At 39.8% G+C, this 72089-nt stretch overlaps 1 protein-coding gene and 1 long non-coding RNA gene across 2 annotated transcripts; one reads left to right on the forward strand and one right to left on the reverse strand.

The window, feature by feature from the left end:
* The first annotated feature begins 8089 nt into the window (after positions 1-8089).
* LOC120516840 lies at positions 8090-43675 on the forward strand. Its single transcript, XR_005630928.1, has 5 exons — positions 8090-8225; positions 36697-36796; positions 37100-37274; positions 42843-42906; positions 43316-43675. It is a non-coding gene; the product is annotated as an uncharacterized LOC120516840 (long non-coding RNA).
* A 3784-nt stretch (positions 43676-47459) lies between these two features.
* On the reverse strand, positions 47460-59960 carry gch2 (GTP cyclohydrolase 2). The gene is made up of 6 exons (XM_039738751.1): positions 59575-59960; positions 57931-58040; positions 54603-54658; positions 52973-53004; positions 50304-50388; positions 47460-49201 (listed from the first exon to the last, which is right to left on the reverse strand). Exons 1-6 carry the CDS (start codon positions 59849-59851, stop codon positions 49075-49077), a joined length of 687 nt encoding a protein of 228 aa, XP_039594685.1. The 5' UTR covers positions 59852-59960; the 3' UTR covers positions 47460-49074.
* Positions 59961-72089: the final 12129 nt, after the last annotated feature.

Here is a 72089-nt window from a genome sequence, read left to right on the forward strand (position 1 = left end):
ACCTTATTTTTCAGGCATGTTGAAATATATTTTCTATGGAAAATGTTTAACTTTTAACACCCAGATTTGGTGTACAACAACTTATAATTTAATGGTTTCTGAATGAATTTGTAGAATTCAAAACATTTCCAGTTAATAATTATAATCACTGGAAAATTGATTAGGGCCTTTTGCATGGATTTGGCACTTTCCTCTTTTCTTCACAAGCATATTTCACAACGACAGTCAGTTAGGTTGAAGGATTTTAAATTCTCAAAGGACAAAGACAGGCTGGGTGGTTGGTTGGTGACCAGCAGATTAATCCAGTGTCATCACTCAAACACTTTTGAGAAGGTTAGCAAAGTACCAGGGTAAAAAAGTCTTGACATTTTTCAAAGTGTCTTGTGTTATTTATCACGATTCTTTTCATCTTCATGAAATTTGCAAGATTTCAAGTTGACAATTGAGCAAAATTGTTTTGAAAAATATGATTTGCTAGGGAGTTCCTATTAGCCGCCCGTGTTCCTTAATAGGTAAGGCTGCCTCTGCCCTCATCCTAGGCTATGGCTATCACGCATTCTGCTCCCGTTCCTTCTAAGGTGCAGGTGCTGAGGTAATTTGTCACATTTTTGTACCTTCAACTGCAGGTTTTTCAACCTCCTGCTCCATTGTTTTTTTGCACTGCTCTTTTGTTACTCTGAGCCATCTAATGTTTTACCTACAAAGCCATGTGCTTTGCATCTTTAGAAATAAATACATGTAATATATATTTTAATAAACTGAAGGCACAATTTTCATTATTATTTAGCAGGCAGTTTTAACTCATCTGTTGTGTGTTATCCCAGCCTGCCTGTGTCTGTCTTAACAGTGTGCATTATTAAATTTAAAAGTTTCTGGTGTACAACAATATATCACTAAATATTCTGAGTTTCACATACAATAAAAGAAATCAAGATTACAGTTTTAGTTTGACACAAAGGGATGTAGTGTTCAACTGCAGATAATATAAAAGAGTAGGGGCCAAATCGAAGTCTTACTAAAGTGAATTGAAGAACATGGAAAAATGACTGTAAGGGAGCTTTGAAAAATTAGATGAGATAATCCGTTAAATCACTAGACAGGAACATTGTGGCAGCTTGCGCTTTACTCCATTCAGTTTAATATGCTTGAGAGGCTGACAACTTTTGGGCCAGCGCAATAGAGTAAGACGACAGCAGACCTTGGGGTGAAAAGCCTTAATTTAACTGGAACTGTAGACAAGTATTACGATTGGAGCTAAGAAGAAATGGTTAGTGAATAGGTTGGATTAGATTATTATTAATAATAATAATAAAAATTCCTTACATTTACAGTGCATCCAGAAAGTACTCACAGCGCATCACTTTTTCCACATTTTGTTACAGCCTTATTCCAGAATGGATTAAATTCATTTTTTTCCTCAGAATTCTACAAACAACACCCCATAATGACAACGTGAAAAAAGTTTACTTGAGGTTTTTGCTAATTTATTAAAAATAAAAAAACTGAGACATCACATGTACATAAGTATTCACAGCCTTAGCTCAATACTTTGTCGATGCACCTTTGGCAGCAATTACAGCCTCAAGTCTTTTTGAATGTGATGCCACAAGCTTGGCACACCTATCATTGGCCAGTTTCACCTATTCCTCTTTGTAGCACCTCTCAAGCTCCATCAGGTTGGATGGGAAGCGTCGGTACACAGCCATTTTAAGATCTCTCCAGAGATGTTCAATCAGATTCAAGTCTGGGCTCTGGCTGGGCCACTCAAGGCATTCACAGAGTTGTCCTGAAGCCACTCCTTTGATATCTTGGCTGTGTGCTTAGGGTCGTTGTCCTGCTGAAAGATGAACCGTCGCCCCAGTCTGAGGTCAAGAGCGCTCTGGAGCAGGTTTTCATCCAGGATGTCTCTGTACATTGCTGCAGTCATCTTTCCCTTCATCCTGACTAATCTCCCAGTTCCTGCCACTGAAAAAACATCCCCACAGCATGATGCTGCCTCCACCATGTTTCACTGTTGGGATGGTATTGGCCTGGTGATGAGCAGTGCCTGGTTTCCTCCAAACGTGACGCCTGGCATTCACACCAAAGAGTTCTTCTTTGTCTCATCAGACCAGAGAATTCTGTTTCTCACGGTCTGAGAGTCCTTCAGGTGCCTTTTGGCAAACTCCAGGTGGGCTGCCATGTGCCTTTTACTAAGGAGTGGCTTCCGTCTGGCCACTCTACCTTACAGGCCTGATTGGTGGATTGCTCCAGAGATGGTTGTCCTTCTGAAAGGTTCTCCTCTCTCCACAGAGGACCTCTGGAGCTCTGACAGAGTGACCATCGGGTTCTTGGTCACCTCCCTGGCTAAGTCCCTTCTCCCCCGATCACTCAGTTTAGACGGCCGGCCAGCTCTAGGAAGAGTCCTGGTGGTTTCAAACTTCTTCCACTTACAGATGATGGAGGCCACTGTGCTCATTGGGACCTTCAAAGCAGCAGAAATTTTTCTGTAACCTTCCCCAGATTTGTGCCTCGAGACAATCCTGTCTCTCAGACAATTCCTTTGACTTCATGCTTGGTTTGTGCTCTGACATGAACTGTCAACTGTGGGACCTTATATAGACAGGTGTGTGCCTTTCCAAATCATGTCCAATCAACTGAATTTACCACATGTGGACTCCAATTAAGCTGCAGAAACATCTCAAGGATGATCAGGGGAAACAGGATGTACCTGAGCTCAATTTGGAGCTTCATGGCAAAGGCTGTGAATACTTATGTACATGTGCTTTCTCAGTTTTTTTTATTTTTAATAAATTTGCAAAAATCTCAAGTAAACTTTTATCACGTTTTCATTATGGGGTGTTGTGTGTAGAATTCTGATGAAAAAATGAATTTAATCCATTTTGGAATAAGGCTGTAACAACAAAATGTGGAAAAAGTGATGCGCTGTGAATACTTTCCTGGATGCACTGTAATATGTGCTGGGAGTGGGGAGCCACTACAACCATCGCCAGTATCCACCTGCATTATGCAACAGCAGCTATTTTTGTGCCAGTACACTCACCACACATTAGCTGTTAGGCGGTGAAATGGTGAATGAGAGAGAGAGTCACTTAGAGACAGGGAATGATTAGGGGGGCAGAATGACTAGATTATATTAGATTAGGATAGATTAGAGTTAAAATGAAAGTTTTACAGAAGCTCCCAAAAATACATAAATAATAAAAAAAACAACTCCTCAAAACACATAAAAACTTCTGGCTTGGAAAACAGGGAGCTGCCACTGTCAATTACAGGCTTGTAGGTGGCAGTAAGATGAGGTCAGACCTGCTTGGCTTGCGCCACAGGTTTATATTTAAAGTCATTCATATTTGGATAGAGCGGGTCCAGCTTTTGGTGTCCATGGCTGGCACATGCATAACAGACACTTGATTCCTTGTCTGAATTCACCCACATTCAGAATGATTCTTCATTAAGATGTTGGGACAAAGTGAATCATTTCCATTGAGGAGTCAGCAAAGATGATGTAATTTATGTTCATGAGAAGTGACATGACCGAATTCAGCCTGCATTTCAATGTTATAATGACATTTTAGATTTAATTGTATTCTGCTCCCTTTTCCACCATTACACATTCACAAAACTCTCTGGTCCCTCTCCTGCTCTTTCTGCTCTGTCTGATTAAACCCATCCAGTATTAAAATCTTGCAAGCCGGTTCTCCACAGTATCTGAACCTGTCGTAACTCACTATGGGATGTAACAGTTCAAACAAAGTACATGAAAATCAATAGAACATTTCTAATTATGTATGTGAAGTCAGGCTAGGTCAGAATCCATTCCACTTTTATCCTTGCTCCGGATATTCACTCTTTCGCCCTCTTTATTTTCGGACATCTCTTCTGGGTCTAACAGGACTCATTAGGTGGCGGTGATTGTGGTGCTACCAGGTGAATACAGAAAATCTATACTAATAAAAGGCAAAGCCCTCAGTCACTCACTCACTCACTCACTGACTCACTCACTCACTGACTCATCACTAATTCTCCAACTTCCCGTGTGGGTGGAAGGCTGAAATTTGTCAGGTTCATTTCTTACAGCTTCCTTACAAAAGTTGGGCAGGTTTTATATCGAAATTCTATGCGTAATGGTCATAACTGGAAGCAGTTTTTCTCCATTTACTGTAATGGAGATGAGCTTCAACGCCGTGGGGGCGGAGTTTCGTGTGACATCATCACGCCTCCCACGTAATCACGCAGTACATAGAAAACCAGGAAGACCTCCAAAAAGCGCTGAAGAAAACATGCATTATATAATTGAGAAGGCAGCGAAACAATAAGAAGCGAGCGAGTGACATATACAACCATATTCATGAGTTCTGCTACTTCGGAAACAAAGCACGATGTAAACCTACACTTTAAATTAAGTTCATAGACAGGCTGCCGCTGGCATTTGTAATTTAGTGCCTGCCCATATAAGGCCGTCCGTCAGCGGCAATCCAATAGCAAACTCCCACTAAATATTCACGGGTGAAGGACTGTGCTTATGGAGAGGAAGATGAGATGGTCAGGGTGGTGTTTGACACAAACTCAGCGAAACTGCAAGAGAAAGTTTTAAGTGCCAGGACTAAGGTAACATTAAATACAGCCATGGACATAGCACGAGATGGCACCAGCACAGCTGGGAAACTTCGATGCATGTACACCGAGCGGCTCACGTGAACTGACGCAGTGCACAGATAAAAGGCAACAGTTCCAAAGAGCTGAACAAAAACCGAATTACACAATTGAAAAGGCAGCAAAAAATATGAAGCGTCTGATAAGCATATTCATAAATTCAGCTACTGCGGAAACAAAGCACACGGTGGAAAAAGTCAATGTCCGCTAAAGGAAGACAGTGTAAAAAAAAAACCCGTGCATGCAGTGTGTCAGGTCTCAGATAAAGAAGAAGACGAGCTGTTTATTGATGCAGTAAGAAACGAATCGATGAATGAAACCTGTCATCTTTACAACGATTGACAAACACGGAATGTAACTTGAACACAACACATCCTACAAATACGAACCTGATTGAAAAAATAATGATAATCAAATCCTTGATGACAGCAACACTCAGTAACACTCACAAAACAAATACTGTATATTGACAGTCATGTTACGTTATTTTTAAAATGTTCCCTTTTCTTTTTCTAGCTTTTTTAACACACTACTTCTCCGCTGCGATACGCGGGTATATATATATGTATATGTTTACTGAACCTGTGTGTCTCATTTGTGGAGCTAATGTGGCTGTAATTACAGAATTTAATCTAAAACGGCACTATGAGACAAAACATCAGGGTAACCTGAATGCAATGCAGAAGATACAGAAAGCAGAAGAATTAAATAAGAATCTGACACTTCAGCGGACGTGCACAATCACAAAGTGATTTCAAGTGAAGCTGCTTTTATGGGAGACACAAATGCACCAGTGCACTTTGCCTCACTTTCCCTGTTGCCAAGTAATGTTAAACCAAGTCGTCACTACGGTGTTCCCAAATACGCACTTTGCTGATAAACTGAGCGCACTGAGTTTGCACGGCGCTTTGGTGACTTTGAAGAACAAAAAAAGTCCGTCTACATGCGGCTCGAACCTTGTGCATGTTTGGTAGCACATATCTGTGTGAGAAGCTCTTCTCAGTGATAAAGACTAACAAAACAGCACACAGGAGTCGCCTCACTGATGAGCACCTGCAATCCATCCTGAGAATCTCCACAACACAGAACCTCACACCAAACAGAAACAAACTTGTTGCCAAAAAAAGATGCCAGGCGTCCAGCTCTAAAATGACATATGAGCAAAGACAACTGAATGATTTGATTTGTTATTGCTGAAAGGAACACATTTTATTTATATTTCTAGGTTTTGTTATGCAGCATGTTCATATTTGAATTTGTATAATTTTGACAGGATATATTTTTATGGAGAGCAAAATCTTTTGGGATATTTAAAATCTAAGTTTATTTTTATATAAAATTACATAAGAGTAAAGAAATTTGAATGTTTGTTCTTTTAATGTTTACTTTATTTCTAACTTGTATAATTTAGACAGGATATATTTTTATGGAGAGCAAAATATTATAAGTTGTTTAAGGTTTGAGTTGATTTATTCAGGAATAATATTCCTGTCTGTTTTACCATTCCTACCAAAGATATTTCTGTCGACTAAATAAAAATTCCTTCTATTTAAAATTTAAATAGAACTTGAACAAATACGATAGTTCATAATATCCACGCAGACTTGCACGTAAGAGCGGGAGTCATCCGTTTTAACAAGCAGCGTATTGCACTGATACGACATAGCTGTGTGTGTATATATGTAGATATGTATGTATATGTATATATATGTTTATATATGTGTGTGTGTATGTATGTATATATATATATATATGTATTTGTGTATGTATGTATGTGTGTATGTATATGTATGTGTATATATATATATATATATATATGACAGCAACACTCATCACTCACAACAGTGACAAAACAATTACATTGACAATCATGTTACGTTATTTTCAAAATGTTTCCTTTTCTTTTTCATTGCTTCTTTAACACACTACTTCTCCGCTGCGAAGCGCGGGTATTTTGCTAGTGTTTAATATATGCCACTTCACATTCCTCACAGCCTCTTCTGTTCTCACAGATGTTATAGAGGAAAGTAGCCGTCAGATCTTTTACGCTCACCATGTGACATTTCTCAGATTTGCAGCTTGTCTGAGAGACAGTTGAGGTAGGTCAGTGGAAGGGTCTGCTTTGACAGCAGCATCTCTCCAGTTTGGTTTGAAAATTCATGTAAAAATATATGGTAACAAGCCAGAGGCCAAATCTTAACATTACTAATCAAAACATTAACATTAAAATATTAATAATTCTAAATAAAATAAGACAAATGGAAAATAGAAAGAAAGTTTCTGTAAAGGCACGGCACCCAAAAGTAGAAAAAGTAGGTGTCCGTTTTTCATATGAAAACCTTTGGGTCTTATGGATAAACGGCACCAAACGGCACCACATCCTAACCAATGGAAGAAGTCCATGTAAGCACTATCTGAGGTGCGCATTGGTAGGTGTGTATAAAAAGCAATTTTCTGATTTCTCAGTGATATCCAGCAAATGCTAGATGATTATCAAAGTTCTGTTGTGTGTAGAACATCTAACGTCCTCTACATAAAGCTCCAGTGCACAACATGGGAATATACCTCCAGAAAGATGACTCAAACAAGTTGTGTATAATGGTAAGACAAGAGGCTAAGATGGTTTTTCAAAAAATACCACCTTAAATGAGGACTTACACAAAACAAAGTGTTGATACAGCAAGATAAACAAGAATAGTAGAGGGCTGAACGACATCAGATAGGGACCAGCCAAAGAGAACCAGAAGCAGGTGGAGCTGGGAAGATGAAATGTATTGACAGCCCATAGGAATGGAGGTGTTTTAGCACCCACTCTGCACATAAACCATAAAAAGGAAATTCAGTATTGCTATCCAAGTGAACGTATCCCCTCCAACTATCAGAGTAACAATCAACTAGGCTGGTCAAGCAACAATAAGATCCTGAAAGGGACACTAGAATAAACTAAATGCCCCAGATAGTATTAAGTTAGAATTAATTTTAGTGAAGGAAAGAGTATAGCAAATAATTACAAAGGAGAGGCAGGCATGTTCAACCTGTAAGAAAACGTTTAAGGCAGAGACGCTTCTACTTACCGCTCCTTTACAATTATTTTGTGTTTTACATTTAGAATTAATTTAGACCTCTTTCAGATTTCCTTTTTCACTTTCATTTTAAAGATTTTTTTTTCTTTTGTTCAATGTTAAAAAGCCAAATTATATCCATTGTAATTTAATGCTGTACAACAATAAAATCTGAAAACTTCTTGGGGGGCTGAATGTTGCAAGCAAGATCACTCATTCAAGAAAATCGGGGTGCAAACATCTGATAGGACTCCAGTACCCTTAGAGAAACTTGTGCTGTCTACCATACTGTATACATAGTCTACAGTATATAAAGTAGGAATAACGGCTTGTTAGTCAATGGGCTGATCTTATTATTTTTCTTTCTTAGTGAATTAATTTGGACCACTATGGAAGACAGTGACGCCTAAGAAAAAAAAACCAAAGGTGAATAAAGACAAATCCGCTACTGAACCCAACACAGATCCAAGGACTGACAACTCAAAAGCCAGATCATCAACTGTCTGCTGGGTCAGTCACAGTCAAAACAAAGATGGGTAACAAAGTAAAGTTGTAATTAAGAGTGTTAATCGATTAGTGCAATATTGTATTTAATATTATTAATAATATATAATTTGTTGATTACATATTGGTATTAGATAAGCTTGGGAGAAGTTGGAATTTATACAATGAACCTTGGGTAAATAAGGAAAATTGTTTTTTAACTTTAGCTTGGAAATGATTACAAAAATTCTAAAATGATTCTTAAATTTTGATATTGAAAATTACAGATTTGCATAAATTTGTGCTTACAGTGAAACATGTATTCCATACAACAGTACTTAAATAACTGTGTAGTACTGAGGTAATGACACAATTCTATAAACCATCACATATGACATTAAAATGCATAGACATCCTGTTTGACATTCTAATGATCCATTTATCCACCCATTTTTGAATCCTTGTTTTCCATTAGAGGATCATGGAGAGTTGATGGCTTTCCCAGCAGCTTTAGGTCTATAGCAGGAACCAGCCGTAGATGCAGCATCAGTTCTTCCGAGGGCATTCCATGCACACAACCACATACCCCAGCTTAGAGCACCGATTGTCGTGACCTTTGCGTCTTTAGAATGTTGACGAAAAACTTTTTACATCAGTGGTTCCCAAACTCGGTCCTGTGGACCCACTGTGGCTTGTAGTTCTTGTTGATTTTAAGGGCCACTGATGAATATCATTTACAGTGTCTGGCCTTCAGGAAGAGGTGATTCTGAAACATGTCAGCCTGAAGGTCACGCTGGTGTTAAAACTTGGATACCTTTGGATAACAGTATGGAAGACATTATGCCTTTGATGGCCATTTGCATTGTTAATAATTTGTCTGACCTCAAAACCTGTAATTATGCAAGCTGATAAACTCAAGTTGTAACGGCCGACCCCTTACCCGGCCGGCAGCTACATCTCCAAGACCTGTGGCCTGGATTAATTGCTGAGGTTAAATCTTAATCAAGCCGTACCTTTAACAAATTAAACCTTTCCCCCACAATCGAAGGAGTAAAAAAGCACAAAAGAAAAGCAGATATGTAAACTTAAACTGATAAATTGTATTAAATGAAACAGACAAGCTAAACAAATTATAAATATCCCTCCACCAAAGCAACACCGTGACAAATCCCTATATGAATATAACAACCCCTCCCTTGCCCTTGCAACATATAACAAACAACACAAATATCAAAAAAGAATGAATGAAGCACGGAAATGGACGGTCGTGAACTTGAGTCAGAGTAACAATTGTCCTGAATGCAGATGACTGGTTAACCGATATATGGAGTGTTTGTAATTCCCGGAACAAAATGGAACAGCCTCACCGTGTATCCTCGGCGATGGTGGAAAATGATCCGACCCCGGGGTCTCTCGTGATGAGGGTGTTGGAGTGAGTCCGGCGTAATGAAAGACAAACTGGATGGAAATGCGCGATGTGGAATACAGCAGTGACTTTTGTCACTGTCCTGCTCCGCTGGCAGACTGAGGAGATCGTTCCTCTCCCACACTATGCGACTCTTCAATTCCACCAAGGGGAGTAAATGCTAACATTACTCAAAGTTATTGGCTGCTTTTACATGCATTTTTATTACTCTTTAATTTAATTTTGTTTTTTTGTATCAGTATGCCGCTGCTGGATTATGTGAATTTCCCCTTGGGATTAATAAAGTATCTATCTATCTATCTATCTATCTATCTATCTATCTATCTATCTATCTACTCAGCCATACTCAGTACTCACCCGTAAAGGATCAGTTAACCCATTGTGTATGGGAAAGAAGAAAAAAATTATGTGCAAACATTAAAACTCCTCACACACAAAATATCCTGATCAGGACTTGAATACTAACCACTGTGCCACCATGCCATTGTACAGAATGAAACTGTATTGACCTGCTATTTTAATCCAAGTGGGTGTGGCTATTTTAATCCCCGCCCAGTTTTTCCTCGTGAGATTTGCCGAGACTGCTTTAAATAAGCACCACACAGCCACAATACCTCAGTTAGTACTCAAGAGTGAGATAGAAAGGATTCACACTGAACAGTTAGGTTGGACAGTTGATGCACTTCGTGTCACCTTTCATTTACATTTGCTGAGGAATTCTGAGTAAGGATGTCAGATGACAGGGAAAGGCATAACTCAAATAATCACCCCCTTGCACAAGGTGATGGGCCACACATTAAGGCAATTCCTCAACGCATTCAACACGGGCCATTCAACAGAAGTATATCAGGTGATGGGCTGCACAATAATGCTGTAGTATTTCGAATTTGCCTTCCAAGACCTGAGAATGGGGCAAGGCCAAATGCAGGGGGTGTGCCATACCCATCTATGATGGTTGTGCTCGATCATATAATGCGTCACCTTTTACGAGGTGACAGGCCACCACCCAATGAGGCAACATGGCATGTCGACCGTGCCCCCATGTAGATGTTACATTTTCTGATATATATCATCTCTCTATCCTATTACTGCACTTCATTTTTAGAAGATGAAAAGACCATCTCAGATTTTATTAACAAGCATCTGAGCATTAACAGTATTTGATCCAGTTTCTGTAAAGAATCAATGGTTTGTTAGCAGATCTCTTCATAAGATAAGCATCATACTGTGGAGGATAAGGTGTTAGTCATTTAATGTCTACCAAAGACTTTTGTTATGATGCAGAGCAACTCCCTGAACATCACATGCTTCGGTTTCACACAAATTTAATTGATATTTCTAACTCTGGAAGATGGATGAAATGTAAAAGTGTCCATTCATCCAATCATTGCTGTTAAGGATTGTGGGAGGCCAGAGCTTTTCCCTGTTGCATAGGGCACAAAACAAGAACCAAACCTGAACACATTAATTGTCTGAGTAAAATATTTTAATAAGCAGTTTATCCCAATTAAAATGGCAGCAGTAGAATGGTGAGTCAGGAGAGATGCACATGGTGCTCTATGTGTTGCCATTCACGTGCCAGGGCAATGATATTGTAGGTAGGCACCAATCTAAACTGAAAAATGCACATATATCTCAGCTATCAAATTGTTCAAAAAGCAAAACGATACAAAAGCAATCTACCTTTGAATACTAAGTGGGTTGTTCACATGGGAGCTTCGATTCAACATCTTCCTCCAGTGAGAATGGAAATGATTTTGTGTTGGCAGCAGTTTGCTAGTCAGCTCTTCTGCACTTCTTGCTTTTACACTGTGTTGCTACAGAACTGTGACAAAAGTTGAGTCAAATGATAATCAGATTATTCAGCTGGTCCACAAGCGAGCCCAACTCACTCTTGACGTCTCGGCCGAAGGAGACAAAAGACAATACAACTGAGATGGCACAATATTATTCGTCTTAATTTTACTTAAGATGCCCTGAATTGTTTAAAAAAGAAAAACTCCATTCATTTGATATTTTGAACAATCACGTAGAGAGTATTGAGAGCTGGCTGCACTTACGTGGGCATAAATTGGTGCAGTACTATCAAGATTGCCATAAGTCAACTGCAGAACGTGTGTGCATCGAGACATCTTAGACTCCCTGAAGTGCAGAACATGTAACATGTCATCCATGAGATGCTGCCTGTTCATTCAAGTCTGAGGCGGTGACACGGAGCTGCGATTCTTTTGTGTTAATTTCATATCTAAAGGCAGCATAATGCTGTGTAAATATATAACCCCTGCAGGATGTACTGAAGCTCCTCTGTTGTATAATCTGGGGATTGTAATGGAGTTTGACTACTAAAGATTACAAGTAAAAACAAAACACTTTTGTACAAATTGCAAACTACCTGTCTCTGCATATTCCCACCATTTCCTCAACAAATTTCTTTTAGCGTGCACTTCTAGCTTCAGGTCTTTTGGGTTGTATTACTTTGCCACATTTTGGATAGGACAGTTAAAACAGAGCAGCCACCCAGACAATGGTGATTTGATCTGTATGATCTCACGCTCAGATTGTAAAATACCCTGAATCCTTAATGAAAAGAGAGAGGCGCTTTTGAGCTGATGCAGAAAAGTGAATCAATATCAGGAAAAAGCCATTCAGTAAAACTGTTAGACAACTGGGCTGGTTCTGTAAACAATTCAAGCAAACAGTAACACTTGGTGATTTGGCTTTACAAGTCTGCCTGAATTGGTTGTGGCAACAAAAATAATTTCAGTATGTGAGATCAGTTAAATTTTCTTAATTTTCTTGTTAATAAACTACAGTATTTGTTCCAAGGTCTACACTCTGCATAATTTAAAAAATGTATTATTACCTGCATACAGAGCTTCATTATTACCTTTCATTCATTCATTCATTTATGAATCCTGCCAGTTCCAGTTCAGGGTCAAGGGAAGCTTATCCTCATGATATCTTGGCACTCTATCAAAGACATTTTTTGAATTTCTTTCACACTGTATTATATACTCACACTCACACAAAATGGAGTTGTCAGTTAATCTAACTTTTACATTTTTTTTTTTTATCTTGTCTCACCTCATTTTCTAAAACCATATTTCCTGGTCTGTGGTGGGCTGACGCCCTGCCCGGGGTTTGTTTCCTGCCTTGCACCCTGTGTTGGCTGGGATTGGCTCCAGCAGACCCCTGTGACTCTGTAGTTAGGATATGACGGGTTGGATGATGGATGGATGGCTGGATATATATCCTGGTGAGGGTCGTGGTAGAAGCAGATCAAGTAGGTCAGCCCAGACCTCCCTATCTCCAGGTACAGATTCTAGCTCTTCCTGCAGAATTTCCAGGTATTCCCAAGCCAGCTGATAGATATAATTCCTCCAGTGTGTCTTGAGTCTGCCACAGGGTTTTTCCACCATGGGGAGTGCCTGGATCAGCTGTAGAGAGAGCCCATCATGGAGTGTCACCCCAACCAGCCTTCAAAGAAACCTCATTTCTGCCACTTGCACTTGTGGTACAAATTAAAAGAAAGTGTACTCTGCTGGGGATGGTTTTCCGGAACTCACTTCTGGAGCTAGGTCTTTGAGTGGCATTTGCTGCTGAGTGCCTGGTGGCTGGGCAACCTATATAACCTGAAATGATGACATAGAATTTTCTTGTGTCTGAAAGACAAAGGGTGACAGTCAGGTGCAGTTCCAGGTTAGTGGCAGGCATAGGTGGGGAAGATGTAGACAGACTAGACCTTGGCAATGAATACTTCTTCTTTTCATCTTTTCCACATCTATGTAAGGTTGATGTACCTAATCAACCCTTTCCCCACAGCTTGGTCCCTAACCTCCTTCTCCAGTCTAATGCTTTTTCAATATTTCTACCTGCAGAATATCCTCAAATATTCTGTGTTCTTCCAGTGTATATTCAATCCTCTGTCTTCCAAAGTCATTCTCCATTCTTCCAACTTCCTCTCCATACCCTCCTTTCTGGTGCTACTTAACACAGTGTCATCAGCAAAAAGCCAGGACCTGGGAATTTGGTCTTTTATCCCATGATTTAAAACATCAATAACAATTTCAAATATGTAAGGGCTTAAAGAAGATCCCTGGTGGAGACCTACTGAAACTGGGATCTTGTCTGTTACCCCAACACTGCTTTTATCCCGAATCCTCACTCTCTTTTACATATCCTGGACAATCCTCACATACTTCTCTAGCCCTCCTTTCTTTCTTATGCACCTCTAGACCTTTTGATGTGGCACTCTATTGACATGATTAACACCATTTGCAATCCTTTGTTTTCTCAATGCTTCCATATGATCTGTTTCAATGTAAAGAATGCATCAATTATTCCTCTCTCTGGCATTAAACCAAACTGCTCTTCCACTATGGTGGTCTCTTCACTATGCCTTCTCTCTGTAACCTTTTTCATTTCGTTTGATATCAGCTTTATCCTTCTATATATTTTCCGTAATTCTGACTATAAACTTTCTTATAAATGGGTACAATAGCTTTGTTCTTCCACTTATCTGGTATTCTCTCATGTTCATAGATCTTTGGCTTTTGATCACACAGCACACTTTCCACCCTTCCCTCAATTCCTTCCACTGGTACTTCATCTGGTCCTGTTGCCTTTTCATTCTTCACTCTTTTCAGTGCCTCCTTTACTTCTCCCATCCTTATTTTTGGTATTAGCCCTCCATTTGGGAGTATATCCTCAAATACTACCCTGAAATCTTCAAATGGCAATGAAGACTACATCTTTTTCTTTGGAAATAAAATGGGAGGCCTGGAAATACAGTGGCTTGCACAAATCAGGTGTCCTGGTTTTGAACTCTGGGCCCAGTCACTGTGAAATGTATGTATCTGCCTTCTATTGTCTGCAAGAGTTTTTTCCAGGGTACTCCAGATTTTCCCAATTTACTGCAGGGATTCAACGCTGGGATGATGCAGGGAAAGGATAAAAGCCCCTCCAATACTGAAATGGATTAAGCAGACTTAACAGTGACATCTTAAGTTAAAATAACAAGAAACCTTCAAGGTGACCAGAATTCTTTTCATAAAATATAAAAGCAAAAATTATTTAGGGATTACATGCAGCCTAAGAATTGTGCATTCAACTTTGAAGTTTGACTGAATATCTGAATATACAGTCAATAAATTGTCCCTCTGTATCCAGCCATCATGTTTGAGTCCTTAACCTAACTGTCTGCTTCAGAGATACAGGGAGTCTGTGTCTGTCAGGGCACCATAGCAGAACTCAACCACAGAAAGGACTCAAGCCCATCTGCAGGTCCACTTGTTCATATGGGGCAGACTTAACGTCTACAGTTGATCTAACATGCATGTTGTTGGGATGTTGGGGAAAACCAGATTATCCAGTGTGAAAATAAAGGGAGAGACGGCATGAAGGCTTAAGGTACCACCATGGTAAACCACATTTAATGGTGGAATACTAAGTTGTTAAATAAAAGAGCACATGAGGGTGTAAAACAGCAATGTCTGCTGTGATCAAAAGGGTTCAAAGAAACGTTGCTTCAGATTTGGAACTGTGTCTCCATCAGTCATGGGTCCATAGAGAACATCCACTTTAGGTGGCCCTTGTTTTAAATCAGTCTCCTGGGAGGGGCAGAGCTTCCAGAGTTGGTGTGGAAATGATTTAATTTGTCCTCCGACCGGTGTCCCTGTAAGCTGCATGTGTAAAAGAAGATTGTATTACTGACAGAGATCCCTCTCTACTTGGGGTGAAATTTCTCACCTGGTTCGAGCCTTGAAGATGTCCTCTAATTGCCCATGCTTAACTCCTAAATAATCCACACAATCACTGGGCGAATGAGCAAACTCAGAACAAACAGTGATCAAGATGTGATTCAAACTCTGGCTCAGGAGTTTGTGAGTCAGCAATGATTACCAATGTGGCACCATTTATTGGGCTTCTTTCTATTCAGTTTGATACTGCCTATGTTTATTTGGAATTGATTGACTGTTCTATGAGTGAAATTGCTTCATATCTTTTGGACTTTCAACCTGTGGTTTATTTAAATCGGATGGGTGTTATGGCTGATACCAAAAATTTGTACCACCTGCAACCCGGCGATGCAATCCGGCTCCCAGTTGCAGAGAACTGCACAAGTCCAATGACAGCAACAGTGACATAAGTAGTGGAGTGTGTGAACTGCTGTAGATAATGGTTAGGAGAGCAAGGAGAACCTGGCCAAAGGCAGCGTTAGCTATAAGGCAGTGCGCTGTGAGCTGATAATAAACCGTTAAACCTGATCACCTGAAGAAGGCCACAGGGCATGCAGGAAAAATCACCTTAGACCAATGAATCACTCCTTTTTGTTATAGTGGACCCCATTTACAATAACCCTTCATGATGGAGTTCCATATCTATGGGTAACCACTTTGCTCACTATCATGAATGCATCTGTTGCTGGAATCTTAAAATCAACATGGAGTTATAGAGACAAGTCAATATCTATTCCTCTGTGTTAACTACCTGCAAAGTACTAGTTTGATGATGTCCAATGGGATAAAATGAGTCCTGGCACTGTCGGACTATTGCTGTCTAAAACGTTGCGGAGCTGTGGCGAAACAGCAGTAATGGTACTGGTTCCTTTATTTACCAAAGTTTGCATATTTTCATAAATCAGTTGTGACAATGAGATTAAAGACACTAGGCTTAGCTTATGATGTCTTCTAGTTCTCATGTATTGTATCTCACATAATATGAATAGCAGTAAGTAGTTTTGATTGGAAAAATGCACCAAAGCATTTTTTCCTGGAAGTTTGCTGGGTTCACTGGTGAGCTTGCTCTGCAGCTAGCTTAGACAAACTTTTTTTTTCCCAGCGCCCCATGATGCTTTGCAAGTCCAGCTTGACATCACAGACCTGTAGCAGCCATGTTAGATGGGGATGTGTGCTTGGATTGCCTTGTGTTGCTGGCAGCCTCTTAATTCTGCTCTTTGGAGCTTCACAGAGTAACAGAGCATTTTCTGAGAATAAAATTATTTTATAAAGATCCTGCATTTGGCCTTATATCAAGTCAGAGTTTGATGGGAAATCATCCCTAGTGGACATTTCTGGAAGTGGTATTCACCCTCTTCAAGTGAGTACTTAGTAAATGCACCTTTGGCAGCCCTGACAGCCTTGAGTCTGTGTGGACAGGTCTCTCTTTATCAGCTTTGCATGTCTGGACACTGCACTTTGTCTCCATTCTTCTTTATAAATTTGTTCCAGTTCTGTCAGGTTACATGTTGATTGTGAGTGAAGAGCCTTTGACAAAGACTGTCCGGCCTCAAGTTTACTGAGATCTGGACTCTGATTTGGCCACTCTAGGACATTAACATTGCTGTTTTGAATCCATTCCATCGTAGATTGGGTTTTATGCTTGAGGTTGTTGCCTTGCTGGAATCACATCTTCTCGCAAAGTGCAGGTTTCTTGCAGACTGCATCCTACAAGATTTCTCATTTTTGCTGCATTTATTGTACTTTCTACCTTCACAACCCTTCCAGGGCCTGCTGCTGAGGAGGACCCCCATAGTCTGATGCTGCTATCACTATGCTTTATGACAGAGACGGTGTGTTTTTGATAATGTGCAGTGTTTGGCTTAATCTGAAGGCAAGAAAGCTCAATTTTGGTCTAATCTGATGATACAGGCTGCTCCCAGCTGACTTTAGAATCTATCATGTTCCTACTGGTATACTCTTGCCAAGATGTCGTGTGCATTTTTTTAACAGTGACTTTTTCTTTGCCAATCTCCCATATCATTGTGACTGTTTAATCTCCTGGGCAGTAGTTAGTTGTCATCACAGTCTGTATAGTCTCAGTTGCTGTAGTTTGTACCTCCATGACAGGTCTCTCTCTTGGTGGCCTCCCACACTTGTCTTCTTGCACAATTGCTCAGTTTTTTCTTGGAAGATTTACATCTGTCATATTCTTTCCATTTCTTAATGGCCGACTTAACTGGACTCCTAGGGATTTTCAGTGACATGGAGTGTTTCCATCCCCTGACTTGTGCCTTTCAGTCACCTTCTCATGGAGTTGCCTGGAGTGTTTGTTGTCTTCATTGTGTGCATTAGGCCACATTACTGACTCACCATAAGTTACCCCTTCCAGATACAGGGACATTTAGACTTCAATCACGAGAAACCCAACCAGTGGTCTCCATTGAACTAATTCTGGGGCTTCTAAAACCACTGGGCTGCACCAGTGAGGATCTAAGTGTTTCATACTAAGGGGTGAATACTTATGGGATCAGTTATTTTTATTTTTTTTTTTATTTTCAATTAATTTAGACCATTTTACAGAAATCTGTTTTCACTTGACATTACAGAGTCTTTTTCTCTTGATTAGTGTCAAAAATGCCAAGTAAAACCCTTTGTCAACGGGGTGAATACTTTTTGCAGGCATTGCATATTGATTTTTTAATACTTTTACATTTATGCATGTAACAAACTTAATTATTCTGTATCAACCTGTGATGTAAGGCCAGCTGGGAAGAACCCAGAAGCTGTCATTAGGTCAGCAAAACCAAAATTGACATTATTAAATGTTCTTATGGGCAGTTTAGCTTTTAAACACAGCCTAGGTCATGACAATCTAAATACCATCACAGTAAATGTGGAGGGAGGACAAGTTAAACATGCATTTGATTAAAAGGTTGCTTGGGTTGTAGTTGCATGCTGTCTAATTAAATGTAAAGAAAAAGATTGTGCAGTAGAACAGTTGAAAACGGTTCTATTGAGCAAGATGCTTTTTGTGAGGGAAAGGAAACAAATAATAACAAATTGCAAAAAAAAAAAAGCATTTTCATATAAAAAATCATTTAAAACCTGTATATTAATAAAATTGAGGAGAGTATAACAGTGTAGTATAGGCTTTGGAAAGGTGTTCTATAAATACATTTATTGTAGCGACCAGAACATGTCAGGTTCAAAAAAGGAGAAACACAGGGAGACAAGGGATCAGAGAAAAGTTTACTGGAACAGTCAAAAAAAAGTTGCACGATTGTGCAAGCAAAATGAAAAACTTTGGACTTAAACTATTTGAAATTGTCTATGAATCTCCCATTGTTATGTCCGGAGAGATGCCGTCAATCAACCAAAAAAACAAAACCGTTGCATTCACATGCATCGTCTCCTTTACGTCGTCCTGCTCGAACCCTCCAGAAAAAAAAACCAAATCCCTGCCTCTGTTATAATACATTTTTCTTTAATATTTCTGTCACTATATCTGGACAACACTGTTAAAGGATCCATTCACATGTGTATGCTACGTTTGGCACACAGGGGCTCAGCATTTAGAATTGCCAACCAAGCATTAGATTAGATAGCCAAAGACAACTGGAGGATTGTATAGTCAGCCTAAACACAGAATAAATAGTATTTCTGTCCTCTGTCAGTACAAAAATCTTCTTTCCTTGTTGGGAGAATGAGAACCGGCATGTAGGCATTGTGCTATTTCTGTATTTTGTGGAGGAGGAGTTCAGTCCCTACCTGCCCTTGTTTGGAGACAGAGAAGACCAGCAAGTGAAGCAGACAGTATTAAAAGGCTTGGACAACAGCCAAACCCTTTGAAGCTGTCGGACCTCTGTCTGGAAAAATCCTATCAGCGTGGTGACAAAAAATGGCAGACTGTGTAGAACCAGACTCCCACACCTGGATAGAGTCTGTCATAGGCTTCCCGTCTGTAACCGCGTAAAATCGCCAGTATAGTAAGCTATAGTATATTTCTCTCATGTGTTTTGTACCGCCGTAATCACAATGGGAGGGATATCGCCTTTTCTGTCATATTTCTATATTTTTCGGTTACTTAACATGCCGCAATTTCAAAAGAACACATTTCCGGAGAGCTAATGCCTCCTAAGGAAACTGCCTCCTTTCCCTGCCCCTCCATTCAGGGTGCCACCCCTTTTCATCCCTTTCCTGTCCATCGAACATCTGATGCCAGTCCTCCGCGCCATTCTCCGCCCTTCTTCGATCGACCCAATAGTCACGTTCCCCCATCCCCACAGAGGGCTTTAGCCTGGCCGGGATGCTACAATATTATTATTATTAAATAATAATATTGTTATTAGGAGACATAATTATAAAGATAAGCAATGAGTGAAATATCACAAACAAATAAATAAATAAAATATCAAACACTAAAGCAATTATGCACAAAATAAGCATAAATGAAAAAAAATGACAGAATAATCTTTTATTGCAAAAACACAATAAAACAATAAAAAGATGTCAACAGCACCCGGGCACAGACAGGCAGACATCTTGTTTTGCACAACCACCACACGTTTATTTACAATATATACAACTGTTCTGGTCACAAAGACCCCAGTCCTTTGGTCACACAGACCCACACAAGTGCACAAACCCCTTCCCAAAGTCCTGGCCTCACGACGCCTTGCTTCGGGCCGCCTTCATCCTCTCTGCTCCTGCCTTGTCCTACTTCCACCCGACTCCAGCCTCGAATGTATGAAGGACGGCCCTTTAAAGAGTGCCCGGATGAGCAGCAGGTGTTCCCGGCATTCCTCCGTAGGCCACGCCCCAGCGTGGTGGAAGTGCCGGCTGTCCTCCTGACAGCCCTCCGGGTAACACCCAAGGTCTTCCCCCCAGCACTTCCTGGTGTGGCGGAAGTGCAGGGGCAACAAGTCTCCAAGACATCGGGGCGCCTCCTGGCGGTGACCACGGGCCCCTACAGGGAAGGGTTTCCATGCCTTTGACCCGTGGCCCACAAAGCAACCCGGAAGGCAAACCCCACGTGATCCAGGCAGGGCTCTGACCCTCTTCCGGTCCCTCCTGGCGTCCCGGCTGGGTCATGGCCCCTGGCATCCCTGACAAAGACTTTAAAACAAGAAAAAAACATGCATAAATTTAAATGAAAAACTAAACAAAATATTGGCAATAAAGGTGGAACAGATTAAACAACAATTAGAAATGAGTAGACGACACAGTCAAAACTGAACCAACAATTTGAACAAGGAAAGTTTCCAATTTTAAGAGAACAGATAAGCTTAAGCAGTATAAACACATTATCACGAATGTTGTGATTACGAGCAAAAGAAAAAAATGGTGGATTACTGGAAGATGGGTGAAGCTTCAGTGCATGCCAGAGCTGGAGACTGGAAGTTTGAATGCCATTGGCATATTTTGAATAAGGTCAGGAGCTGACAATCCAGTTGTCAGAATTTTGGTTGGCAAAGGGTGTGAGTGAGGGCTAAGGCTACATTCACACTGCTAGGTCTTTAAATTAAAATGATCACTAGTTTTCACATCATTTGGAAAAGCACCTTTGTCCACACTGAAACAGCCAAACATGCTGTTGCTGGGTGCAGGAAGGGCAGGCCAAGAAAAATGAAAAGTTGGGACACCAAATGGGTCATCCTGTTTAATATGTTCATCCACAGAAAAAGTCATGCCTTTAGGTAGTAAAGTAAATAGGCACTCAATAACAACAACAAGACAACAAGCCCTTTGGGTTGTCAGAAATAAGGGAGCCCTGTCTGGCGGGTTGTTCTTATTAGGGAGTGATGCCTCCTATGGGGCAACCAGGCTTCTTATAGTGTGCCAATCGGAAGGGGTGGGGCTAAGTGCCCTCACTGGGTGGTTTCTCAAGCTGTGCAGAGAGAAGGAGAAGAGACTGCTAGTGATAGCACCCCCACTTGCCCTGGTGGGTTATCACATACCTCCATCAAACCTGTGAGGAGATCCTCCGACACGCATGTGTGACTCATGTATATGAATGACGTACACCTTTGCTCTCATGCATTGGCAGAGAACTTCTTGAAGGGACTGTGTAAAAAAAAAAAAAATATATCAGAATCCTGTGAAAATCAGATTCCTTTGTGGTTTATGCATATTCAAAACTATAAGTGCATGTAGGACTCTTGTCAGTGCATTCACAGCATAGAAAATAAATACATTCTTTAAGGAGCTGATCACAATTGAAGGTAATAGTCTTCAGAACGGTCATCTTGTTAATGAAAACACGGCCAATGATAAAGTTCACAGCAATTGGGACACATCTTGTACCAAACAGCATTTGTAAAAATAACTCACTAGAGAAAATAAATCAATTTGTGTGTCTGTATCCTTGCTATACTGCATTGTGCTTTCGTATCTCATTCTTGTATTCTTGTGAGTGAGCTCAGCTGCATTCTACACCCGTCCACTTTAAAGCACCCCTCTTTATTGCATGGATCAAGTTTAATTAATAGACATTGTTAAAATGCTGTCAACAGAGTTTTATTCAATCTACTTTTCAAGGGGCTCTGAAATTGCATCTTCAACAGTTACACCGGTAGTAAGAGTATTTATCGCAAAACTGTAGCAGTGAGTAAATTATTTGCCTTTTGTGCATGAATGCGGCATTTACAACTGTACAAAATGCAATTAAGATGCATACAGATAAGCAATATAACACTTGCCATGGAAAGCAACTTCCATGCCTGCTATGTTGGAATATGGTTTACTTCTGTGAAGACTGACCAGTTAGAGAATAAGATGGCGTAACGAGCAGGATCTGATTAGAGAAAGACCATGTAGAAAGTACAAGCAAATAGGAGTGCGATTCAATTTTGAAAAAAAATTTCTCCTGCCCACATTAAATGTCAAGATGGTGTTTTCATAATTATGATATTACAGAAGTCTCTTGTTTTCAAAGAATGAAAATACAGGGATAACATGAACAAAGGACAAAAAAGGGAACTATTGTGCGTATTTTTAGACAAAAACACAGTAATGTGGATAGGGCCTGAGATTCTTGTTGGGGTAAAGATCTCATTTCTAGGCTTTGCTAGAGAGAGGACAGAAGAGCCTCTGTGAGAATACTGTTGTTTTGTATCGTGTGGTAGATTAATAAAATCCTGGTGGTTAGAAGAGATAGGACGTAAATGAAAGAAGCGGAACCCTGGTAAATTACCATAATGGAAGAAGATGGAAATCTAGAGGTGTGTTAAGAACTGTTTCACTCAGTGGGACTGCAGCATTGTGAAAACCGAAGAGAGTGATTTGCAGTATAAACCAGAAAATGTAAAGAGGGGTGATTATAACTGGCACACAAATGCAGTTACAGGAATTGGGATACTTTTTTTTCAGACACCCAAAGCAAATAAAACTTGATCCATGCAGCCCAACCATCAGTGTCTTTTTGTTATTCTTATACTTTCTAAAACTGTCCAGTGTTCATTAACTCACATGATTAACTAACACTACGCACGCTCCATCATCCAGTGTTTTGTATTTGTTTTTTTGCTGCTTTCTTCCTTATATTGGCAAAAGCACCACAAGACTGTTACTGGCAAAACAAACTCCTAAACTCTGAGCTATAATTAAATCCAGGGTTTCTTTGATAAGATTTTTCATTAGATTATCTTCTTGTTCTCCAGCCCTTTCATTAAATTACTAGCTTATAGCCCCTTGCATGACAGTTGACAACCAGGAGATTATGAATCAGGCCATCAGAAGTAAAAATCTTCTGAAAGAAATTAAATTCCTTAGCAAGAGCTCCTGATGCTCTTATGTCTCTGAGTTTGCAATTGAGATGTAACCAAGCTTTCAATCGATAGTTTTCGATGTACAGTGTGAGAATTATTTTATGTTGTTCTAAATGTGTGTGTTCCCTGAAAGCTTAAATTTCTTTTCTGTTCAGTTAATCAAATTATCAAAGGGGTAGATTGAGTGTTTTGTTGACCATGATGAAAGGGCCGTATCATCTTCTTGACCAAACAGCATTTTATACTCCCGTTCAGCTCATCTGTACTCCATGTGTGGAGTACACGTCAAGGGAGGTTACACTTAAGTCTAAGCAGATGGCAGTGTGTGCAAATGGTGTGGTATATAAAATATCCAAGCTAGCTAGAATACAGTTGAATACACATGTATACAGTGACTGGGGCTGACCGGCGTGCGTGTGGAGGACTTCAGTTCAGCCCTGTTTCATGCCAAAGGGTTATGGTGAGGGAAGCATTTGTCAGAATTAGTTGATGTTAGAAGTGGCGTCCCTCAGGTGTCAGTGCTGGGCCTGCCAGTCTTTTTTATATACATTAATGACAAGAATATAATCAACAATAAACTGGTTACAATTACAGATAATGCCAAAATAGATGGAAGAGCAGATGATGTAGAATCAGCTAAATTGTTACAGAGGATCTTGGACGGCATACAGGTTTGGGCAGATTTGTATCAAATGAAATGTAACATAAGTGAATGTAAAGTTAACATGTGAGACCTGAAGACACAATGGGAGATCTCAAACTTGAAATTGCTCCTTATGACAAGGATCTAGGGGTCATAGTGGACTTGTCAATGTCAGCATGAAGACAGTGCACAGAAGTGACCAAGAAGGTTAAGACGATGTTAGGTTGTATATCATGATGTGTGGAATACATGTCAAGGGAGGTTATGATTAAGTTATATTACACACAAGTGAGGCCTCACCTGGAGTAGAGTATGTGGTTTTGGTCTCCATATTACAAAAAAAGATAAAGCTGTGCTGGAAAGGTCCAGAGAAAAGTGACTAGGCTGATTCCAGGACTGGTAATACTGCACAAGAAGGGGTTGAAGTAGTTGTACCTCTTTAGTTTAAGCAAACAGATATTAAGAGTTGACATGATTGAAATGTTTGAAATTACAGTATGAAAGGAATTAATACAGTGAATTACAGTTGTTACTTTAAATTCAATTCTTCAACAAAAACTTGGTTTTCACACAAATGATGGAAAGTATTTCTTCACACAAAGTCCTATAGCCACATGGAATAGAGTGCCCACTAGATGGGGGAATCATTTCAGAAACCCTGGTTAGACCCAAAAAGGGTCTTGTAGAACCTTTATAAAATAAAGGATTTATTCATCGCAAATGGTACTCTTCAATAGCAATGAAGTTCCATGGAGTACAAAGGAAATAGTATTTGCCAAAAACATTAAGGAAATCCAATACAAGCAAAAGTCCCAACACAAAATCCCAAGGATAGTTGAAAACTAGGATGAAATGTTGAAAATCACTTCAGGACCCGAATTTAGGAAGTGAGAGCAGCCATGCAACGGGTGACACCTCAGCACCGCACTAGTTTGAATGGAGTCCTGCCACCAACCCGCAAGTTTTCCCTGTAAATTGGAGGACCTGTTTGCAGGGCTGAATACAAGTTAACGTCATACCCAGGACTGAGCAATTGCAGGTTAAGGGCCTCGCTCAAGGACCCAATCAGGTGAAATTATTTCTGGCATTTACAGGATTTGAACTGACAACCTTCTGAGAGCACAATGGTCAAAGATTTCTGGACCTGGAGGACATAGTGGCTGCATTTGCTGTAGCCAAAAGTCTACCCAGCCCGCATGTCTTTGGACTGTGGGAGGAAACAGGAGTACCTGGAGGAAACCCACGCAGACACGTGGAGAACATGCAAACTCCACGCAGGGAGGACCTGGGAAGCGAACCCGGGTCTCCTAACTGCGAGGCAGCAGCGCTACCACTGCGCCACTGTGCCGCCCCACCTTACATTTATTGAACTCTTTCAGGGCTGATGTTGACTTTTGTCAAAAGGAGGAGTTGATGATAGTAATCAACTGTCAACTGTGACAAAACCAACCATTATGTTTTAGCTGGAGTCTTGTTGCTAGAAAGAAAGTTAGCTTTGTTGGTTTTGACCGAGATTTCTTACACACCCATGAGTAGCAAGGCACAAACAATGGCAAAAATGGCCCTGACACCTGGCGAGAGATCCAAGTGGATGTGTAAAGCAGAACGCTCCGGGGTGACATTTTGCCTGTTCTCTCTAAACTGGATTATGACTTGACAGACTCTGATTTTGATACAAGCGATCGAAGACGATTGTGAGGTTCTGGCTTCAGCTGATTGGTCCCCAGCTATTCGTGGTGCTGAACATGTTCAAGCAGCTGACACACCTATGGCACTGTTTGCCCGGGAGGTCTGCCACTTAACAATGACAAGAGGTAGAAACCAGATTATAATGCACTGCGACAGTGACCGCTTCTGCTGCCCCAGCCACGCAAAAACAGCCTGGCAGCAAGCCTGCCGCACATTCTTGGCATACTGGCAGCCACAGCATGCAACAACAGACATTTTATGTTGATGTTTGTGTGACGTCACTACTTTTCAGAAAACTATGTTTTTTGGAAAAAATATTCAGCCCTCAAAAAGTTAAAATAATTTTAAAAAAGTAACTAAAATGCTCAGAGTGAGGAGACCAGGGTTCGTGTCCCTGGTCCTCCCTGTGTGAAGTTTGCATGTTCTCCTCGTGTCTGCGTGGGTTTCCTCCCACAGTCCCATGCAGGTTAGGTGGACTGTCGATTCTAAACTGGCCCGTGGGCGTGTGTGTTCACCCTGAGATGGACTGATGTCCTGTCCAGGGTTTGTTCCTACCTTGCACCTTATGCTAGCTGGGATAAACTCCAGCAGACCCCCAAGACCTTGTTCAGGACTAAGCAGTATAGAAAATGACTATTATTATTGTGCTTTTATTTTCTAACCAAATGTTCTGTTTATTGTACTGTTTTATGTATATGATCTGTTTCACAAAATGAAAATAAAGGATTTGTATTTATTATGTTCTCTCTGTTATCTTATTAATGTAGACGTTGCAGAAAAATAATGGTAATATATTTTACCCTGTCGGGATGCAGGGGAGGATGAGTTGGAGGGCCCCATGGAGTTTTTTGCCTAGCGCCCCAAGGGTCCTTAGAATCACCTCTGCTCCTTCCACAATTCAAAAGTGCAAGTGAAGTTGATTGACCAGTGGAAATTGGTCCTGTGTGGGTGTGCATTAAAGTGAATGTGTAGAACATCAGCATAGCAATGGAACTGAATGTCATGCTTTCTAATAAAGCCCAAGAGTAGCATATAGGCAGAAAATAATAAGGGACCCAGGATAGAACCTTGTGGTACCCCATCATTTAAGATTGCTGTGGAAGATACTGTGTTGCCACTGCTGACTTTAAATTTTCTATTTGACAGAAAAGAAGAAAATCATTTGAATGCTGTTTCAGATAAGCCAACCCAGTGATTCAGTCTGTGCAGCACTATAGAGTGAGCAGCGGTGTCAAAGGCTACACTTCGATCAAAGAGAACTAAAACTGAGCTCTTGCTTGAGTCCTCATTTCTATGGAGGTCATTAGTGACCCTAAGGAGTGCAGTCTCAGTGCTGTGGTTTCCTCTTAATCCTCACTGAAATTTTTCAGAAATAATTGTGCTTATTTATAACCGCTAAAAGTTGACCAACTCGGACCTTCTCAAGCACCTTAGATCATAAAGGGAGCTTTGCGACAAGCCTACAATTATTTAAGTTAGACCAGTCTAGATCAGGCTTTTTAAGTGGAGGATGGACAATTGCAGTTTAAAAACGATCCAGTACTCATCCTTTATATCCTACTGGTCTCTCCATGAGAAGACAATCTTTTATATCTAGACCTGCTTACTGTAATTTAAGGTTGTCATGGATCAAAGTCTGACCTGGCAGCATCAGGTGAAGGGCAAGAAGCAAAACAGCTTTATTTAGCTTTGGCTCATAATACAGTAATTCAAGTAGTTTTGCTGTGCTTCACAACTTTATTACCAACTTAAAGAACTGGATGTCTTTTAATTTCCTTCCAACTAAAGTCAGATTAAAAAGAAGTGCTAAATATGGGTGAGCAAGAAAATGCTGATCTGGTTAAAGCTGCCATGGAAAACCTGCTGAGAATTTTAATTTAAGAATCAATGTGCCGCCTGTCCTTCTTACTTGGCTTTGCTTTTGAGTTTCTGCAAGGCAAGCTGTGAGACGAGGTCATCATGCTCTCGGAGGAAGCAAGCAGGCAAACTCTGTTTTGAAAAGTGCAGGAGCAGAGCTTTTTTAAAACTAAACAAACTGCATGTAGTGGCGGCACAGTGGCGCAGTGGGCAAGCGCTGCTGCCTCGCACTAAGGAGACCTGGGTTCGCTTCCCGGGTCCTCCCTGCATGAAGTTTGTATGTTCTCCCCGTGTCTGCGTGATGAGTCCAAAGACATGCAGGTTAGGTGCATGGTGATCCCTAATTGTCCCTAGTGTGTGTTTGGTGTGTGTGTGTGTCCTTTGGTGGGCTGGCGCCCTGCCTTGCGCCCTGTGCTGGCTGGGATTGGCTCCAGCAGACCCCCGTGACCCTGTAATAGGATATAGCAGGTTGGATAATGACTGACTGACTAACTGCATGTAAGGCCTTTGCCTGTGTGAGTAAAGGATAAGCTCTTGCGCTAGCATATAAAACATATAAGCAATTAAATGGCATTAACCAGCATCAGAGCTCATCAATACCTTAGGTAATAAAATTAAAATACAATTTATTATGATATTAGTTAGTCTGAACACTATAGGAGTTGATTATTAAATGTTGGGGGACTTTTTCCTGGACATGTGCTGTGACGTAAGCAGTAGCTTGGCCTCTGTCAGACCACTGGGCAGCTGTGTGCCATGACTTAACAGCTCTGCTGTCTGCGTTCTTGGCCTTTTTATATGTTTTACACTAGCATTTACGTTTATATGGCAATGTTTCTTTATACAGCTTAGTGATAATAATAATAAGATACAGTAGCACATATGAGTGAGCTTAAAGAAGCAATTGTTAAAGGCTTGTCTTTTTTCTTTTCTCTCAAGCATGAAGCACTGTGTCATGTCAAGGTTGTTTATAGCTTGGCCCTTATCAGTGAAGTTGTGCGCTGCCGCTCACTGGCACATTTACCTGCTATGTTAGCCTTAGCCTTACAGGATGCTAGTGCAACAATTTTTCATTTATTGAATTATTAATTAGGAAGTGCAGTTTTCATACATGGGCCCTTCTGATCCCAACTCAATTGTTAAGAATTGATTAACTGAAAGGCCATTCATTGATCTTAACAGCTCAGGATTAGGCCGTAAGAATGAAGGAAGGGGTAATCAGGAGATGCTTTTCGCCAGATGGCAAATATGTCCTGCCAGCAAAAATATTGTTATGGAAAGGAAACTGTTATGGTGATGTCTTCAGGGGCAAGAATATTGTTATGAAAAGGTCTGGAATGTCAGGTGATTGTTATGAATAAAGGTGCTGAGCGGGGGGGGGACAACATCATGGGAAACTCTATACAGTAGATGTTGGGAAACTAGTCTGGAAAGGCAGACATTTGGAGATAAGAATTGTAATATATATTCAGGGCTCTCTGGACACTCGGGGCTCACTTCATGAATTGAGACAGGCCTTATGTGCTCTGCAATTATTTTCTATGCTGTGCAATAAAGTCTTGCATTTTTAAACTCTGACTGCCTTTCTGAGGACTCTGCTTGTTGTTTCTGAGATTTCTCCACAACAAACCTAATGGCCAGAAACTTGGGTGTTCTTTTTGACTCAAGGTTAAACTTTGATATTTAGGTTAAAAAATCAACTTCGGTTTTGGTTTTATCATTTAAGGATTATTGATAAAGTCAGACCCATACTGGGCTTCCAGGCCACAGAGAAATTAATTCAAGGTTTTATTACTTCATGGCTGGATTTTTGTAAGTCCTTGCAAATCCAGTCTGTCTGGGCTGCAACTGGTGCAAAATGCTGCTGCAAGACTCCTCTCTGGGTCTCCGTCCTCTGCTCATATCACCCCGTTGTAGCTTCATGGCATTGGCTGCCGGTTAGTTATAGGGTCCAGTTTTAGAGCTTACTTTTAGTTTATAAAGCTCTGAATGTCTGGCTGCAGTATATTTTAGAGCAGGAGTTTTCAGACTCCGTCCTGGGGACTCACCTGTGGCTGCAGGTTTTTGTTCCAACCAGCATCTGTTTTTAATTGGACTCCAGGGCTAATTAAGTGAGGTGTTATTTCCCAGATTCTGTGTTTTGGGAACAATACAGTAAGCTAAGTTTAAAAAGTTTAAGCAGTTAAATTGGCATGATGCATTTTTTTAACAATATTTCCATCTTGATTTCCATTCTACTTTTCTAATTGTTTAATTAATCCATTACTTACTACTTAGTGGGGCTGACGCTAAAATAGTTACAGCCTTTCACGATTCAGTGTTGTTTGCCTGGGTGTCTGCTTTGCTAGTTTTTAATTGTCATTATTAAGATACAGGGAGCAAACTACACAGAGAAAGGGTAAAATATAATGAACTCAACAAATGAGAGTTAAGTATTTAAATCTATAGCAAAAATAAAAATATTTCTAAATGTCTTACGAAGGTAAAACTCATGCTGCTGTGCTTTTCTGAATGTAGAATAAGAGAATATAGTACCAGCTAATTAAATGAGATCAGTGCTACCAGTTGTCACTGACCATGGGTCTGGCTGGAACAAAAACCTGCAGCCACAGTGGGTCCCCAGGACTTAGTTTCAAAACCCCCTGTGCCAGAGACATGCTGAAATTTTATTATACGGGTGGACCTCTTCGATCATCTGACCAGTGCATACTTGTAAGGCCGGAGTTATACTTCATGCGACGCGATGCATGCTGCAGCGGAAGCTCCTGCTACGCAAGCGTTGTAGTGTTCATACTTGCGCGCGTACTTTACGTAAATCTGGAGGAATCCACCAGGTGGCAGTGTGAGATATCATCACGGTGAGAACAGGTTCGGCTTCTCCGTGTTGTGAATTGCCTGGAACACTCATTAAATTCTGATGACACCTTACCACAATTATGTTTATTGATTAAATCCATCAATCCATGGATGTGCCCATTTCAGCAAGCATTGGGCACGAGTGAGAAACAAACCCTGGACGAGGCCTCAGCTCATCGCAAGGTGAATGCAAGCACTCGCATACACTAGCGTCATTTTAGCGGCACCAAATCCCCAAATCTGCATATCTTTGGAAGAAAAGCGGAGCACAGTGTGGAATACAAGCAGGAAATACCAGCAACATAAGTTCCTGTGAGACAGCAGTGCTATCGCTCCACCACCGTGACATCCCCATGTGTGTAATTATTAACAGTATTCATTATTTAAACGAAGTTATATGTAAAACACTTTATTACATTTCATCACGAAAGTGGTATCAAGTACAAATCTAAAGATTCTAAATGTGCAGAGAGTTGGAATATCATACATGTCATATGTTCTGTGTGGTGATCTATTGCTGCTTGCCGCTGATGTCAGGTCCAAGAAGCTCATAGCGATTAAAAACTGGGATGACGTTTACGATGGTCTGCTTTAATGATAAAGTAAACTACGAGGTTAAAGTGGACATTTCGAGATTAAAGCCGAAATGTCCACTTTAATCACAAAATACACGTTTTCACCGTGTCCTTTATTTTTTCTCAGTGGCTCAAATACAGCGCTATACATTATGTTGCTGTATTAAGTTGCAAAAAAAAAAAAGACGGCACGAAAGATGGTATGTGAGACTTTTAAAATGTATCGTGTCATTACGATCGGGAATATGCGACGCTTGAATATAAAATCACCACGAATGCATCTGTATGTCAGCTTTTTGCTTCACCCCCGTAGGATCTGCATAGAGGCTTTCTGTCACATGTAGATAGTAAACAGAGACACTGACGTCACGTTCCGACTTTTAGCACACTGCGCCCCCCGACTTTTTGCTGGTACTGCAACTTGCGCACGCGTCGCGCTAATTTCTGAGGACCTGCTCAGAGGATGCGTGAAATGAACACTGGGAACACGTGGCAGCCATGATGTGGGCGCGTACGCGTTCTGAGCGTGGAGTATAAAAGATTATAAACAAAAGGGGACAGAGTTACAGCCCCCTAACTCTGCAAGTGTCTCCCCCTTGATATCAGAGCGCCTTGAACATGGGAAAAATGTGTTATTATTGTCTAATTCTGTCATCACATTTAAAACTCGGCTAAAAACATATTTTAGACAGGCATTTCTTTCTTGTTAGGTTGTTTTTAGATCTTTCTGTTAGGTATTTTATCTGTTTTTTTAGCTATGGTAACTTTTTTATTCCTTTTTTATCCATTTTATATGAAATATTGTAATATTTTTTCTTTTATGACTTTTTGTTTTGTCATTGCAAAGCACTTTGTGCATATCAATAGAAAAGTGCTCTATAAATAACTGCCTTCATTCATTCAATCATCTATTTAAAGTTCAGAAGCATGGCACTTACCAGTCCTGGTTTTTGTGTGTTTTGGATTATGCTGATGACTGAAATTTTTGTTTCCCAGTGCACTAGTGTGCATGCGGCTCAGAATGAAAGCCAAGAGTGGCACAGTGATGATGTGGTTAGCAAGGCTGTTTCACGTATACAGAGTCCATCCTGGGTTTAGATCCCATGTCCAGTCATCATCTGTGTGGAGTATGCATTTTCTCTCCGGGTACTGAGGCTTGCACCCCCTTATCCCAAAAATGTGCACTAAATGTTAAATGGAAACCTAAATTGAGGACTGTGTGAATATGTCTTGTGTTAAGCTGGCACCCTGTTCTGGATTGCTATTCTGCTGCTTTACCCACATGCCTGAATTAGATTCAGATGGTCATTCATGCCAGTCAGTCATTATCCAACCCGCTATATCCTAACTACAGGGTCACGGGGGTCTGCTGGAGCCAATCCCAGCCAAAACAGGACGCAAGGCAGGAACAAATCCAACTGCAGGGCGCACACACACACACAAGCACACACACTAGGGCCAATTTAGAATCGCCAATGCACCTAACCTGCATGTCTTTGGACTGTCGGAGGAAACCCACGCAGACACGGGAAGAACATGCAAACACGGGAAGAACATGCAAACTCCACGCAGGGTCTCCATACTGCAAGGCAGCAGCGCTACCACTGCGCCACCGTGCCACCCATTCAGGTTTGATTATGTTATTTTTACATTTTGATTATGTTATGTAGAAGGAGTAGTACTAAGGAGATGGATGTAGTTCTGATATGCTCACAGGACGATGTTTTTTAAAATTGGTGTGCATGTTCCCCAGTGGAAGTTACACTCCTTGGTAAAACACAGAATCCCAGCACCTCTCAGAAGGAGCCATTTCTGCCCAAAATCTTTTAGATAAAATGGCTTCTGACCGGCAGGCAGCAAATGATGATATGTGCAGGTGCACAGCTACAACAACAACATTTATTTTTATAGCACATTGTCATACAAAAAATGTAGCTCAAAGTGCTTTACATAATGAAGAATCGAAAAATAAAAAAACACAGTAAGACAATAAAATAAGTCAACATTAACATAGAATAAGAGTAAGGTCTGATGGCCAGGGTGGACAGAAAAAACAAAAAAACTCCATACGGCTGGAGAAAATAAAATCTGCAGGGATTCCAGACCATGAGACCACCCAGTCCCCCTGTCAACATTAATAATAAAAGTGCTTGGTGAAGCAAGAATCAATAATAATTTGATTTTAATTTACTCAGAAACACAGCAATCCATTACTTAGGAAGAGCAAAATGATAAAATAAAAAGTCAAAAAGCTGGAAGAGAACACTCCAGGCTTTAGTAAAGGCACAATAACAAAATGATAAAATGCATTTTTTGGTAGATTAGACAGTTTGAAGAGCACCCATGGGTTATTGCAGGAAGCAGGCTATTCCTCTGATGATTTCTGTACTTTCTTCTTACTTTGAAATGTTTGCTACTACTGATGGACATTTCCCTCTCGATGCCGCCAGTGTCAAGATGGTCGCTGACTCCTCCACTGCACAGTCTTATTGCTTTTTCAGAAACAACAAGTGCACCACTGAAAGTGGTGTGACCAACAGTCAGATAATCACACGTGATGTGGAATAGCCAGAAAATTGGAAAGTCTCAGGCCAGTCCGTGAGTTTCTACATTGTCCCTTCTCGTCTGGTGTTGAGGCCTTCACAACAAGCTCTTGAGAAGGCTTCAGATCTGTTGCTGTTAAGCACTCCGTGAAGTGTACCGGCCAACCTTTAACATAACCACCAGTCCAAAAGTGGAGGTCTCTGTCACTGGCTGCCATTGTGGCTTATGATCGAGTGTATGTGCCACACTGAGGTATCAAGATTTCTTTGCTTCTGTATGGCATTTGAGTGCAAATGAATGAAAGTCTTCCATAACCTCACATTAGATAAATGTTGCATGCTAGATCATTTCATATAACGATGGATGACAACCTTGCTAATACTCTTTACAGATAACGTCCAGTGTTTCAGTGTAGATTTGTACATTGATGCTCTGTGGTGGCCCAGAGACAAGATGACTTTGACCTCCTTTAGTGACATGCATTTAAGGGTGAGTCATAGCTGGCTTAAATTTATCAACCAGTTTTGTCAGATTTTTCATTTTTGGGACATGACAAGAGAAGCCAACAAATTGCAAGTTTCAGAGGTCAATAGAGAAATAGAAGAGTGGGGGGCCTATATACTATTAGCTCAGTTAAAACCAGAAACAACTCAAGCATCAGCTACTGCTTCATTATTCACTCTCATCACACAAACTCCATCTTAGGTAACAGATACAGAAGCCAAAGGCCCACTTATATACGTATCGCGGCATAAAGGTTTGGCCAGTCCCCAGGGGGCTGGTGACGTACAATAGCGTCAGGCACAGCTGCCACATTTGGATTAGGTAAAGGCTCAATGGCTATGACAGGACCATTCTCATGTGCGTGATTAAGGTGAATTTGCTGTGGTCCTGCATTATTGAGCAGCCCATTCACTTGAGGTGGCTGTTGAATCTCAGGATCCTGAGGTAGAGGTGGAGGGATAGGAACAGCATAAGGGAACTGGGGCGCAACAGCCGGAGCTCGGTCAGCCTCGTACCTGGGTTGACGATGAATCTGCAGCACTACCGCATTGTTGTGTGGCCCATCACCTGATGCGTTTCGGTTAAAAGGCCCTTGCTGGATCCGCTGAGGTCTCGCACGAATATGTGGCCCATCACCCCGTGCAAATGGATGATCATTTATGTTGAATGGTCCTCTACCAATGTTGGCCATTCTCTTTACCAAATTTTCTAATGAATATTTCAACAAGTGGAGGAATGTATAAACCAATTATTTCTCATAAAATACTACTAATAAAATGAGCTATGACTCCCCTAATCCCTTCAGCTGCGCTGCAGACAAAGCACGAGTTCTAACTGACTAACAACAGGTTCTGGAGTATCTATTTATCTGGAAGAGTTTATCTGCAAGTTCTCACGAGAAAATAATACAGGTTTTAAAAGAAGTTAGTACTACGAAGAGGAGCCACTGGGTGGAGAAAGGAAAAAGTTGCTGAGAAATACTGTGCATGGTATTACCCGGCCAACTTAAACAATGCAGGAGTAAGCATCACATGGCGGACTGCACTGTTTGGCCATGCAAATTGCTTTACTTACACGAAATCTGAACCTCGTTTTTCAAATCAGATAAAGTGGAATCATTGTGTCCAACCCTACTGAATCAGACTGTGGTTCATGTCAGGGTGGGCAAAGCCACCCGAGCTGTCATTCAGATCTGACTCCCAGCAACAGTATCCAAGCAACATATTTGATGCTTAACCCTTGTTTGAATCCATCCCCATGTCAGAGAGAGCTTTATCTACAGGCTTTTATGCCACCTTTATCATTAAACCAATTCTTAAAATAGTCATTTTCCATTTCATAGGGCCCATTTTGTCACGTGTATGGAGTACAGTGAAAGTCTTACTTGCATGTGCTAACCATTTCATCCGTTAATTTTTTGGAACATTGTTTCATTGTTCATCTACCATGGCAGCACTAGGAAGCAGCCTTAGACAAAGTAGCAGTCGATTGTAGGAGCTGCTGACATACTGGCTCAATTCCAACATAATGATCCTCTGTGGGTATGCATGAGTGATCCACTGGCACATGAGCATTCATCGTCATTATCTATGGTGACAAAAAGGATTTTCTCTCAGCATTCCAGGTTGTTTTATTATAGGGAGCGGTAAAGGAGAAGTTTAAAGAACCTCTTAAGTGAGTGTATACCAGTTTATTGTAGTGTTCAGGCTGGGGACCGTCACACAATTCAATGTCAGTGAGGAACCCAGCCAACCTTTCTTTGAAACTAAGTAGGGAAAGCTTAACTGGCCATGGGAAGAACATGCTGGCTATGTATCAATACACTGACCATGTTAGCTGGTCCATTGATCTGCAAGACAGCATTATAAATTACTGTACAATTTACAGATTCGCTGGTGCTCACTTACTAATGCAGGAGGCTTTACGATATAAAAAGGATGTATTGATAATGGAGGTAAGTCAGAATACAGCAGGCTGGGGGAGAACTTTGACTTGTGGTGCAGGGAGAACCATCTGCAGATCAACATCAACAACACAAAAGAGTGGGTGGTGGACTTCTGATATGTTAAGATGCCCCTAAGTCTTGTCACCATCCAGAGCTACAAGTACCTGGGGGTCCAAATGAACATCAAAATGGACAAGCCTGACAACACAATGGCCCTGTATAAGAAGGGCCAAAGCATACTCCAGCAACCTGCTGGAGATTTATTTATTTTTTATTTTTTTTTTTACCAGCTCCTTGTTGCCAGTGTGTTCTGGGGAAGCAACTTGAGTTCAGTTGATACCCAAACAAACATACATTAGTGAAGCCCGCTCCTTGACAAGACTAACTCTGGAGACTCTAGAGGCTATTATAGAAAAGAGAATGGTGGCAAAATTGGATGCCATCTTAGACAATTCTGCCCGTCTCCTCCAGGAAGTGCTTTCTTGGACTATTTTCTGACATAGGCTTATGCCACCATTGTGTACTAAGAATAAATCTGGAGATCTTTTCTGCCTGCTGCTGTTATTAGGTGGTTCCTCCCAACATCCCATCTTTCAGCCCACCCAGAAGTCGTAGGAACATAGTACATCTTCAATTAATTTGCAGTTATTTTTAGGATAGTTTTTATTGAATTATGTTTTTATTCTGTCGTCTTTTATTGTACCTTGAGTCGATAGCTGTGTATTTAATGCTTTTATGTTTTTGAGTTTTTTCTTTTTGCTACCATATGCCTTTGAATTTCCCCTTGGGGATTAATGAAGCTTATCTAATGCTTTCACCCTGCAATGGGTTGATGCCTGATCCAGGGGTTGTTCCTGCCATTATGTTTGCTGGGTTGCTTTATCCTCCCATTACTCTGCACAAGATTAAGTGGGCTTAGAAAATGGTATGATATAGTCATTTTAATCTAATCTAATCTAATAACTGCCAACAGAGCACAAGAACTGCATCAATATAAAGTAAAAACAGAAACCAATGACCTACATGATGATTTGTAGAAAGGAGGAGCAAAAAATCGAGGTGACCTGGGTGAGGTGAGTGCAATGATTTTTCTCTGTGAAATGTTGTGAGGTTTGTTTGATATACTGAACAAAAATTATTCTGCAGAGTCTTGATGCCTGTTTACCAGACTGTCCTGCATGACATCAGTACACGGTGACTTTATAAAATGTGCTGTTGCTGTCTTACAGTATGTTACTTGAATGAATGTCATGGTTTTGCTGGAGCTCCATCCCTAACTTTTTCTTTTCTATTATTTGTTTGTTCAGCTGTTATTTTGTAAATGAATTGTGTTAATGAAACTTTGTTAATTTCCTGCCATATTTATTGTTCTTCAGTAAGAGGAGGAGGCCACTCTGCAGGCTAAATAACACAAGGTTGTGCTGGACGAGGTTCCTTTGAAACCCCTCACATTAGAACCTCCGGGAGGAGGGGGAGCTCAGCAAGAAGTGGAAGCAGTAATTGAGAAGGAAAGATCATACAGGGTGTGGAACGAGTCCCGGACACAGACAGGTAGACATGGTTAAATGCACCACCACACATTTATTTACAGCTATTATTTACAACTAAAGTGCCACACAACCCACTTCACCCCAAAGTCCCGGCCTTTTTCACACTGCCTTTCTCTTCTCTCAGGTCCACCTCCACTCCTCTCCTCTGAGCTCTGTCCTCTTCCACCTGACTCCAGCCATCGAATGGAGGGAGGTGGCCCCTTTTATCCATACCCGGATGTGCTGCACGTGCCTCCCGGAAATCTTGCACCGGCATTCCCCAGTGTGGCGGAAGTGCCAGCTGCGCACCCAGAAGCACTCTGGGTGTCCCCGGTCCTCTTCCCCCCCAGCACTTCTGGGTGTGGCAGAAGTGCTGAGGTCCAGGGCTCCAAAGGCATTGGGGTGCCCCCTGGCGGTGACCACGGGCCCCTACAGGATTGTGCTTCCAAGCTCTGCACCCGTGGTCCCCAAAGCCACCAGGGCGGTCACTCCCTCATGGTCTGAAGGAGATGCAAGTCCTCCTCCGGTCCTCCTGGGTGTCCCAGCTGTGCAGCAGCCCCAGCCACTTGCCACAAGGGCATAAAACAACAAGAAGCATGGACTAGATGAGAGAATTAGGTGGAGAGGAAGGTGACCTGTGCGGAGGTATGGAAATCTGAGCCACACCACATAAAGCTCTCTAGACCGGGTGTTGTATGATGTACTGCCCACTCCTTCAAACCTGCACATACAGTGTGAAGCAGAGTCTCTCTAGTCTGCCCATTGTGCTCCAAGCAAGGCACCTTGGAACACAGCTGCTTCAAGGTACTTGGTGAGGGATGTAATAGATGACACTGGTCTACAAAAACTATTTTTTGTTTTCTACTGGGAACTTCAGACCAGCTCTGTATTAAGTTTTCTACGCTGATTTCATATGTGAAATCGGAATGAAGCTAGCACGTCAGGTTTTTAAGATACACATCATCGACGTTTTGATTATAAGTATAATATATCAACACAATATCTAGAGTTTGAACTCTGTCCCACCAAAATTGTTTGATTGTGTTTATTCTGAAAACAAACCAGAACACGATACCGGAGACACTTTAAAACATGTTTATGCCAATTTACCTCAATATAAAAACGAGGTCAGCATGCTCAAAAATTGTCTGAGGCAATTGCTTTTGCTCTTGTACTGCACATCTGTCTCTCTTTGCATGAACCAACAGTAGTCACCCTTCATGCTCGGAGTAAATTTTCCCTGACATCGGTTTTCCATCACCTTTGTATCTTGATGAAATCTTTCCCCATGCTCATCTCTGACATCGCTTAGATTTGGTGGAAAAAAGTTGAGATGAGAATGTAAAAAATTAGTCTTCAGTGACATTCTGGCTCCCGTAAGCAAATATACTTTTAGCGTATTCTCTGCTCTGTGACTGTCAAGAAAATTCTGGACAACCTGCACGAATGAGGGTGCTGATTCAGTTGGCTTCAGTTTCCTTTTGAACTCATCGTCAAGCATCAGTTCACAGATTTCAGGGCCAACAAAAACATTTTCCTTAATTTTGGCTTCACTTTTCTCGAGACCAAACTTATTTCTTAAATGCTGAAATGCATCGCCTTTACTGTCCAGTCACCCTAGCTTGTCCAAAACCTGGAATATCATAACTAAAAAATGGGATGTGCTGGATGAAAACTGTTTTCAGATTTGGAGTCAGCAAGTGAAATTTGTTAAAGTACAGGTGAAACGATCCCAGTAGCAAAATGCTTGTTGACCAGTGTGATTAGATGGTGGTATGACCAAGTCTTGAAGACTGTTGCCGAAACTATCAGTGCAGCCAATTATTTATGCCACTCTAAGCAGATGATTGCTTTTGTTAGAGCAGGGGAGCAGCCAGAAACCACAGGATAACCATCTGTAGGCATCTTGGCCTCAACAAGGGATTGTCAGTTGCTGGTGGACCTCGAACAACAGCTGAAGTTGCCCAGCCATGTTGTTGTCACTGCCTTGTGACTAGACACTGTCATCTTGCTTGAGGCCCCCAAGCAAGTAGTGATATTTGAGCCGACAGCTCAATCAGAAGAACGTCTGGAAGAATCCTCTGAGAGGAAGCTTGCCAAATGTGTGGGACTGGTCAGGTAATGTCAGGAAGTAGGATGTAGAGTCAAGTGCCACCCTGTGGAGGTTGGCTGCTGGAGCTTTCCAGCCTGATCCTTAATCAAGGTTTTCCACCAAAGCAGCAGAGAGAACTTCTTGATAGCTGAGGCTCAAGAGAGGAGAGTTAGGGTCTAAGCAATAAGTGTACCAACCAGACAACAAGCTGTCACAGCTGTGTCAACTGGATAAGAGTATATGATGCTGAAACACCCAAAACACCTGATGATTCCAGGAACATCATTGATGACATGTCCAGTTACATCAGTAGATGTATCTGAATATATATGTTTTTGTGTATCCTGGTTTAATCTACTTTATTTGATTTTGTAAGTGTCTTTTATGTTGATCTGTCCTTTTGTCTTTTATGCTGAGGCCAGGGGAGCATAGCCTCTCGACCCTACAAGTAAAAAGTTAATGTCCCTTTTTGCACTTTATCAAGTGTGACCCCCAAACTCCACACACAACTGGACCCATAACTGTCTTGGAACTCAGAATGTAACTCAAAAGACTTTTTTATTATACAAAATACCTTCAAAACAGGCTTCTTCTTTCCACAACACAATTCTTTTACTTATCTCAGATAAGATTTGTACTCCTCAACTCTTGACTCACCTGGCTGAGGCAGAGTGGCTCCTTTTCATGCTTCTCGTGCCACAATGTTGCCTCTAGGGAGCACTTCCAAGTCAGGTGGAATTTTACTAAAACAGAGGAAGCCTTCTCCGAACAGCATCTCCTGATTGCACCTAAAGATCCCAACATGGTTTCCCTCCAGAACAATGACTCTCATGCAGCCCTGAGGGTAACCAAACCTATGCCACACCAGAGGGACACTTCGACCTAGTGTACAAGGTTAATACCTGGTCTCCTTCTGTCTGTCCATTATCCAACCCTCCCAACTGAGGCAGGAAACAGAAACCATCCCAGTCAAAAAAGACCATCCTTCCATGCTATTCCTCTATGGCATCTTCCCATCTAGGACAGTGAACAGCAAATGTGATGGGGGTTTTTTCAGCATCTGTAAACATTTTTTTGTTTAGGTTCATGCTGTGTTCTGTATTTCAACTACATGTACATCAATCATAGTGATCACTTGTTCTCATATGTATTTACAACATGGCCTTAGTAGGAATACCTGTTGGACCGATGTTTGCCAATAAGCAGAAGGGGAAGCTCTTGGCATGCTGGCTTATTTCTGATAAATAGTCTCTAGAACAAGCCACCTTTTGGGATTTCACTGTTATTATTTATACTCTTTGGGCATGCAGATAATTAGTGTTGTGATTTAATAAACTGAATTAACATTAGTAGTATATTGTACATATTTTGGAAAAAGATTCTGAAGGTTACAAAGTGCCTTTTGAACTGTAGTGTAACAATGAGAAAACTGTTCAACAAGCTGTTTAGCATGAAATGCACAAGATTCCTGTGTGGTATGTGTTTGTTTGCTGGTATGTCTTTTGTTACTTATTGTGACCAAAAGGGGGTGCTTGTAGTTAAGGATACAAGTAAAGTGACTTTTATTATACAACAGTACCTTTCGTCAGTTCTTTCTTCAAAGTGCAAAATAATCGCTCGAACAATCTCAATCCTCCTCCTCCATGTAAGGGTTGTCTTCTTCCACCCAACTCCACAACACTTAGATGAGGTCAACGCACTTCTTTTATGCTAGACCTGGGAGTATTTCTGGTGCCGTAGCAATGAATGGCAGAAGTATTTTCGGACCATGTGGGAGCCCCACAAAACAGTCAGACCCCAACATGGTTGTCCTTCAGGACTAGAAATCCCATGGATCCCTGTGGGTGTCCATACTGGGGCCATACCAGAGGATCACTGCCATCTTTTGTACTGCGGAAGGAACTGCTCTTGACTAAGACAGTCCCCCCAAGTCCATTCATTAATGTTCCAACTCTGGCTGGGATGCAGTAATAATCAAGAACCATCCTGGCCAGGTTACTCTACTATATGCAGTGTCCATCCATTATGGCCTCCCTCCAGGGCCAGGATTATCCCCTCATCTCAGTCGGGGTGTGAGTCCATCCCTTGGGGCACATACATTATTTAAAGTAATAATAATTCTTTAGTATTTATTATTCTTTTTTATATATAATTTGTCATGAAACAATGTAAATAAAAACACTGCATTTCTGCTAATGTAATTGAATCAACTTAATGTAATAAGATGCTGGAATACATAGTATAGTATGATGACATAATACTGTAGCATGGTTAAATTAGCCTAGTTTATTGCTATCAAGTTTGCTTTAATTGCAATTGTAACTTTGATATTTTAAAAAGTAATCTTTGGCATTGAAACAATGTGATTTATTCTCCAACTATAAAAATAGTAATCACAGTAAGTATATTAATGCACAAAAACATGTAAAGTGGTTTTACAGTTTTCCTCTCTACCATGTTTGTGAAATTTTTTTTACTTTTATTACTTAAGAAAAAAATCAATATTTTGAGTTTGGAATTGGGATGCCTGGGGTGAGGCCAATTCAGTGGATCCAGAACTAAAAGGAGGGCCGGTCAGGCCTTTTATGTCAGTTTTTGGAGCCTGGTCCACATTTTGTGTTTCATTTGGAAGGATTTCATGACAAAACTACAGACCATACAAAACCAGATGCCGAATTAGTAATGTACAGTAGTATACAAAATATTATTAAAAAGCACATTGAGTACATCAACCTTAAAGCCTGGCTTGACTCTGTCGTTATACTGTGCCAGCCATTCCTGTTTGGCGACTCTGTATTCACTAGGTAAATGCATCACAATGTCCACACTCCATAGATGTAATACTTGGACTGAAAAAATCAGACTAGAAAAAACATTAAAGGGAGCAAGAGATGGACTAACCTAAAATTGTTTGTCAAAGAACAGGCCAAGTTCAAAACTGAAAACCCAGACTCAGCAAACAAATGTGATTCAAAAGCACAGTCCAAAGGACTGCTAAGTAATAAAGCCAAAAGACACTAAAATATTATTAAACACAGCAAAAAAAGCTTCATTGTTATAAGGAAACTTAGACAATAGGAGATGTGCAACTCTGACCATTTCTACTGTCGCACAAGTGACATCACATGACAAAGCCTCTTATTGTCACATGCTAGTAGCAGACAGGGAAACAAAATGGCAGTGTGCCAAGACTTCAGATATTTTTAACAAACTGGTAATCACCGCAAATAATAAAGCCAATTCCGGAAATGAGCTCCATGTATTCTGAAACCTCTAAAAAGATGAAAACAATGTAGAAATACAGTACGTGGAACTGTCATGTTTAAGGCAGCTGTCCTCCCTTGGCTTATGTTAAAATTTTCTTTTTATATGTATTTGTTTATATTACTTGTCTAATTATGCATTCTCAGTCAATATTATTTTGTCTATTATTTAGCTTCTATGTGGGTAAACTTGTTCTGTGATTTTTTTTTTTTTTTTGTTGGTGGACCCCTGAAGAGGTAGGAACCCCATTGCCTCACCACAAGGAACTGTCCCCAACCTATACATGGAAAGTGGGAAAGTGAGTTACCTGCAATTCATTTGAATGTGCTTTGGTGGAGGACAGTTTAGTATTGCAAGTGTTGTCCTTATTTTGATTTTCTTGGTTTGTTGGAAATTTGGCCTCTCTTTAGATTTTGGTTACTAGATTTTATATTGGGACATTGTCACTTTTAGGCAAATCATTTTTCCTTGTTATAGTTTTGTTTTATCATTTAATAATTTTCCTATTTTTGTTAATACATTTCCTATTGTAAAGATGATTTTGTGGCCCATCACTCTACAAGCCACTGGTTTACAGTAACCATCTCTTTTGTGAGGGAATTTTAAATATATTTTATTGATTCTATATTTTTCTCACTTATATTTTTATCACTCTGGGACACAAGGGGTGTTGTCACTGACAACATTATCTGTTTTTCAAACCACAGCTCTTAGAAGATGATCATTGAGGACAACTGCCTTTGCCTCTTCTGGTCCGAGGACTTTAAGACCAAGACACTCCTGGAAGGTGGCATCACATTTGGGAAAGAGCACACCACTGGAGAAAGCTCCGACCTAACCTGAGTGTTCTACAGAGCGACCCCACCTGGTCTCGGAGGCTCTACAACCTGCTTTTTGTTCTTGTTTTGCACAATCATGTGCTTGTTTATTTTGACTTGCTGCCACAGATATTTAAAGGGACGATTTCATTTTGGACTGGTGTGTTCCCTCAGTTGATGATAAATATATACAGTGTATGTATATACAGTCATATGAAAAAGTCTGGGAACCCCTCTTAATTCTTTGGATTTTTGTTTATTGTTGGCTGAGCTTTCAAAGTAGCAACTTCCTTTTAATACAGTATATGGCATGCCTTATGGAAACAGTAGTATTTCAGCAGTGACATTAAATTTATTGGATTAACAGAAAATATGCAGTATGCATCATAACAAAATTAGACAGGTGCATAAATTTGGGCACCCCAACAGAGATATTACATCAATACTTAGCTGAGCCTCCTTTTGCTAATCTAGCAGCCTCTAGACGCCTCCTGTAGCCTTTGGCGAGTGTCTGGATTCTGGATGGAGGTATTTTTGACCATTCTTCCATACAAAATCTCTCCAGTTCAGTTAAATTTGATGGCTGCTGAATATGGACAGCCTGCTTCAAATCATCCCATATATTTTCGATGATATTCAAGTCAGGGGACTGTGACGGCCATTCCAGAACGTTTCACTTCTCCCTCTGCATGAATGCCTTTATAGATTTTGAACTTTGTTTTCGGTCATTGTCTTGTTGGAATATCCAACCCCTGTGTAACTTCAACTTTGTGGCTGATGCATGAACATTATCCTGAAGAATTTGTTGATACTGGGTTGAATTCATCCGACCCTCGACTTTAACAAGGGCCCAGTCCCTCAACTAGCCTTACAGCCCCACAGCATGATGGGACCTCCACTAAATTTGACAGTATGTAGCAGGTGTTTTTCTTGGAATGCGGTGTTCTTCTTCCACCATGCAAAGTGCTTTTTGTTATGACCAAATAACTCAACTTTTATCTCGGCAGTCCAAAGCACTTTGTTCCAAAATGAATCTGGCTTGTCTAAATGATCATTTACATACAACAAGCGACTCTGTTTGTGGCGTGAGTGCAGAAAGGTCTTCTTTCTCATCACCCTGCTATACAGATGTTCTTTGTGCAAATTGCGCTGAATTGTAGAACGATGTACAGATACACCATCTGCAGCAAGATGTTCTTGCAGGTCTTTGGAGGTGATTTGTGGGTTGTCTGTAACCATTCTCACAATCCTGTGCATATGCCGTTCCTGTATTTTTCTTGGCCTGCCAGACCTGCTGGGTTTAATAGCAACTGTGCCTGTGGCCTTCCATTTCCTGATTACATACCTTACAGTTGAAACTGACAGTTTAAACCTCTGAGATAGCTTTTTGTAGCCTTCCCCTAAACATGATACTGAACAGTCTTTGTTTTCAGATGTTTTGAGAGTTGCTTTGAGGATCCCATGCTGTCACTTTTCAGAGGAGAGTCAAAGGGAAGCACAACTTGCAACTGACCACCTTAAATACCTTTTCTCATGATTGGATACACCTGTCTATGAAGTTCAAGGCTTAATGAGCTAATCCAACCAAATTGGTTATTACAAGTAATCGGCTTTAAGCAGTTACATGCATTCAAATCAGCAAAATTACAAGGGGACCCACATTTTTTGCACAGACAGTTTTTCACATTTGATTTAATTTCATACAACTAAATACTGCTTCACTAAAAATCTTTGTTCGGAAAACACCCCAGTACTCAGATGTTCCTAAGAAATGAAAGACATACCACTGTTATCTTTTTTGTTGAAAGTAGAGCAAATTATTATGCATATGACTGTATATATATACTGTATATGTATATATATATATATATATATATATATATATATATATATATATATATATATATATATATAAAATGTGTGTGTGTGTGTGTATATATATGTATATACAATGTATATTTATTTATATATATGAGATTTCTGAGACCATGACAACCCCCCAGCTGCCCCATATACCAAAACACTGTTAACGCAGGTGCAATTGCAACTTCGCAGGCTCACCACATAGCGCATCTGCCACCCGATGGTTGATGCAGGGAACATTTAAAACCGGCCACTCACCTGGCCTTGCACTCTTTTTTCTGTCTTCACTCCTCGAGAATCAGCCTACTCCAGCCACTGATCTGTAGCTGCTGAACCTACCTGACGAGGGAGGCTATCTGTTCCTAAACTGAAGAAGGGAGCTAATGCAGAACAACCAATAACGTCATTGCTCGATTGCTGTGTTTGTGCATCACATATATAAATAATAAATTTGTAAAATTTGTGGTGGAGGACTTGTCCCTTTGACTCTGAGCTCTGCAGGCATGGAAGTTATAGCATTAAGAAAGGTCATTTACTCAGCCCACCATTCCATGAAGGTACACCGAGATGGTGTTTTCCGGTTGTTTGTTGGTCGTCAATGCTGGTTTACAAAATGTCTATATCAGCAGTCAGGCGCTGACTCTGCCTAATAAGTGACAGTCACGACCCCATTTCTAAAGAGGGTACAGCAGTTATTATTACTGCATCAAGTGACAGCAAGTAAAGGATCATTCATATTTGCTGCGGCCTTAGTAATAATCTGTGGTGTGTTCCCAAAAACTTTACAAAGCATGTACATTACATTCGAGCTACATATTTGTGCGCTACCCCAAACCCCTGTTAACAGGCCACTTTCTGAGCAAATACAAGGTACTACTTTGTTACCCTTGCCCCTGAAGTTGCCAATAAGAAATCATCACAAATTGATTAAAAACAGTTGAGTAGTAATGCTTTCATAATAAGGTGATGCTTTAATCCTGCTGTAGAATGAAGTAAAATTGGTAAAAGTAATACAAAATAAACATGATCTCATACTTTAATAACCAAATATGACGAAGTGATGAGTACAAGATTGGACACCTGTTGTTTGTAATTCTGCATTCACATGTCATTGGACAAATGGTACATACAAATTCCACATAAACGCCCTATGAACTCAGAGCTATGAGTCGGACAATTCGGAGCAGACGTAGCTGCCAGAATTCTCTCGAGTTGTGATGGAATGCTGACCATTCACCTTAGTCATCTGTATAAAATACAAAATTTAACCTGGTCAGCCGGAAAAGACTTTTTTGTGGTTGAACTGCATTTTGGAGCAAAGTGGTATACAGTACATGTTCAGTATATTTAGTTCGCTCTTCATTTCTATGGAAAACAATACAGTTTAATTGCCTTCTTTGCAGATCAAGTTAAAAATTAACAGCAACCATGCATTTTTCTTAAAAGTCTGAGCAGAAATTCACATGAACAATTGTGAAACGTCACAACTTGGAGCTTGGAATACTCTGATTTATGAACGCAGCAGCAGACAAAAGCAAAAGAAGTGACAGACACACACTGTGGAAGCAACCTCCACTTTTCTGAAACGGAGCTTGTTGTTTTTTAGATGATGGCATAACATCATTTGCTAAGGCCAAGAGTTAGAAAACACAAAAATGCAATGACAGAGTAAAGCGAACACTTGACCAGCACATCACAACATAATTTACACTCCTTTGGGACAAACAGACATCACTTGGACAGCCTTGTAGTAATTTGTAAATGGTTTGCGTATATAATTAATTGCATAATATTTTTTTTTTCTCAGTCCTTAAGAGCAAGAGAGAAAAGAATGGAAAGTTAAAATGCAACACATTACAACATGGTTTAAATAAGGACAAGAGTTTTATAACAATATGAGGATTGCTTACATCTCTCTGACTAACCAGACAACCTGACTATAGATCCACAGTGTATGGAAAAACTCATCAAAAAAACTTTAAAACACTTTGTTGAGCAGTTATTTTATCAACAGATCTTTACTATAGATTGTTTTCAATCAGTCAGTGTCCAACCCGCTATATCCTAACACAGGGTCTGCTGGAGCCAATCCCAGCCACCAGCCCACCACAGGACACACACACCAAGCACAATTTAGGATCGCCAATGCACCTAACCTGCATGTCTTTGGACTGTGGAAGGAAACCCACGCAGACATGGGGAGGACCCGGGAAGCGAACCCAGGTCACCTCAAGTATAAACCTTAGCATTTTAAACGTCCAGAGAGTTGCTGTGATGTGACTTTAACGTGCTGTTGTCTGTCACTTCTTTGGCACATGAGGTAGCCCATTTAAGGAGCACTTATCGATCAACAGGTGGGTCAGTCAGCACATAGATTATAAAGGATATAACATGGCTACTTTAGTTATGATTGGGGCTGAGAAATACTTCTAAATCAACGTTTGAATTTAAGATGGAATTTACAAAGTTCTTAGCACTGCAATGTTTTCAGGAAATATTTTTTCAGGTAATGTTTGTTGGATCTCCAGTTTTCAATGAATTTTCACATAAACTGGACAAAGTTAATTGTCACTTTTGTCCTTAAGAAATTGTCTCTTTTGTTCTTAAGAAATTTTCTATTGATGAATGTACAGCATCCCAAGTTAAAACAGACTTTACTCAGTACCCACTCATTACGTCATACTGTGTCATGTTTATTAGGCATTGAAAATACAGTCGTGGAAAACATCTGACACGGACAGCACAAAGCAATTCAGAATTACAATACACTTCAAATATCTGAGATAATGCAACAAAAATGTAAACAAAAAAGTACGCTCTAAGGCCATTGTTAAAATCATGACTATACATGATTTAAAGAAACAAAACATTAGATAAACCTGCGCTGCACACTGGCATTTCCTTCTCGAAGTTGTCAATGAGCACTCAGGCTATTGTCCTGTTATTATGTGGCCACTGGTTTGAGCCTCAGTGCTCTGGCAAGTGACTCATGGCCGTTTTCTCTTAGCCACTCTACTAATAACAAGTACCACACATATAAAGTATCTTTCTTTAGGAAGTGCAAGGCTCATTTGAAAACCACGTATCGTTAGAATAGTAGCATTTACAGTACAAATTCTACAGTAGTTCAGATCACATTTTAATCAGTATCACTCATCAAGAAAGGATTGCAGTGTGTACACTAGTAAACCAAATCAAATGTTCCTTCTTGTGAGGTAGTACAGATCCAGCTCAGTCTGAAGTATAACACTGACGTATAACAGTTACCAAAAAAAAAAAAGATATACCTTAAACGTGAGAGTGCATATTTTAGTAACCTAGTATAGTAATCTCCATAAACTACCACTGCAGACACTCATCCATCCTTTATGACCAAGCCCATACCAAAAGTTTCATATTTTGCAATTATAGATCTCACAAAAATATTATGATTATAATAAAGTCAAATTCAAAAGGCCGCATAGTACCTAAAAATAAAATTTGAGGCCTTTTGATGACAGTCAGTACACAAAAGCAGTAGTTCGGTCTTTTTTTTTATTTTACCATATATTATTGCTAAAAATTCCAAATGGATATTGGATATCATAGTTAGTATGTCACGGTTTTTGTATATAAAGCTGGTATGTCTGTCAGAGATGTAGTTGACACATTTTGTAATAAAAGTTAAAATGGAACTATGTTACAAACAGGTAATAGAAAAATACCTTAAAAAAGTGTCCTTTAGACCAAGCCGTTCCTCAAATATCAGAGAGCTTTATGTACCTTGATGAGATTACTATAAGAAATTAACTCTTTATCAATGAGAGGAATTCTTCACGGGTTTTGGGATCTTCTCTGAACACTCCCAGCATGGCACTGGTAATGGTCCGACTATTCTTTTTTTGAACTCCCCTCATCACCATGCACATGTGCCTAAAAAAATCACAATATTTTAATAATACTTTCTCTTTCGGCAAATGAACAAAAGCATTAAACAAGTCTGACCATAGGACGCATTTATTCTGTCATATACCAGGCATTTCCCAGATTGGTTTGAGTAAACAGATGATGCAACAGGCCCAAATAGAAAATATATGAAGAGCAACATGGCTGAGTTTCTGACTCAAATCTCAAAGGCATCTTAATTATAATTTTACATTTTAATGTGGTGGTTAATTAAAGGAACCCAACAGATTGATAAATATGTCTATAACATCCGTCACTCAACTGCCAACATTTGACATTCAGATTGTAAATTTGTAATTATTAATCAGTACTCACAAAGTTAATAGAAGCACTATTCATACTGCACATTTTCATTATTTAGTCTAAGCTCGTAATACAGCTTAATTTACACAAGTAAGCTGTATTTTTGGAATTTAAACAAATCCTGACAGACATTATAGAAATCATACATCAATGTCAAAATTATTTCACTTAAGAGGTTCATACCTGTGTGTTTGACAAATATAACTACAACTATTTAGGAGCAGTCACTCTCCTTCTAAACAGAAGTGGGCCCTAGAAGAACGCAAACTATTCAATAATAGTAGGCAATTTTAGACTTTCCCATCGACTTCAGTCTTTCGGATGTGGGAAAAATTTGGAGGATCCACATGAACAAATTATAAAAGTAAATATTCTATAGTATATAAATGTATAGTTTTAAAAAAAATTCCCAGGTTACTTAAAGGTTTAAAATTTCTGATATTGACTTAAAGGACATGTTTCATAAGTGCGCATAATGCAGGGAGAGTGAAGATATAAAGATTGAATTTATGAAAGTAGGCTATTGTACTATACTTTCAGTATAGACAGTCTTCTTTTTTGTTTTGTAAAGTACTATCACTGTTCTGGCAATAACAGCATTTTAAGAGAAGAAGATCTAGTGTAAAAAAAATGAAAAGATTTGAAGCAATGTGCTTTTCTTTTAGTGGATGAAAATCGTATGCCTATATTTTGTTTGCAACTGAAGTCAAATGTGTCAGCTGTTAGAGCAAACAGGTTTGGAAGAAATATAAAAGTAAATACTCACTCTGCTTCAACTATTACTGCCACTCCAGCTGGCTTCAGAGCTTCTACGATTGCTATAGCAATCTGCTTTGTTAGTCTTTCCTGGACTGCAATAAATCAAAAAATATACACAGATTGACAAACTGAAAAGACAATATGTTTTAAAGATGTAAATAAAAAAGAATAGTGTCCAATCAGTTTTCTGAAAAGAAAATTGGATAGTATATTTTTCCTTATATTTCAATAGAAGGTACAGAGAACATTAAAATTCACACTTATACTTAAAGCACTTAATTAAAAATAGATAAATAAATAAACCTAACAATGTAAAGTAAACCTACAAATCAAGTGTTTTTCACTACACCAAAGATGTAAAATGTATTTTACTATGTCTGTTGGTATTTATGTCCTTGATAAAACTTGTTTTTATTGTGTTGGCCAAGTTAACAGTCAGCAGTAACAAAGTAGGCCAACAGGGAGGGAATATTTAGACATCATGTAAAAATACTTGTATTAGTAGCCAGACAGTGCGGTCAGTAGCTAAGGCCCTGGACTTTAAACTCCATGACTGTCAGCTCACTCTTTGCTTCTGACTCACTGTGTGACCCTCAGCAGGTTACCTGAACTGCCTTTACTACATTTGCAAAACAGAAATTTAAAAAACTGTACTACAGCTCTGTAACTATACTGCTCAAAAGAATTAAAGGAACACTTTTTAATCAGAGTATAGCATAAAGTCAATGAAACTTATGGGATATTAATCTGGTCAGTTAAGTAGCAGAGGGGGTTGTTAATCAGTTTCAGCTGCTGTGGTGTTAATGAAATTAACAACAGATGCACTAGAGGGCCAACAATGAGATGACCCCCAAAACAGGAATGGTTTAACAGGTGGAGGCCACTGACATTTTTCCCTCCTCATCTTTTCTGACTGTTTCTTCACTAGTTTTGCATTTGGCTACAGTCAGTGTCACTACTGGTAGCATGAGGCGATACCTGGACCCTACAGAGGTTGCACAGGTAGTCCAACTTCTCCAGGATGGCACATCAATACGTGTCATTGCCAGAAGGTTTGCTGTGTCTCCCTGCACAGTCTCAAGGGCATGGAGGAGATTCTAGGAGACAAGCAGTTACTCTAGGAGAGCTGGAGAGAGCCATAGAAGGTCCATAACCCATCAGCAGGACCAGTATCTGCTCCTTTGGGCAAGGAGGAACAGGATGAGCACTGCCAGAGCCCTACAAAATGACCTCCAGCAGGCCACTGGTGTGAATGTCTCTGACCAAACTACCAGAAAGACTTCATGAGGGTGACCCAAGGGCCCCATGTCCTCTAATGGGCCCTGAGCTCACTGCCCAGCAGCATTCAGCTCGATTGGCATTCGCCATAGAATACCAGAATTGGCAGATGCACCACTGGTGCCCTGTGCTTTTTACAGATGAGAGCAGGTTCACCCTGAGCACGTGACAGAAGTGAAAGGGTCTGGAGAAGCCATGGAGAACATTATGCTGCCTGTAACATCATTCAGCATGAGCATTTTGGTGGTGGGTTAATGATTGTCTGGGGAGGCATATCCATGGAGGGTCACACTACAGGCTACAGGCTTGACAAAGGCACCTTGGCTGCCATTAGGTATCAGGATGAAATCCTTGGACCCATTGTCAGACCCTATGCTGGTACAGTGGCTCCTGGTGCGCGACAATTCCTGGCCTCATGTGGTGAGAGTATGCAGGCAGTTCCTGGAGGATGAAGGAATTGATACCATTGACTGGCCACCACACTTTCCTTACCTAAATCCAATAGAACACCTCTGGGACATTATGTTTTGGTCCATCCAATGCCACCAGGTTGCACCTCAGACTGTCCAGGAGCTCAGTGATGCCCTGGTCCAGATCTGGGAGGAGATCCCCCACAACACCATCTGTCATCTCATTAGAAGCATGCACCGATGTTGTCAGGCATGTATACAAGAACACAGGGGCCATACAAAGTGCTGCGTACAATTTTGAGTTGCTGCAATTAAATTTTGGCAAAATGGACTAGCCTGCCACATAATTTTTTCACTCTGATTTTTGGGGCGTCTTTGAATTCAGGGCTCTGTAGGTTGATCATTTTCATTTCCATTAAACAATGTGGCATCCTTTCGTTCCTAACACATTACCCAGTCTATATCAGTATAGATATCCAGGAGGATTTCTTCTTCCCATTGAGATCTGATGTGTTTTCAAAGTGTTCCTTTAATTTTTTTGAGCAGTTTATAATGTGCCTATTAGCAGCGCTCAGTTTCAAAAAGTACTATTTTCTTCTTTCAGTTCTGGCATGGTCTTTTGTCTAGGGTTTCCAGTTTACTCTCCCTTGTCTCAAAGATGTGTGTATTATGTTAACTGGTGGGTCCAAGTTGAATTATGAGTGCGTATGAGCCTGATCTACAAAAAAAAAAAAGCCTTATTGAAGGTTTAGTAAATCTGATACTAAAGCACTGACATTCACTAACTCTGCTTAGGCTATTCTAACAATTGCTTATTTTCTCAGAAGTATCCCTGGAGTATTTATAACATAAACTTGAAAGGAAAATTGAATTCTGACTAGTTATTCATGAATTACAATACTCAGTCCAAACAAACATGTTAACTATAAGGCAGTACTTTAAATTGAAAAGCAAGAATTTTAGTTGCATTCTTAAAATTTATAAGTACCTTGTAGTCTTCTGCTGTAGATTTCTACAACCCTGTGAAAGATAATGAAATTCTATTAAACAATTTATTAGCTTTGTTTAATATCCATTCATCCATTTTCCAACCTGCTGAATCCAAACACAGGGGTCTGCTGGAGCCAATCCCAGCCAACAAGGCAGGAACCAATCCTGGGCAGGGTGCCAACCCACCACAGAACACTCACAAACACCAAGGCCAATTTAGAATCGCCAGTCCACCTAACCTGCATGTCTTTGGACTGTGGGAGGAAACCCATGCAGACACGGGGAGAACATGCAAACTCCACACAGGAGGACCCAGGAAGCAAACCCAGGTCTCCTAACTGCGAGGCAGCAGCGCTACCACTGCGCCACCGTGCCGCCCTTTGTTTAATATGCTTTATTTATACATATATATATATATATAGTCTCACCTGTTACTGTTTTTGATATATGACAATACTGTACAATGCTTTTAGTTTCAGAAACATATGCTGTGTTACATGCAATTGAAAGTAAGCCACTAAGTAAGGAAACTCCAGAATGCTTTATAGGGTATAAACATTCACACAAGGCTATTATGATCTGCTAAGAATAATGAAAATTGTTTATTTCGTATTAAACAGACAATTTAATACTTACTTCTACATCAGACTACAGTAATAATTGCTTAAGTGCAAAAATGAAAATAAACGCTGATTTTGATATTTAAGACCAATCACATAAGTAGTGCAATGTTCATGTCTGTAGCTTACTGTTGATTTAAACTCTGTATTCTGCACACTCAGCACCACACTAGGCACCCTTCCAAAGGTTTAGGCGGCCTGCTATCATTATGGTGATCGACATTCTCTCTCCTGGTGTAATTAACCTTTAGGCTTTTAGAGAATGGCTCGAACATCTGATAGAGCCAAACATACAGCAGTTATTTTTATACAAATCTGAATGACAATCCATATTATTTTAGTGCCGTGCCTTGTACAGATCAATAAAGAAACAAGAATGGTTCTCAGAATGCTTTGCTGAGAGACTGAAATAACAGAAGAACGCAGCCACCCATGTCTAAAAAGTCATGCCTTGTCTTCGACTGCTATGAAGTCTACTACTCCCGTTCTAATCAGCATGTTTATTTACCCAATTCACTGCGGTGATCCCAGTTATAACAACTCTTTTGTGGTCCCACATTAGGCATCTCTACTTTAAATCAGCAGCAAAATATTACACAAGACATGACGGGAAAAATGTCAGCCTGATTCGGCAGATGCACAACCTAACCCTGCTATGGATTACTTTTCGCATTCACATCTAAATCCTACACACTGGTGTTAAAAATGATATTTACTGTACAGAGTTGGTATCTCTCTATAAATAAAACGCAGAGTTTCTTGGTGCCTTTACTAAGACTAACCAGTTAAGAGGAACATGGATGGTGAAAGGCTTAGTAAACTCTGCAGCTAGGCTTTTACTTTTGTACAAAGTCAGTATTGGAGTCATTGGTAACATTCCTGGAGCAGTCACATTCTAATTGTCAGTGAGAAATCATTTCTGTCTCTCAGTATTCTTCCCTGTTTGATAATTTAGTCAAAGAATTAATTATAAAAAAAATCAACTATAAAATCTAATTTAGCTCTCACCTTGCCAGTTTGCTTAACCCAACAATCTTCTGGTTTGGCAGATATCCTATATGGACCTAAAAGTATATAAAGATAGAGGAAAAAATATTTGTAGGAGAACTGGACAGTTTTAGAAGATGCTTGTATTGGGGTGAGATTAATTATCTATTTTGTTGCTTCTGAAAACCTCAAGTTCACAAAATAGTCTCAATTTATGAAATGTTCCCCAGCTTGATGACTAAGCAAATTTTAAGACTACAGATGAACTACATATTTCATTTATTGGTTAAGCTAAAGGTTCATCCTCGTCAAAGCAATGGTTTATTATTAAACAGGAGTGCACAAATTCCTACAAAAGCCAAAAGGGTGATTAACAATCAGTCCATCTATTTTCTAAACCTGCTTATCCAGAGCAGGGTTGTGGCGGGAAGCTGGAGCCTATCCCATCAAGCCATTGGGTGCAAGGCAGGAACAATAGAACACCCACACACAAACACACACTAGGGTCAATTTAACAACACTAATGCACATAACCTGGATGTTTTCACTAGTCTTAAGTATATTTTTACTTCCCAAATTCAATTTAATTTTCTTTGAGTACAAGTCTTTTCTGAGTCTGCCATAAGTTAAAGTTTGGAAGCTTTCTCAATGTGTCTGGTCAACTTGTCATCTTCTGACAGGTCACATGGCGCCTGTATCATGTGCCTAGCATCCACACAGCTTCATGGCAGGCAGATGTAAGTAAAAGGTGACACCTGCCTCGAAAGCTGGCGTATTGTAATCTTTTTAGTTAGCCAATAAAATATGTCATTTTCCTTGACTTCTTAAAGGAATAAAACAAAGTAAAATGATTTAACATATGCCTAACAATCAAGGTCTAAGAATTAGGGTCACTGGTTTCGCTAAGTTGATCAAACTGACCTGTTAAGGTCTCTAATTGTAAAAAATACATAGTCAAACATGAGTCGTCCAATTGAGGGTTGCAATTTCAAAAGCTATAATAAAAAATTATTGAATGTAATAAAAATCATGAAAAATTACTTCATACTGAATTCCTTTCTTTTTTATTTTGCTGATCCCATTTAAATAAGATGTACTGGCATGTCTTAATAATCTGTGTATTTGTTGTTTCAAACCTAGTTTTGGAAAACTTAACTTGTTTGTATGGAAAGTTATTTGATTTTAATAAAATCAATAAAATGCAAAAAAAAATATTATTTACATATCATAGTAGTAGGATGTTGTACCATGGTAGCCATTATGAATGCAATTAGAAGTCAAGCAAAATGAAACCTTTTTTGGCTAGCTGAACAGATTACAATATGCAAGCTTTCGGGGCAGCTCCGGCCTCGTCTTCAGGCAGGTTATAATCTTGTGTGAAGAAGGGGCTTTAGCAGCTTCGAAAACTTGTATATTGTATTCTGTTCAGTTTAACCAGTAAAATGTGTACCTGTAATTTTACTTGACTTCTCTCATTATTTACAAATTGTAAGACAAAGCATAAAATCAGTAAAATATAAATAGTTTAACTTATATTTTCCATATGAGGTTGAAATTGTCACTATTAATATATTTCTTTTTGGGGTTTTTTTTGGCCAACAGTAGCCCAAGTTCTGCCAGCAACCTGTTGGCTAACAGTACTGGTGGCACTCATTGTTAACCCAGGGCTCGACCGACCCGGTATGGAAATTTGTATTGTTGTCCGCATATTGATTTGGCAAAATTTTATACTGGATGCTCTTCCTGACATAACCCTCCCCATTTATCTGGGAGTTGGGAGACAACGTCAGAGAGGCGAGATTGCATTGGTTTGGACATGTGCAGAGGAGAGATGCTGGGTATATTGGGAGAAGGATGCTAAGGATAGAGCTGCCAGGGAGGAGGAAAAGAGGAAGGCCTAAGTGAAGGTTTATGGATGTGGTGAGAGAGGACATGCAGGTGACGGGTGTAACAGAACAAGAGGCAGAGGACAGAAAGATATGGAAGAAGATGATCCGCTGTGGCAACCCCTAACAGGAGCAGCCAAAACAAGAAGAATATATTTCTTTATCTTAATATCCTTCTATATAAAAGTGGTCGGGATTGTCCTTCCGTCCCGTGAGTGCTACGCAGGCGCCGAAGTTTCACACACGCCCGTCCATTTTGCAATGCATGATGGGATTTGTAGTTTTTTTTTTTTTTTTCAGGTAAAAGATGATTTTCTACTCCAGACTGTGCGATATCTTCTTCTTCTTTCTTACTATATAAAAGTGGTCGGCATTGTCCTTCCGTCCCGTGAGTGGAAAGCGTAGCGGTATTCCGCTTATCACAGACTTACTACTTGCAGCTTGCCGTACGAAGCGACATGATGTGAGCAGAGTTCTGGTACTCCCATCGTTCCCTTGCTTTTGTGTGCATAATTTTTAGACAAAATGATGTCTCTGGAAGTAATTAATGTTGATGGAGTACAAATACCTCACCGCGTAGTAAATATCAGGGGGGTTCAAAAGGGCGACCTCAATATAGAAAAAAAGCTTAAATTTCATCACAAAAATAACAGAAACTACGAGTATTAAAGTAATACCGCTCAAATGCAATATAACCAAATTAATGAGTTTGTATAAAATATCAAATTGATCAACATATTGAATTGCCTTAAGAAGTGGTCAACTTAAAAGTCGGTCACCTTAAAAGGCGGCTCAGCCTAGTATTTATTAATCCATGACAGTCGTTTATTCATTTTTGTAATCAGGGTTAACTTTTTTCTTCCATTGCGTTTTTCCCAACTACCACATCAACTACCAAAAATGTACTTAAATATCTCATTGCCCACTATCACATTACACACTAAATTTATAAATGAAAATAAATTCCATGTGTTTCCTATATTTTACTTTAACTATTCCTACTCATATAATACTAGCATTCAACAATTCTTTCATTTGGGTTGCAGCCATTACTGAACATCCCAGGTACAGCATTAAAAAGAAAATTAATTGTAAAATGTTTTAATCAACAACAGTTATAGCAAAGGTCCTTCATACAGATTCCACATAACACCTCTTACTCTGAAATGTATTTTTCATTTCACAAAACTCAGGTTGTGCTCAATCTATTTCTTGCAGGTACAGGCTTAATAAAATAATTTTAGAGTTTCCTCACATGGACAAATTTGAATACAGTATTAAAACAAAGTTAGTAAAATAATAAGTTCTCTTTGTATTTTCAAAAATACTATTTCAGTTGACATCAACACTGGTTTAATGGCCATTTTTGAGGTTTATCCTGCAGCCACACAATCTTTAAACTCCACTCTCCATGGTCCTGAGCATCCTTTGGAACTGAAAAGTTTAAACTTGAAACAAAGTACCTTGCCAAAGAAAGGAACCAAGTGATGTTCACAGAGGGAAAACATTTCAATGTCTTTCACAATCACCATTTCATCATGGTCTTCATCAAAGACAGCGTCATTGAGGACATCTGCAAAAGACAAACAGTACAAGCTTAATAAGAGAATAGCTGTCATTTTGAATGCACAGTTGACTCAGTGGTCACTTAATTTGTTGATTTTTGAAACTGTGTTTTTTCCTGTAAATGTTTTTGGGTGCAAAGCAGCAAGAGTTCCTTAACAGGGCACCAGTCTTTCACAGGACAAACACGTTCACTCAGGCACACTCGCCAACAACTGGCCAAGTCGGAGTCGCCAATCAAACTAACTTGACGTGGGAGTCCAATACATTCAAGGAGCTATTTCAACCTGCATAAAAGGATTTAGGTGAAAAGAAAGTTCATTTCCATTGTGGAGTTCAGAAGAAACTCAGATACTCCCAAGAATTCTATTGTAATGAACATCCTCTGAAAATTTCAGTAGCTCACAAGATTTAGTATACCTAACAACCTACCTACCTAATGAAAAACTTGGAACTGCAATCAATGATTTATGGCTGTTGTGTTTGAGAATATATCTTCACTTAACATAATATACTATCAGCTGTTGTTGACACTTTGCATTCTAGCTTTTCTTAAAACTACTGAGGAAAATTTCCCAGCAGGCAATAAGCAGAAGCACATTGCATAGCAAATATGTGCTAGGGGCATACAAAGAGTTCACTCTATAGGCGAAACGAATGGCTGGACAAATAAAGCATATACAGCATGATAACTGTTAAAACTTGTTTTTACGACTCTAATGGTCATTCTGACTCTGATTAATTAGTTTTGAATACGATGCAGCACATGTATAAAAGTGTCAGCGTTTAAAGACAAAAAGAATGAAAACACTACAGAACTAACCTACTTTCACAACATGTCCTCAAAGGCCTGATTATACGATTTCATTTCGTTATCATCAGTAAACAAACCATGTTATAACCAGCTACTTCATTAGAAAGCTCAGCAACTTTCTGTTAAAAGACCCATTTCATAATACACTTGTGCAACGGCTTGGAGAGCACAATGCCAACCCCGTAACAGGAGACATCGCGGCATAGCTGTGGTCGACACGTCACGTCAAAGGTCTCACACACTTTTATATGGCATAGCATAACTGGCAAAGTCAAAATGCAGGACCAGATGCCAATAAACCAATCCATCCGTTTTCTAACCCGCTGTGTCCCTGGCCATTTCTGGATCGGGAGGCAGTGCGTCGCTGGGCACACGTGCGCATATGTCTTTATATATTTTGACTAAAAATATAATTTGCAAATAAAAAATGCATATGTATAGCATCCAAAACTGTTTCAGCAGTTCGACTGCATGTGGCCAATCAGTGACTTTTGTAGTATTATTAAATTACGGAATACAAAAATAAATAAAATATTTCAACCACGTTGACAGCTCGTAACTAATCGATTGCACAATGTGGTTTTCTGATGAGTAACACAAATATTTACTGCTAGTCCGCATGCAGCGCTTTTATTAGTTTTCTCAATTGAACCCTTTAACCAGAAGCCGCGTTCGCACCCCGAGGCACAGAGCGACTTCCGCGGTCTTGTCATCGCTAAGATCGGCTCACCCTGGACGGTTTCGCGGTAGCCCTTTGTGAAGAATTGCATAGCCCGGGCTGCTCTGCCGGGGGTGCTCTTGAGCCCCTGGCGCTCTGTATTCTCGCCCAGTCCCCTCAAGATGGTGCTGTAGGCCTCCTCCATCGCAGACAGGGCCACCTCGTCGGGTTTGTTGTGCTTTTTCTTGTCGAGCGCCGCCTCGCTGAAGCCGTTGACACTGCACAGATCCGCCACCTTCTTCATATTGCACAGCCCGTTCACTTCAGCTGTTGCTTTGTGGCACTGCATGATGCTGTAGAGTTCGAGGAGACTTTGACTAAATGCGTTAGCCGGTTTAGTGTGCAAACAGCCTGGGCTTTGCGTTCTAGAATCGCTCCATTGCACGCATTTATTTATAGTGCACGTATACGCCCCCTCCTCAATCCCGCCTTCCCATTACACCCCCTCACCTTCGCCTTCGCCTCCGCTTCCCGCATGCTGCTTTCCACCGGCACTTTCGACATGACGAGGGCATCCAGAATCGATGATCGCGCTTGAAGTGCGACTTACAGACTTTCTAAGCGTGATTTTCAAACTTTGTGCACATTTGACCGTTGACTAAACATTTTTTCATACTGTGCATTTATTTTGTCCTGCAGAATAATAATGGTTTTACAAAGTATGCCTTTGGACAATAGATGGGTGAATTGATGGAGCTCAGATTAATTAAATGCAACTCTTTAATTCAACCAGCATGTTTTCACAGTATATGGTTTCTTTCATGTTCTATAGCCACATAATCTATATATAAAATAAATAAATAAACAAAGAAACATGCCTGTTGCCAGATTGTGTTTTCTGAGCTTTTTTCTACACAGAGAGACTCCTTTGTTATGTGAACCTAACTTGGCCAGGCACTGTATGACCTCAGAGGCACCTTTAATTTGCCACAGGGATGTTGTCCCAGCCCATGTCATCTCTGACGTGTCCCTTCATTACTGCTCTTCTCTTTAAAGAGCATTCTGTCACATTCAACAAACACTAAAGTAAGGGATGTGGCAGACAGTGGAGGACTTCTTTTTTTTAATTTGAGGTGATGGCCCTGGGACAACTCCAGGACTCAGCCTTGGTTCCAGGGACATGACCTCAAATTAAAAAAGAATACTAATAATAATTAGGTGTTCCACTGTCTTCCAGATCCCTTAGTTTAGTGTTTGTTGAATTGAACAGAATGCTTTGTAAAGAGAAGAGAAGTAATGAAGGAACACACTAGAGATAACATGGACTGGGACAACATCCCTGTGACAAACTGTAGGTGCCTCTGAGGTCATACAGTGCCTGGCAGCCTAATGGTGTCGAGCACTAACCATTTTAAAGAAGCCCACTCACAGATTACTGCTGTGATCTGTCGTGATGTTCAGATACCCTTCAGCTTTACAAGACTTCTTTTCTCGTACCAAGTGTTTCAGTAAAACATGGCCATCACCCACCAGCATTTTTGAACCCTTCTCTTCATTTGGATTTCAGTTATCCATTCCAAACACTGCCCAGCCTTTTGTTAGTTTGCTCTACAGCAGGGGTCCTCAATCACAGTCCCGGAAGACCGCAGTGGCTGCAGGTTCCCCTTGGGATTAATAAAGTATCTATCTATCTATCTATCTATCTATCTATCTATCTATCTATCTATCTATCTATCTATCTATCTATCTATCTAGCTTAATTAGAAAGCAATTCTTGCCAATAATTGAATTTCATGGCTTGTTGGTGCTTTAACTCTGCTATGTCAGGTTATTCTCATATCCGTGATTTTCTTCCCCCTTCTAAGGATATCACCCAAATGATTTGAAGGCTAAAATGGAGGACTAATTCTCAGTCCTTCACTTTTTTCTCTTCACTGTCAATTAAAGTATTTAATTAAAACTAATAGTGCATGATAAATACACAGGTGTAAATGGTAGCAAGGTAAAAGGAGAAATGCTGGTCTCTTTTGTCATTTGCATGTTATTGCTAATTAGGAACCATTAAAAATCCAGAATACAGCTGTTTAAGACTAACCTAAGCAATAAGGGTCACGAGTGAGACCACTAAAGTGAAGCAGAAGTGCCACTTGAGCAATAAGGGCTTCTTATTAAGCAATTGGGTTGGAGCAAAAACCTGCAGCCACTGTGGCTCTCCGGGACCATGATTGAGGACCCCTGCTCTACAGGTATGTTGACTTAATTGGAGATACCAACTTTCTCAGTGTGGCTATATGCCCTGTGATGGAGTGCCACTCTGTCCAGGGTTGGTTCCTGCCTTACATCTGATTCTGCTCTGATAGCTGCTCCCTCACAGTTAGTCACTGGATTTAGCAGTTTTGGTGATAAACTTGAACCTTAACTTTATTGCCAGGCAACATAGTTGCTAGGAGTTTGTGTTGGTGTTACATCGATACACATAATTATGCTGTTTTATAATATTTAAGCAGTGATGTTTTCAGCTTTCACACATATCCTTCTGTGGGTCAGTAACACCATATTGCATTCTTTCCTGATTCTTCTTTGTTACATTGGATTTTCAGACAGTCTGTTATTTTTTTCAAAGGGCTAATATGGTTTAACAGTGTTTATTTCCCCTTTATGTTTTCAAATTAATATTCTGGAAACTAACATTCACTGCTTTGGTGAGCTAAAACAGAACGGTCTCTTCTCCAATGTAGAAAATTGTCGTTGAATGCAATCCTTTCATTGATTCCTCCATTGGAAAAATGCTGCACAGAAACAAGAATCTTTCCTCATTTTCATGGCCTAATTGATGGTGTCTGCTACAACAGATTAGTCTGACTATACTGATAACGTAAATGATAAAAGGTCAAAACTGAGTCACATATTAAAAAGTAGAAAAACCAGTTTATTAAAATCAAAGTAAGAAATATGGCTGATTAACTCTTTAGAATATTATTTTTTATTTTATTTTATTGATTTTATTAAAATCTTACAACATTCCATACAAATAGATCAATTTTTACAAAAATAGGATTGAAAACAAATCAATCCCCACCCCTGACAAAGAGAGCTGGGCCAGCAGACTAAAACATAAGGCTAGTAAAAATAAGTAAATGGATGAATTAATAAGTGAATAAAGATAAATGGAAAAAGGGAGAGAATCTGCTTCCTCGGTGCTTTAAAAGCTTATTCTAAAATTTTATTGATTAGATCCTGCCAGGTTTTGAAAATGTTCTGCACAGATCCTCTAGGTGAGAATTTGTTTTTTTCCAATTTTAAATAATATAAAACATCAGTTACCCACTGACTTAACAGAGGAGAGTTAGGATTCTTCCAGTTTAGCAAAATAAGTCTGCGTGCCAATAGTGTAGTGAAGGCAATCACAGTTTGTTTGTCCTTCTCTACTTTAAGCCCATCTGGAAGAACACCAAACACAGCTGTTAGTGGATTAGGAGGGATTGTGACTCCAAGGCTGTCTGGTAAGTATTTAAAGATTTTGGCCCAGAATGATGTTAATTTGGTGCAGGCCCAAAACATGTGACCCAGTGAGGCTGGAGCTCGATTGCAGGCAGATGTGCTCGATAATAATTTTGAGTTGAATAATTGTATGCTTTGTGCATATGGAGCGTGAGTGAATTCTCTGCATTGCTACCTTACACTCCTTTTCTGATATGTTGAGGGAGATGTTTGAAAAGGAGGGACTGTAAAATGGTATTATATATTGCAGAAATGTTGTCTGAGTCCTCATGACTGATCAATATTTTTTCCACCATAGAGGGAGCTGGGAGGTGAGATAAATTGGGCAGGTTCTATTTAACAAAGTTTCTAATTTGAAGATAGTGAAAGAAATGTGTTGCTGGAAAGTTAAATTTGGAATGTAATTGTTCGTAGTATGAAAAGACATTGTCTATGTACAGATCTCTAAGTGATTTAATCCCAAATGTTTTCCAGACATTAAAAAACTGCATAAGTTTGAGAGAGTGGAAAATTTAGAATATTATTATAAGTTTCACAGACAAAGCTCCAGGGAGTTCATTAGTTAAATGAGCATTGATTCATCCAAAGGGGCATAGTATTCTCAGTTTTTGAGGAGTCTGCAATCTGAAGAGCTCACTTGTTTCACAAGTTAATTCTTTTGTTTAAATGTATATAAAATGATATATTGTGGCTAAAGTGCAGAGTAAAAAATAAGAAGATAGTCCATCGTGGGCAGTGTTAGTCAAACCCCATTTGGAGTCATAGGTGGGGAGGACGTTCTTTGTCCCTCATTATCCATAATGAATAGTTGGTATTATTTGACTTTAGGAAGACATCCTCCTCAGTGTTTGGAGCATGCTCCTCTTAACGTTCATAAATGGCACCCCTCAAATAATGCCACCCTAGACAATACATCTACATCTCTTAATTGATTGCCCGGCTGTGATCACTGGGCACACTCATGCACACACCCACTCTGTCATATATGGCCAATTTAGGCACCAGCTAATCTGATTTTTGTGTTGTTTGGATGTAGGATGAAGTCAGAGTACTCAGACAACACCATCTGTACAGTGAGAGAACCTGCAAACTTCATGTAGATAATAACTAGGCCAGAAGTCAAATCTACATCTGTAGATGCCACAGATGTTATCAGAATAACTGTAAAGATAAGAAGAGGGAGTAATATCAGCAATATTGTCAAGTGTAATTAATATTCTTCACTTAGAGTTAAATTCTTATTTTTAGTTGCCATAGTGCACTTTATGTATGACCCATAAAGGAATAAACTTCTGTCAAACCATTATATAATCTGAACCCACTTTTTTTCTTTGTAAGGTTGTAAGGAACCAGAACAAACCCCACTGGGGGCACACTGTAGACACCAACACTGGATATAATGCCAGACTGCAGCAATCTAACTTGTGCTGTACTCTTCAGCCCTGTGCTCCATCCACAGCGTGCCATCTTGCGTGTTCTCCTCTTCCCTCATTGGATTGATGCTGGCTATGTACACAGACAGCTTTGCCTCTATATCAGTAACATGGCACACTAATAACAAACCTGAAATCAGCCATATATTATATCCCTTAAGAGATTTACAGATCATACTTTTTCAGGAGCAGGAAATAAAATATGAGCCTTGAACCTACTTTTAAAATTTGTTTTCCATAATTTGATAATTTGTGAGTCAAAGCTGTTAAAAGACAAAATAGACCTTTATCAGCAACTATTATAGTTTATTGCAAATTGTCACATATTCATTTTTTTGTTTGTTTTTTTAAAGAGATCTTTTAGCATACTCTTGAATAGATTCTCTGGTTACAATAGTTAAATTATAATGGCATGAGTTCAGTTGATGTATTCTGTCTATTCTGATGCATCTCACTGCACTCTGAAGCTGAATGTTGCAAACCTAAACAGCATACGACGAATGAACAAACTGAGAATGCCATGACCCATATCACCACAGGTTCTATCAGAAATATTTACCTGACCTCCAACAAGATCTGATGACCTAGATTGGGTCTCATCAGCCATCTTCAGACCTGTGGATCACTGGCTGTGATGTTTAGCTGGGTACAATCATGTACCGACTAACTGTAACTAAACTCTCTGTTTCAAAGGTTTTGGAGACTTTCTGAAAACAGTTTGTAATGAATGGGGTAATTCATCATTTACTGTACATGTCTTTATTTATTCAATTTAACAGTTTACTTTTATGGGATTCCAAGATAACATACTGTACCTCTAGGCTCACAGCTTTGATTCAATGCCCTGTGAAATTTATCTGTCCTATGTGTCCACACGTTTAATCTGGTTACTACCAAAAATGCACATATCATTAATTTCACCCATTATGAGTGGATCTTGATGTCAGCAGCAGTTTAACCACAGATAAATAATAATAATAATAATACATTTTATTTATTTGTGGGCACCTTTTTAAACACTTGAAGACATCGAACAATAGACAAAACACAGATTATAAACAAAAGTAAAATATAAATGTTAAAATCAGACAGAGCAATTATAATCAAAGAGAAAAAGCAGTCTTAAACAAATGAGTTTTAAGTTTAGATTTGAAATATGAAAATGATTCAATATTTCTAAGCTCAGGTGGTAGTGAGTTCCAAAGCTGGGGAGCAGAGCAACTGAATGCTCTGCTCCCCATAGTGGTAAGATGGATGAAGGGGACAGTCAAGTGGATGGAGGAAGAGGATCTAAGGGTATGGGAGGGAATGGCATCATGGAGGAGGTTGGACAGATATGGAGGAGCAAGGGTGTGGATAGCCTTAAAAGTTAGTAAGAGAATTTTGAATTGAATTAGGAACTGAACTGGAAGCCAATGAAGCTGCAGCAAAATGGGAGAGATATGATGAATAGAGAGGGTTCTAGTAATAATGTGGCAGCTAAATTCTGGAGCAGTTGAAGCTTATAAAGAGATTTGCGAGGAAGACCAAAGAAAAGTGAATTGCAATAATCCAGACGAGAAGTGACAAGGCTATGAACGAGGATAGCAGTGGTGTGGGGAGTGAGGAGTGAGTGGATGAGTGACATCTCATCAAGAATTATTTCCACCTTACAATCGTTGCTATATTAGTAGGTTCAGTTGCCTTGTAAGACTGCTATAGGAAAAGAAGGTTTGTAAAATGAATGGCTTGGCCATTTTCGATTTCCATTCATAACATCTCTAGGCAATTTAATGCCCAGTTGCCAACTGTGTGGAGATTGTGAAATCTTCAGTATAGTATTTCTCAAGATACTTTGATTACATTCTACATCCTAAATATGTGTTTGTTAGGTTAATTGTTAACTCCAAATGATCCTGTTTAGGTGTGTTTTTGTGTGTGTGTCTGACAGGTGACTGACGTCCCATTCGTTGTTGGTCGCTGTGTTGCAGGATAGTCCCTGTCTTCATGTGATACTTAATGAAAAGAAGTTGACTTCGTAAATGGATATATTGGATTGGTTGGCATCTTCATGAGCTTGATCAAAGTAAACCAGTTACATTATCAGATGAATTAATGTTTTAGTGACATTTTGTTAAATGTAAAATGAAATTCTTATTCGCAGTTTTGTTTATGGTCATAGCTACAACAGAAACAAAACTCCATCATTAAATAAAAAGTGTGTAATGAAGTGTTACAAGTTTCCAGATACATGTCATAAAAGGAACCCCGGTTTAAGGTTCTGGGAAGGACAGTGCAGGAGTGGAGTGCAGTGCAGATGTTTTTTCTTGTGTCCAGCAGTTGGTCATGATCTGTGGGTTATTCTGAGTGTGGGGTTTGTTCTGGTGCATCCTCAGTGGTCACAGTTTGATACAAGTATGTTTGCCCTCATTTTGAGTATCATGTTGATAGTAACATAGGATTCATTTGTGAGGTTTGGACAGGCAGAAAGGTAAAACATATCTATTTGGAGATGGTGTCAAGTGTCAGGACGAGATTCATAAGAGTTGTGATAAATAACGTCAAATAATAAATAAAGTATAATCTCTTCAATCAATATTTGGTCAAATCAAGTTGAAAAAACATCAAAACATTTCACCTCAACAATGGTGTGAGGCTTGTTTTATACAGAGAGAAAATGGCTGACGGAAATGATCTGGCAGGAAGTTAGGAGGGACCGGAAATGACATCATTAGGGCTGGACGGAAGTGACGTCATTATGCCAGGACCAGAAGTGATGTCATCGATATTGGATGGAAGTGACGTCATTATGGCGGGACCAGAATTGACGTCATCAGTACTGGCCGGAAGTGACGTCATCTTTGGGTGAACCAGAAGTGACGTCATCTGCAGGAATCAGACGTGATTTAGTGGACCCATTTTCAACTATGGTTATTGTTGATGGTGGTTGTGTGTTATTGTTTATCCTCTTTGGTTCTGTAAAGGTAGAGAGAGAGATATCAGTACCACAATAGTTAATACACGGCGTGGAGGCAGTCGGATTAGCGTCTTCCCCATCCATAACCAAGCCCTCAATTATTAAAGGAGTAGAAATATTTTTACCGCAGTTATTGTTAGACCAGTCTCGTCCTAGTATCACTGGATATGGTGGATCAGACATCACAGCCACTGCCGTGCTGTTCATAACGTTATCCACTGATATGACACATGAGGCGGCTTTGTAATAATGAGTTTCCCCGTGAATACATTTCAGACTGATCTTACTATTTACCCACTGTTGCAGTAAAACATAATAGTGAGCAACAATGGAGATGTTGCTACCGGAATCAAACATCGCGATCACTCCGTATCCATCAAGAATTACTACCCCCGTATATGAAAAAGATAAAGGGTTGATTACAGCACAGTACATTTCACCTTTTCCTAGTGAGCAGTCCATGGGCTCCAGAGTTGGGAAAGCGGTAAACATATGGCTCACCCCCCCACACTTGAAACAGAGAGGAGAGTAGTTCGGTTTTTCTTTTTTATGAGCTGAGACTTCGGAAGAAGGTGGGTGGGTGAGCTCAGTATAAGGCACACAAACCTGTCAGGATTGGCGAGAGGACCATTCTAACCTGTCCGATTTGCAGACTGCCCAGTGACATTCCACAACCTCTATGAGGTTATCCATGGAGGTTACCTCCTGTTTGTGGACCTGCTGGGCGAGTTGTTCGAGGAGATCATTAATGAAGGTCTCTACTGTAAGTAATTCGGCCATACGCTGGGCACTATTTACATTTGGCCATAGCCAGCATCCCACTTTGCCCCATACCTCATATACTTGGGTATGGATAGATTGCTCGGGATCAAACCTCCATTCTCGCCATTCTCTCGCCTGCTGTGCCACTGATACTCCGTAGTGTTTAAATACCTCTTTTCATAGTTAGTGACCTGCTCCTCAGTAAGGTCATAATAAACCCTCTGCGCTTCTCCCTTCAGATAGGGAGCCAGAATGTACGCCCACTCCACCGGCGGCCATGCGTTGCGTTTGGCAGTTCTTTCAAAAATTAAAAAATAAGATTCTACATCATCTCCCTCAGTCAGATGGGTTAACTGAGGTGGGACAGACTGTAAAGTCTCCGCTCTTACTGCCGTTGCTGCCCAAGCTTCCGATTCTGCTAATCGGGTCTTCGTATCACCAAGTTGTATCTTGACCTGTTGTAGTTCTGCCATCATGGTGTTTAGAACAGTGTTTAGGTCCTGTTCCTCTGACATCCTGGAACACGTATCCTGCCGACTATGCCAATTGTGATAAATAACGTCAAATAGCACGTTAAAAAGGTTTTCGGGATTTGCCCTTTATAATCTCTTCAATCAATATTTGGTCAAATCAAATTGAAAAAAAACATCAAAACATTCAACCTCAACAATGGTGTGAGGCTTGTTTTTATACAGAGAGAAAATGACTGACGGAAATGATCTGGCAGGAAGTTAGGAGGGACTGGAAATGACATCATCAGGGCTGGACAGAAGTGACGTCATTATGGCGGGACCAGAAGTGATGTCATCGATATTGGATGGAAGTGGACCCATTTTCAACTATGGTTATTGTTGATGGTGGTTGTGTGTTATTGTTTATCCTGTTTGGTTCTGTAAAGGTAGAGAGAGAGATATCAGTATCACAATTCAACCCCCCATTGTACAATATATCGCTCAACTCCGGGCTTGTTGACTGCCTCCTAAGCGCACGTGTGTGACAGAGTATTAAAACTAAATCAATAGAAAGTTTAGGTGAGAGAGATATTCCCTTTCATAGACTTACTTTAATTCCAGTGTTAAATTCAATACCATCTTTATCAAAAAATATAATTTGCCTCAGGTGGTGTTCTTGTTGCTTATTCATTAAAGAAAGATTTTTCAGGGAAACTGGTGTTTAATGAGTGTTCACTGCTACTGTCAGCAGTAATTCAGAGTCCTTGATTCAAATCCTCACCTTTGCACTACCTGTGTATTCTCTCAGGAGTATGTGAGTCTTCCTTTTGGTATTCTGGATTTTGTGAAACATTTCAAAGATTTAATGGTCAGTTAATTGATGACTGCATATTGGCCTGGTGTGAGTGACTGACAGGGTTGCACCCATTGCTTCCAACATTGCAGGTGTCTGGCAGAATTTATCAGTGGCAGATGTCAATGTCCACCTGTGATCAACAGTTCCAAATCACATTTTTCTTTTTATATTACTTTTATTTTCGTTACTCCACAAAATGTGAATGTGCATTAAAGTTTAGCAGGAATTTTTATACTGATTTAAGCCACGGTTTTCATGGAATAATGCACAAAGAACAAAAAATAACCCATAGGAAATTTTTACTGCTCAAATGTTGATCTTTGATGGCTCATGAGACTTAAAAGAGATTCTCATTTACATTTCATTTAAGAATCAACTTTGTCATAGATGACAAAAAGGAGACATGACATACAACTGAGGAAAAAAAATCAAAACTGAGATTTTGGTTTGAAAGTTATATTTTGTGAGATCTCTTTCAGGACTTCATGTTTTTATCATATTATTAGACTGATGCCTTTATCCAAGGCGGCTTACAACATCTGAGATACAATCAGATACATATCTTTTGTTTTTCCATTTGTAGGATGGGCTGGTGAAGTGATTTGCTTGGGGTCACACCGTGTCTGTAGCAGGACTTGAAACCCACAATCTCAGGGATTGACGGCCAAAGTCTTAACCACTGTAGTACCCTTTTCTTCCAGTATGAGTTTTGTCTAATTGGAGCACAGCAATATAAATTAGAGCAGCTAATAGTATTAATAAAAAGCTAGAGCTACAGTTTTGTAATCATAGTACACTGTTTTATTACAGCAAAAATATTTATTCATATAGCATGTTTTCATACAGGCAATGTAGCTCAAAGTGCTTTACAAGATGACAAAAAGAAAGTTATATGAAATGAAAAACAAAACAGATTAGGCAATGATATTAAAGAATAAATAAAAAATGCAAAATGAAAGGTCAGATGGCTATGAGGACAGAAACAGCAAAACAAAAAAAAAAACTCCATTTAGGCTGGAGATAAAAAAAAATAATAAAATGAGCAGGGGTTCCAAAGCCAAAAAGACCACCCAGCTGCCATTGGGCATTCTACCTAACATAAATGTTCCTAAATCAGTCCTCCTTGTTTTCAGGCATCACATTATAGTAATTGATGAAGTTGGTCTTGTGGGCAGCTGAGACAACAACCTTCAATCCATGAACACGGGGCGCAGCATGGTGCTTTGATCTGGTGGTGGTGAAGCAGATCACCACCACAGAAGAACTGGAAACAACAGCAGAGAATTGTGGAAATTCCTGAAGAATATGACCATTCTATGCCCATAAAGTCTATCAGGAAATACAACTAAAATGTAGCTGCAAAAAGGCCATATTAATATAATAGAGTTTTAGCACTTTTTTTTTATTTTCACAGTATTAATCTGGCAAATTTCTTTTCGTAAAGTTTTCCAGGTTTTGGGTGCATAACAGCAAAAGGCCACTTTGCCAGTTCTTGTAAGTTTGGCTCTTAGAATTCGAAGATCTAACGTTACGACTTGGGGTGTAGAGGAATAGTCATTCCAAAATATAGGAAGGAACCAGATTATTTAAAGCTTTAGAAATCATCAGTAGTATTTTAAAGTCAATTCTGAATGACTTGGTTAATCAATGTAATGACGCTAAAATTGGCGAGATGTGCTTAAAGTTTCTTTTTCTAGTTAAGATTCTGGCTGCTGCATTCTGCACTAATTGCAACCGATTGATGTCTTTCTTAGGTAGTCCTGTTAGGAGTCCATTCAGTAATCTAGTCGACTAAAAACAAAAGTGTGAACTCATTTTTTCAGCGTCTTGTAAATTAATAAGAGGTGTAACTTTTGCTATATACCTTAAGTGAAAAATGCAGTCCTAGTAATCTGGTTAATGTTGGACTTAAAGTTTAGGTCAGAGTCAACAATTACCCCTCACTTTTTTACCTCGGTCTTGACTTTTAAACCTATGGGATCAAGTTTATTCTAACGCCCTCATTATGTCCATGTTTGCCAATCTCAAAGATTCTTTTTTCTCTTTATTTAGTTTAAGAATGTAACTGCTCATCCATTTGGAAATACTTCAATGACGCTGGATCAGAGAACCAAGAGAGTCAGGGTCATCAGGCGCTATTGATTATTAAAGTGGTGTGTGTCTATCTGCATAGCTATGGTACCTCACCTTGTACTTTGAGATGATCTGACCTAATGCAAGCATACAGTATAGATTGAAAAAAAACAAGTGGGCCCAGAATAGATCCTTGTGGTACACCTTATATCATGTATCTCTGAAGTACAATCACCACAAATAACAAAGAATTTTCTACTTGTTAAGTGAGACTGAAACCAATTGAAGACACTGCCAGAGAGGCCCACCCATTGTCGAAGGCGATTTATAAGAATATTCGGGTCTGTGGTGTCAATTGCTGCACTCAAGCCTAAGAGAATAAGAACAGATATATGGCCTCTGTCTGCATTAACCTGCAAACCATTTATTACTTTAACCAGTGCAGTTTCTGTATTATCAGTTATTCTAAGACCTGACTGGAACTAGTCAAGAACAGAATGTTTATTCAACTAATCATTTAGCTGCTTTATTATTGACCTTTCTAGACTTTAATT

The sequence above is a fragment of the Polypterus senegalus genome, chromosome 16, assembly GCF_016835505.1.
Source record: "Polypterus senegalus isolate Bchr_013 chromosome 16, ASM1683550v1, whole genome shotgun sequence".
NCBI classification, from domain to species: Eukaryota; Metazoa; Chordata; class Cladistia; order Polypteriformes; family Polypteridae; genus Polypterus; species Polypterus senegalus.

Excerpts from the sequence above, each read along its gene's own strand:
- gch2 (XM_039738751.1), bottom strand. The coding sequence starts at position 59,851 with ATGCAGTGCCACAAAGCAACAGCTGAAGTGAACGGGCTGTGCAATATG. Across the intron at positions 58,041-59,574 it reads CTACCGCGAAACCGTCCAGG|ATGTCCTCAATGACGCTGTC; the intron begins GTGAGCCGATCT and ends TGTCTTTTGCAG. Across the intron at positions 54,659-57,930 it reads TGGTTCCTTTCTTTGGCAAG|GTCCATATAGGATATCTGCC; the intron begins GTACTTTGTTTC and ends ATATACTTTTAG.